The sequence below is a fragment of the Diadema antillarum genome, unplaced genomic scaffold, assembly GCF_040938485.1.
Source record: "Diadema antillarum isolate AM-2024a unplaced genomic scaffold, OU_Dant_1.0 seq00002111_RagTag, whole genome shotgun sequence".
NCBI classification, from domain to species: Eukaryota; Metazoa; Echinodermata; class Echinoidea; order Diadematoida; family Diadematidae; genus Diadema; species Diadema antillarum.
This window is the reverse complement of record NW_027272753.1, coordinates 268,541-340,629: the sequence shown is the minus strand read 5'-3', so window position 1 is coordinate 340,629 and position 72,089 is coordinate 268,541. Positions and strand designations below refer to the sequence as shown.

General features: G+C 38.4%; 3 protein-coding genes across 4 annotated transcripts; 2 read left to right on the top strand and 1 right to left on the bottom strand.

Annotated features, from left to right (window-relative positions):
• Positions 1–21,163: 21,163 nt before the first annotated feature.
• LOC139713966 (ankyrin repeat and EF-hand domain-containing protein 1-like) lies at positions 21,164–28,544 on the top strand. Of its 2 annotated transcripts, none has more exons than XM_071625693.1 (4): positions 21,164–21,343; positions 22,293–22,400; positions 23,757–23,920; positions 28,179–28,544. In XM_071625693.1, exons 2-4 carry the CDS (start codon positions 22,307–22,309, stop codon positions 28,338–28,340), a joined length of 420 nt encoding a protein of 139 aa, XP_071481794.1. In that variant the 5' UTR covers positions 21,164–21,343; positions 22,293–22,306; the 3' UTR covers positions 28,341–28,544. The 2 variants fall into 2 exon arrangements, with proteins under 2 accessions (XP_071481794.1, XP_071481793.1); XM_071625692.1 differs by having other exon boundaries at positions 22,293–22,409.
• Positions 28,545–32,011: 3,467 nt separating this feature from the next.
• On the top strand, positions 32,012–51,378 carry LOC139713968 (uncharacterized). The gene is made up of 13 exons (XM_071625695.1): positions 32,012–33,235; positions 40,745–40,884; positions 41,379–41,538; positions 42,839–42,978; positions 44,039–44,198; positions 44,584–44,723; positions 45,766–45,925; positions 46,459–46,679; positions 47,093–47,353; positions 48,039–48,296; positions 48,810–49,097; positions 49,873–50,196; positions 51,023–51,378. The coding sequence occupies exons 1-13, from the start codon at positions 32,990–32,992 to the stop codon at positions 51,315–51,317; spliced, it is 2,793 nt and encodes a 930-aa protein (XP_071481796.1). The 5' UTR covers positions 32,012–32,989; the 3' UTR covers positions 51,318–51,378.
• Positions 51,379–61,596: 10,218 nt separating this feature from the next.
• LOC139713964 (uncharacterized) lies at positions 61,597–64,842 on the bottom strand. The gene has a single exon (XM_071625689.1). The coding sequence runs from the start codon at positions 64,566–64,568 to the stop codon at positions 61,722–61,724; it is 2,847 nt and encodes a 948-aa protein (XP_071481790.1). The 5' UTR covers positions 64,569–64,842; the 3' UTR covers positions 61,597–61,721.
• Between the last annotated feature and the right edge of the window lie 7,247 nt (positions 64,843–72,089).

Below are 72,089 nucleotides of genomic sequence, written 5' to 3'. Positions count from 1 at the left end.
AAGTTGCAAATATGGACAAGTTCATTCATGCTTAAGTGCTCTACCATATAACAATCAGAACAAAAGATAATTCAACACAATTAAAAAAAATACAGATTGATTTGCAAAAATCATCCTATGATCTCTAAAATTTTGTTGTAGCCCCCAAAGATAAAGAAAGGCGAAAAATAACCGAGGGAATGAAGAATCGTCTGTAAAATCCAAATTCAAATGGCATAAAAGAGACAATATTAACATATATGGTTGAAATTTGGAATCTTCTTTCAAATCAAGAAAATAGAAAATGAAATTTGGTTCTTTAAATTCTCTAATGTATTCTTAAATCCCTAATTTAAATTAATGAAACTAAGAAATTCTGTCCATCTTTTCACCCTTCACTGCACACTCCCTGCATGTGTCATAAGTTTGATTCGACGGAAAATTCTTTTTCCCTTTAAGTTTCCCACTTTGTTGTCATTTGAAGATCGAGAGAGACTCAAGGGGACGAAAACTTTTTTTTTTTTGAGGGGTGGTATTTCATTGATGTCTCTAATTGTAATCTTTTATTATCACAGTTTGCATTGCTATCTTGAATGGAATTTACAAATGAATGACAAAATATATGTATTGCAAAAACAAAGTGTCTACTTCCTGTTTTTATTGAGTATATATTATAAGATTATATATATATATATATATATATATATATATATATGTGTGTGTGTATTCATTTATATATGTAATATACATATGGGTCTTTGTTGGTGCTTGTGTATGTATAATAAATTATGGACATCTTTCTCAGATATCTTAGCTATGAAAGGTTGGAGTAATATTGGTCTGGAATCATTCGAATCAATTTAACACCTTTTAACACGATTTTAGCAGTTTTGAGATTAGGTAGTATTGTTATTACGTTATTATATTAATAACAGTTCATCACTGTCGCATGTTTGTAAAATGTATATGATTAGAACCTCCGGATATTTTTCTAAATAAATTTTTAACATTAATATGTATAATTATGGATATATTGATCAAAATTGCACAAGAGGAATACAAAGAAGGCATTATGTGATCCCCTTGAAGATATTGGTCCCAAATTGTCAAATGTGTCTCTTTACGAAACTAATCAATTCTGAAAATCAATTCTGTTCAATAATTTAGTACTATGGACCCTTTAAAGAAGATGCCAGTTCCGTTATGACATGTCCTGCCTCCAGTGTTCATGTTATTTTGGTGGTTTAAATGGATACCATGAAAACATGGGTAATTATATATCAAAGGGTAGGCCTACAATAGAGTTAAAAGTCCTAGTCCCCGTTTTATCAAAAGATAACATTGATTTTTGAATTTCCTTACCACACAGTCTGCCATATACTTACAGTTAAAATCAACTTTATGATCAATTTTCATTCTTCATAAAACAGGGCCCTGTTTACATTTGGGAGCAGTGATTTAAAATTGTTCAAGATATCACTTTTGATGCATAATGTGTAGGTCAGATGTATCACAAAACATCCTACCATATAAAATGTTTGCAACAAAGCCTAAAATATAAGGAGGATTTCACTATTTTCCTTATTAAACCATGACTCTAGATGATTTATTCTGGAAACATTTTTATGACTACAATTGTTCAAATTTAGATATTTAACAATTCTATTGTAGCCATAATACTTGCGCAATTTTTTTTTTTTACATTGGTTGTCTCTATCCCTAACTCACATTTTGAAGCACTTGTGCTGGGTTTTTGTTTCATGTGCACAGTTTTTCAGCGCAGTTTCAGTTTCATTAGAGGATTACGGACTATTACATATTATACGTGACCATGATGTCAGTATAACGTGTTTGCAACTCAGTGGTAGGTCCTATTTACTTTTCCATAATTATCAAACATGAATTCAATCAGCGAGCTATGAAGTTTGCTTCTTGTTTGATGCCGCCATTATGGTACGAAATGTGCGCGAAGTTGTCCGATTGAAAAAAAAAAATGTTACAAATAATGATACGCCTCACTGCCATAATTACCATTATCTTTATTACGGCTTCGAACACGATTTTGAATTTTCTTTAAAAGATTCATGCCACCTTACTAAGAAACACTGAGAGTTGTAACTGCTAAAGCTGTTCTGCTACAGTTTATTTCATTTCTTTCGAGAAATGAGTCACAGACACACTAACTTACCCACACACTTTGCCTGGAAACAATACATAGTGATCATGATAATACTCCGGTTTATACAAACTGGATTACTTCGATCATGGCGTGACGACGCATTAGGTCAGGTGAGTATGATAATCGTCATGCTGTCTATATTATTGACATAATATCATTATCAATATCATTTCTCCGTAACTATTGATAGTTTTATCTTAATTATGAATATACATTTCAATGGAACAAGCCTTTAGGACTTTGTCCTTGAAGTTATCTGTCAAGCATATTTCGTCTTCATAATATGCGATAATTCTAGATCAAACTCATTTACAACTGAAGCCGTAAGTAAATTAATAGATTTATTCTTTTTCAAAGGTTAACAATGATTTCATGTGTTTACTGTCCTTGAGACAAGAAATCACATCACTGCATGACAAGTTTGTGTTCGCGGGTGTGTATGTAGCCCCCTATGACTGTTTCTTAGACCTTATGGTAAAAAACAAACAAACGATAACTTGGTGGTAGGTGGGTGGGTTCGCTGATCCTTTAGTTCCTGGAACGGTTGGTGTTCATTGTTTGTTTTTTTCGATTGCGCATGCCTTGAATCCTTTACTTTCGTATTAATAGTAGGAGCCAACATCATCCTTTGTCAGAGCATGCTAAGCACCTTACCTCCACCACCACGTTCGGGCATAAATTGGGATTGGCCTTCCAACCACTGTCAAAGAGCTGAAATTGGTATAACGCAAACATTGGTTGCTAATGACACTTACGAGGATCTTGAAGTGGTTTACATGCGGAACGACGATAAAAGAATTGAACAACGAGCAACAATAACGGCAAATGAAGGGAGAAAATTCTGCGTCGCAAGGGGAACAACATGCATAATCAAGGTGTACAGAGCGGGTAGCAGCTGGGGCTCTGGCAGCCCCCTTGCTTCTGCAGAGAACAGAGTGCGATCCTATTTCATCATACGCAAAGACAGCTCAGGACAGTTTGTCATAAATACAGGACCCGCGTAAGTAGCACCAATTTTTCAGTCATTTTCAATATATAGGCTAATGGCGAAGAGAGGCAATTTAGGTTCTATTTTCTTAGATACCGAGACACTCCAATCTTATATCAGTTTGAATTACGAAACATTTGATTAAAACTTGAACGCATAACTGTTTATCTACATACCGCCACGAAGTGGCGCCGGATAAATGTTTTCGGGTTGCCCGTCCGCCCTCCTTTAGTCCGTTCGTAGTTAATTGATTTTTGAAGACGTAACTTTATAAGAACATCCAGACAAGATCCAGTTATCTAATGAAGCTTGGCATATCGCTTTTTTTTTTTGGGGGGGGGGCGGGGACAAAAACTCTTATGTCAAAAATACCAAATGTTGAGGGGGTAAAAAAAAATGGCGTCAAAAAAAAATAACAAATGGGATTGCTTTTCCTTTGACATTACGTGATTAATTCGTTAAGGAGATGAAACAATTAGGACCAGGACAGGACATGGCTAAAGTAATCTGACAATAAAAAAAAGAATATTTTTCTCTGAAATTTGTGTTACACAGTCCACTGACAATGATATATTATGCACGTATGAGCGAACAAACTTCCGCCAATCAATTTGTGGACGAATGTATGGGCTCAATTGAAAGTTGTCATATGCCAAGGTTGAATTCTAAGATTTGAATACTTTCAGACTCTCTGCGATGCTTATTTTTTTAACTTATTATGGCCATAGGGTCAAGGTCGATGGTCAAATGAAAATGCTGAAATGCCACTTTTTTTTTCTCCATATCTCAGAAATAACCCAGGATACCTTCAAGACTATAAGTTCATTGTGTATTTATATTTGAAGCAGACAGTGATTCTCTATGAACATTTTCACTCATGGGGTCGAGGGTCAAGGTTCATAAAGGACAAGATGAAACGTTCAAATTACAATTATTTCTCTATACTTTGGAAATAAATCAATGTATAGACTATACAATTGCGCGCATGCTCGATCCGAATTGTAAACAAGAGAAGAGAGAGAGGGAGAGAGATAGCCTGGTACTTTAAGGGGGTGTCACCGAAAACAGAATGAAAAGAGGAGAGCAATTTGGTAACTGTTCATGCATTATCGTTTCACTATCATTAAATGGCTTCTGTAAGTTATAGCTGTTGTTCGGTAAACATTTATTAGGGGGCAGTACCACTTACAAGGAAATATACTTGTATGTATAAAAGTAATGAACGAAAAATGAAAGCAAAACTAAAGTTTGTTACGCAGGATGTCTTTATTTCTAATATGCTCTGCAGGTACGTCGGCCAAATGCCACAGAAGTGGAGGGAGTACTTCTAAACGAGACGAGTTTCCTTTTAGCTTGTGATCATTCTGAAATGGCCCACGATGTCTTCATTTCAGCGGACCAACAAAGCTTCTGCGTTTCCATTGCTTAATTTCAATTCATTTTAGATTTGTCAATTAACAGTACATATTCTTCAAACATTCAATAAAAGAGAAGTCAATGTGATGCAAACAACAGGGATAGCTGGGGTCCGCTGCACGTTTTTATAAATTTAAAATTGATATTTCTACCAGATGCGTCATCAAAATTTGATACTCGTCTTGTGGTAACCCACTGCTGCAGCTGCTCCTATAATGAAACATAAGTTTTTCTAGATGGTAACACAATAAGTTTCCAACCTTAATAATTGCAGCTTTTTCTATCATTTTAGTTATTTCATTCACGACATATTCTTAAAAGAAATGTTCCGTTTGCTTGTCCTGATATTCAAGTGAGGTCTGCAAACAGAATATGGCCAATATGGACGTAAAAGATAAAAAACATTAAATGTATATCCATAAAGTATAGTCTACATTGAGAAAAAGTGATCTTTACCTCCATAATCACATGAGATGCACTAAAAAGTATCAAAGAATCGAATAAATTATTGTGTTCATATACAGCAATTCGTGGTGCATTTCTAGATTATCACTTGGTTGATTCCGAATACTCGGTCCTGGTAATAAATGCAGTCTGTGCGAGAATAATGCAGGATAGGTAATTGAAATTGGTTTGACCGTCGAGTAGGTCATTTCTGAATATTGGTATTTTTACAAAATATATCATCAAATACTTTTAATAAGTTATTGTCCCTATATTTGATAGATGTAAGTTGTTCTATTAGATTAAAACATAAGTCCTTAACCTTTGAAATATTATTGTATTTATATATTTATGTTGATACGGACATTCCGTTCAATTCTAATATCCAGTCGTACACGTGTTTTATTTCTTCTTAAGGAAGCATTTTATACATTCAACGTTCAAAGTAAATCAAACAAAACAAAAAGTTTAATTTTCTCTTTAGAATTGCATCGTGGGATGTAAACTTCACATAAAAGATAGAAAAGTTTACCTTGTTGGTAATCTTCCTCTTTGTTAAATTTTAGTAGACCTCTTGAGTCTCATTATGATGCTATGTTGTTGGTTTATGATACGCAAACGTTTGATTTTGTCATGTTTGTAGTATCATTCATGTCATGATTATGCGATAGCAACAAGACGATGCTTGCCTTTTGTACCGTGTCATGTATAGCCATTTACACGTTTATTGTTTCAATTTCAATGTATTTATTTTCATATTTCTCGATGAAAAAGTATATCAAATATAACAAAATTAAATGAAGTACATGATATCCAGCTGGAGACATACATAAAATATTGCAAATATATAAAACATATAGTGGTCGATCTATGAAGTTTGGAATCTGTGAATGAATGCTATTTAAAAGAAATATGAAGGAACCTACTTAAAAGCGAGCTTGTTGAGCGTAGGTCCCAGTTTTAATAAAGTCGAGTTAAAGATTAAGATGGGGGGCACGGGTACAACAATGACCGAAACATAGAGAAAAAAAAATATAAAAAAAAAACAATTATACAGTTATATAGCAAATTCTTCTCTAATGCAGGTTTGGGGTCGGATAAGCCACATGCTGTAGGCGGATGAACCATTGCCGTTCTGGCAATAATAACAATACGACTCAATATATAATAACAATGATACGGTTTAAACAGTATTACAAATTTTTACATTGCGTGTATTAAGAAGGGAACACATGCACCTGTAAACCCCCCCCCCCCCCAAAAAAAAAAAGACATTCAACAACCAGTTACAGTGCAGTGAGAATTAAAATACCAGCTGTTACCTCGCCCCAACTGCCTTTAAAGAAGGAAGAATAATTTTATACAATATGTCATAAACACAGTGACAGAATTTGAGGGCGCAAATAGCTGGTTTAACATGACAACAACTCTGGAGTGCAGTACAGCGGGATAGTCCTGTACAGCACAAAACAGATTTCAACGAGCTGAATTAATGTAATTATTCAATAAATACTGTCTTAATTTGCATTTAAAGGTTGATGCTTTACAAACGTAGAATGCTTTACAACGTCCAGTCTTTCCCTGCTGTCATATAACTTATGTTTTATGTCATTGTCTACCATACGAAAAAGTTAAGCCCTACATTTTTTATTATAGTTTCATCTTAGTACACAACCTCATATTGTATTTTTGTTTATAACCAATAACACGGAACTGTCTAATACTCAGTAGCCTATTATTACACTCTAATGTAACGTAACCAATAATATGAATTGATTAATTCGTGTTATTACTGTATTTTGTTATACAATTATGAAATCATTGATAAATGGTCATTATAGACTCACGTTAGTTAGACTTACAAGTGGAGTGTATACTGCTAACGACTGCAGCCATGTTGCTTTATGTATACCAGTGTGTCATCTTATGTACACTGCAAAAAGTCCGGTGTTAAATAGTGAACACCGAGCTGGTGTTAAATATTCGGTGCTCATTTATGGTGTTAAATTAACACCTACGGGTGTCATTTCCAAATTTTAAACTGTTTTTTGAAGAGTTTCTTAGTAACTGCACTTCTTGTTGATTTTTAATTTAAACAAGACGATCAAGAATTTTATATTAAAATACTAGATTTTTGAAAAAATGTGAAAATAGATTTACACCAAAGTAACACCAGCTGGTGTGGTCCCTTATTGAAGCTGGACGGGTGTTAAACCAGTGATATTAACACCAGCAAATATCAAATCAACACCATGTGGTGTCATTTTGGAATTAACACCAGTGCAGTGTCAAAATAACACCAGGTACAGTGTCAAATTAACACCACGAAGTGTCAGGTGAACACTTTTCAACACCATCACAGTGCATTTTTAACACCTGTGGGTGTGGTCCTTTATTGAAGTTTGATCGGTGTTAGATTTAACACCAGTGGTGTTAAATCTAACACCGATGTTTTTACAGTGTATAGTATACTTCTGTACAGCCCTGATGACTGTCTATTATTAAAAGAAAGGACAAAAGTTCACTATACTAATATGGTTAGCACAAGACATTGGAATGTTATTACATTGATTAACAATTATTCATCAGTGTCGCATTATATATATATATTATATATATATATATATATATATATATATATATATATATATATAGGGAGAGAGAGAGAGAGAGGTTTTTTTATTTCTAAGTACTTTTTTTAACATATGTACATTAATGTGCTTGTATATATTGGTCAAAATGGCACAAGAGGAATACATAAAGCACTGCATGTGTGATCCCCGTGAAGACATTGGCCTTAAATTGTGAGATTTGTCTCATTACGAAACTATGAAAATGAATTCTGAATAAAAAAAAACCTGCATATCTGATGTTAATTTCTTTATGACGTGTCCTGCCGCTATTTTATGTTATAATAGGCTGTTAAAGGGGATAGAATTAAAAACAGGGGGTGTTTCATATAATAGTTAGGCCTTAAGCAAAGATCACAGTTTAGTAGCTCAGTTTCATTGTTTCATCACAGGCTTACGAACTATCTATACGTGGCCCTGATGGCAGTATAACGTGTTTGCAACTCAGTGGTGGTTCCTATTTACTTTTTCATAATTATTATCAAACATGAATTCAATCAGAAAACTATGTTTGATACCTGTTTGGTGCCACCATTATGGTATGAAATGTGCCCGAAGTTGTCCGATTGAAAAAACAAAAATAACTGAAATGATGATTTGTCATGCTATACCATAATAATCATTATAATCACCATCGTTTTTATTACGGTGTCGATCATGATGTCTTTACGAGATTCATTTCTAATGGCATCTTACAATTGAAACATTGAGAATGGTCTGCCACAGTCTGTTTCATTTCTTTCGAGAAATGATTGACAGACACACACTCATACACACACGGGCACACGCAATGGTCATAATGTACTCCGGATACTAACTGGATTGCTTCGATTATGGTGTGAATGCGCATTAGATCAGGTGAATTTGATAGTCGCAATGCTCTCCTTCTTTGGCATATGAATATCGTTTCTCCGTAACTGTTGATAAGAAATTTATCTTTATTATAAATAGACCTTACAATGGAACAAGCCTTTAGAACTTTGTCCTAAAAGTTATCTGTCAAGCATATTTGTCTTCATAATGTGCGATAATTCTAGATCAGACTTTTATAAAAACTGAGACCATAAGATAATCAAGAGATAAAATTCTCTTTCAAAGATTAATCATGACTTTATGTGTTCGCACTGTCCTTGAGACAAGAAATCACATCATCACTATATGACTTGGTTGTACGACGACAAGTGCTTGTGTGCGCGGGTGTGTGTATACCATATGTGTGACTCTTTCTTTGACCTTATCATTAAGAAAATAAATCGAGAACCATCGCCATGTACTAATTAGCCAATTAAGATAACTATAAAGAGGGTTTGTTTTTCAAAATACGCTGGAAAAAGTTGATTTTTCAGCATTTTCACTTCACTCTTGATCTCCTACCTCATGACCCAAAATATCATCTAAAGATTATCTATATGAGAATACAGGTAGGGCCTACACTATCTCCTTTTTTATTTTTAGTTTCAGTTGAAATTTCACTATGACTATGACCTTTGACCTACAGTTTGTGCCCCAACAAGTTAATAAACGCAGATTCGTCCACTCATACATGTATGTGCCAAGTTTGATTTGGAGATTTAAAACGCTTGTTACGTTACATTGTTCGCAAAAATCATTTACGGACGGACAAACAACCCGACACAAAAAAGGACAGGACAAATAAAAAAAACCAGCTTTCACATACGAGTCGATTCAACCTTACCAGACATGAATAATTATATGCAAGAAATGTTGTGCCAACATTTAAACTTCCAGGTCGTGGATACATTATCATGATTATAATATAGGCGTATAAGACAGCTGTAAACATCTACGGAAGACTAACTTCTTCTTCCTATTTCCTTTATTGTGTGTTCGAGCTTTCGGCCGTGTTGGCCTTCATCAGGATCTATACAGACAAACAAAATGACAAATGTGCCACTACCAGCGATATTTATAACATGACTTACATGTTTGTGAAATAACATCGCTACAAAGCAATGTATCGTGGAGTGTGCAAATCAAAGAGCAGCTGCATACACACATAATTATACACACGCCCTCTATACCCAAATACGACACCAACATCAAACAACACACTCGCCGGCGGCCGCAACGCCATTGGCCACTCGATCACCGCAAAATGTATGTATGCCTTTTCTATATAATCATATCATTATTATATACGAATATGTCTATAAAATGTGTACGGTTAAGTCATGTAATAAATATCGCTGGCAGTGTCACATTTGTCATTTTGTCTGGCCGAAAGCTCGAACACAGAATAAAAGCGATAGGGAGAAGAAACTACGTCCCCCGTGGAATACTAATTATACTGTTTTACGCCTATATAAATGTATACACATAAATACGTATCTATGTATACATAATATATATATGTATATGTATATATATAAATCTGTGTTAAAAACTCACCTTTTTGATAATTGTTGATTACATGTTTGAATAGAGAAATATGAGATTAATTTTGTACACACGCATAGAGACTATCGTATGGTATTATGCGTTTCTAAGAACTGATTATTATTATGTATATATTTATTATTATTATTATTATTATTATTATTATTATTATATATATATATATATATATATATATATATATATATATATATATATAGAGTGTGAGAAGGGGTATCGACCATTTACAGTACCAGTGTGTGGCCTTCATTATTTGCATTCAGTGTGAAAAGAAGAGCCAGGTGGACGTAGCTAGGTCAACGTGTCTGTTTATTGCCGCCGAGCTTTCGGTCCCAAACGGACCTTCATCAGGGCTGTAACGATACAAAAATGACTCACTCGTATGGCTACACTAATAAATATATATTCATATATGTATACTAATATAAGTCTAACTGGCGTGAGTCTCTAATGACTGTGTAATCAATCAATCCGTAATTACAGCTGTATATAACATATTCCAATAATCATATACATAATCAATTGCATATTATTGAATACATTTCATATCACACTCGTGTTATTAATTGAGGTGAAGGTATATAACAAAAACACCAATTCAGTATCCTCATCTTATGTGTTGTGTGACAGACGACTGTAATAATATCAAACTAGACATTTTTATGTTGTCGACGATAATACAGCATGTGGCAGCATTGCAAGACGTAAGTGGCTGTATAATACAGTACAACAGCCACGCGTCATCTTCTGGCTATCGTATAATGAGGTAAATAATACTGATATACCACAACCATTCATATACATACAGTTGTATTATAACATATAACAGAATATCACATAAGGTACAGAATATGAACGATTCACATAATAAAAAAAGGATTTACCTTATTAATGGCGGATATAAAGGCTTGCGGCGGTGTCTGTGTGGGTTGAGTGTGTCTGTTCCAGTGTGTGTGTATGTGTGGGTTGGCGTATGGTTGCATATGCGCATCACATTGTTGCGCATGTGCAGTTAATGGTCTGCTGGTTAAGGATCAACATTGATGCCATTTGGCTGTAATGTTTTTAGTGTGGCTATCCAGTAGGATTCACGATTTAGAATCACAGGGCGGGTCTTCTTCTTGATTAGTTCAATGGCAGTGATTTGTAAGCAGTTCAGGCTGTGTTCTTGGAGGTTGAAGTGCCTTATGTATGGGAGGTGTTTTGATTGTGTGTTGAATGTTCGTATTTCTGAGCGAGTGTTGTTGAGTCGTGTGTAGAGTGTGGTTTCTGTTTTGCCAATGTATTGCTTCTTGCAGAGTGTACATGTCAGTAGATAGATGACCCAGGTTGATTTGCAATCGATGTAGTCTGTGATGGGGTATGTGCGATTTGTGGTGGTACTTGTGAATGAGTTTGTTTCTGTAATGTGTTTGTGTAGGATGCATTTGTTTGATTTGCATTTGTAGAAGCCAGAGCGAGGGTGGATGTCTGTGTGTTGGTGGTGTGTTTGTGTTTTCGGGTCTTTTGCATTAACTAAGATATCACGGAGTGATCTCGGTCGGCGGTATGAGATGAGAGGGGGTTCGGGGAAAGTTTTCTGAAGTGATGATGACGACTGTAGTGTTGAGAGGTGCTGTTGGATGATGCGTGGAATTTTTTCTGTGGCTCTGTTGTACGTGACTGTGAAGATTGGTCTTTGTGTTTTTCTACGTTTGTGGTAGGTGAGGAGTTCAGGTCTGGGTTTTTGTTTTGCTCTTGTTATGGCATCATCTACGGTTTGTGGGTCGTATTTGCGTCTTACGAAATGGCTGCGAAGTTCTTCGAGATGATGCGATTCGTCTTCTGGGTTAGAGCAGATGCGTCTCACTCTGAGGGCCTGGCTGTATGGTATACTGTGGAATGTGTGTTTGGGATGGCATGATGTGGGTAGAAGGTATGCATGTGTGTCCGTGGGTTTAGTGAAGATTTCTGTGTTTAGGGTGCCATTGTAGAGTAGGAGGTATGTGTCAAGGAAGGTGATTTCAGTGTCGGATGACTGAAATGTGAATTTGATAGTGGGGTGCGCTTCATTTAAGGACAGTTGGAAGTTTGACAGTGTGCGTGGTGATCCTAGCCATATGAATTGGATGTCGTCAATGAAGCGTTTCCAACTGCCTGACAAGATGCTTGTGGTGTTGGTTTTCGAGAAGATCAGTTTCTGCTCTAAGTCACCCATGAACAGATTTGCATATGAAGGAGCGCAGGGGGTCCCCATGGCAGTCCCATGAGTTTGCTTGTATACTTTGCCTTGAAACTGAAAGTAGTTGAGGTTAAGTACAAGCTCTAAAAGGCGCAAGAGTTGGTCAGTCGGGGGATGTGGATTGATGCGGTTGTCCAGTGCGCGTTTTGTTGCTAGGATACCCTCATTGTGAGGTATGTTTGTGTACAAACTACACACGTCGGCTGATACTAGGATGCTACGTGGTGAAAATGGGGCATGCTTGGTGTTTATTTCCTGTATGTGTTGTAAGAAGTGTGTTGTGTCTTGAATGAAAGAGGGCAATTTTTGAACAAGCGGTCGTAAGTGTACATCGATGAGTCTGGAAATTTCTACAGTTGGGCATGCGCATCCGGATACGATCGGTCTCCCAGGGTTGTTCTCTTTATGAATCTTGGGTAGGAAATAAATGTTAGGGCAGGTTGGGTGTGGTGGGGTCAGTACCCTCTTGACCTTGGGATCAATTTCTAGTGGTTCAATGGCTTCCTTTACTTGTTCTAGATAAGTTTGTGTGGGGTCTTTGTCTAGTAGTGTGTAGGTGTTGTTATCTGATAGTTGTCGTTCGCCTTCAGCGATATAGTCAGTGGTTGACATTATGACAGTTGATGAGCCTTTGTCCGCCGGTTTGATTACAATGTCCCTATTTTTGCATAGGCTTTGTAGTGCCTGTCTCTCTGGTTGGGAGAGGTTGTCAGTGCGGTTATTGTATCTCTGCACCATATTGTCGATGTCACACTTGACGTTTTCCAAAAAGACCTCTAAATGTGCATTGTGAACAGGTGGGTTCCACTTGCTTTGGGGGCGGAACCGTCGTTGTGTCTCTGACACAATGGAATTGTCAACATTTTCAGTGGTGGCTGCTAATGAGGCCGTGGGGTCAAGAGCCGATTCATCTTGGGGTCGATCATTTTCACTGAAAAACACTTTCAATTTCATTTGTCTTTCAAAGTTAAGAAAGTCTGTGTTTACTTGCAAATAATCAATACTGGGAGGGGTTGGGCAGAAGGTAAGACCTTTTGAAAGGAGACTGACCTCTGCAGGGCTAAGTACATGGTCAGAAAGGTTGACAATTGGCACCATTACATTTCCCAATTCTTCTCCTTCTCTACTTGTTTCATTATTGTTGGAGTCAGTTGTATTGCTTGGATTACTGATTCTTCTTCTTTTCGTGTATGCTCTCTTGTTGTATCGCCTATTTCTCTGTTTGTTCCGGGGCTGTGTTGGCTTAGAGGAGCTGGCAGGTAGACTGTCCGGTGGACCACAGTTCTGGTTGCGTTTGATTGACGCCCTGATTTCCTCACACAATTTTTCATCCCGTTTCAGTTTACGTTCTTTCTGTTTCTTTTCTTCGTGGTTTTATGTCAGCTCTTGGCTCTGAGTAGTCTGGCTGACGATAGATTAAGTCCTGTTACAGTGGTATAATGGTATAAATTATGAACTCCAAAGAAAGGCGGCGTTGCACAACTGTATTCCGTGAAATAAATTGTTTATTATTGACGAAGCTCGGTGCTTTCCGGCTCGTCAAACTGAAATAAAAATCAAGTAGTACAAAAAGTGAACAATTCAAAGGGTTACATAGACGAACAGTATTGCTTCAAAAATTACCATCCTACCAAATCACATTGTGGCAGACATACACACAATCATGGAGTTTAAATAGTTAAATAGCACCTGGAAAGGGGGGGGGGGTGTGCGGATCGAGCCACCGAGTCCTTCAGTTCACTCGCGTGAAGTTCACAAAGTTGGGGTGTCCAAGGGTCTTACACGCGGGAGAGCGGACGACGGGCAGGGGCGTCACCCTGGAGGACGAAGACGGTGAGTGGGTCCGAAGGCGGGGCTCCGAGACCTGACCAGTAACGAACGACGCCGACAGATGCCGAATAATGACGAGTGTTTGGCGAGTGGCGTGATGCCGAGTGCCGGGGATGCTGCGTGCTGAATAACAGCTTGGGATTGATGAGTGCAGGATGTCGCGTTATATAGCGATGCGGGCTGGACGTTTGTCGTGAGCTTTGTCGTGAGCTTTGTCATAAGCCCAGGTCATCCAGTTCATGAAAGGGGTGAGTCGAGCTGGGGGAAGTTGGGGGCTTCTCCTGGCCTGTGCTGCCAAAAGTTGCGCTGAAATGGGCTCCTCCTGGCCTGTGCTGCCAGAAGTCACGCTGCCTGCAAATCTGTGGTTTTGCCCGCCATGCTAAAACCACCTTGCAAATTATAGGGCGTGCCTCAGCCTCAGTGCCTTCCCAATTCCCTATAGCTACACACACATAGGAGCCTGGGTTGCAGCTCCTCAGCTCTTCATCCTTCTGCAAGGAGCTCTTGGTATCTTCTCATCTGGATTCGTTGGTTCGCGGACTCCATTCACATTTCCGAGAATGAGATCGTAAACAGGCGAATCCATACACAACGTTTCAAGTGTGCCCGTTAGGTAGGGTGTGTCTACCTCAACAATTGCGACGGGGTACGTCCTCGCTGTTCCATCGATCAAAACACAGGTCCTCTGCTCACCAGTGAATTGCTCCTCTAACACGAGGTTGCATCGCACAAAAACGGTTGAACAACCCGAGTCGCGAAGTACCTCCACACGCCGCTTATTCACCATGCCTTGGCACACTGGCATAGCATCTCCGCGTGTTCCACACGCAGCCGCTGACAGTACCGGAAGTGTGCCACCGGTTGCCAATTTCACTGCAGCTCCGTTGTCAGTGAGATTCTCCCTCACGATAGGTGAGGGCTCCACGATGAGGCACATCCCCGTCTGTTCCTGCAGGTGGGCTGTCTCACTCGGTCCCATACGTCGTGGCTCAGCGGGTCCTGTGTCCTGGGGATGACCTGCTGCTGGCTTGCCCTCAGTGAGACTCGCACCCTTCTCCTGTCGACCTTTCTTATCTGGGCAATTCCAAGAGGAATGACCAATTTGAGAACAACTGAAACATTTCATTGACCTTTTCATGGGTGACTGAGATTGACTAGACTTTCCTCTAAACGGTACTGTTCCTGGGGAGGGATTAGATCTGTTAGTACCACTGTTAGTTGTATTGGTAGTGTATGAACTGGATTGCTGGGCTCCACTAGAATGAATGGGCTTGTCTTTCATTCTCCTAATCCTAGGGTCCATGTGAGCATCCCGATGCTGATCAGCAAGTGATAGGACCTCTGTCAGATTCCTAGGCTGACGTTCTTTGACAAACATCAGTAACTCCTTGCTACATGCATCAAATACTTGGTCTTGGATCAACAAAGCCTTAAGTCCCTGAACATCATCATTGTATGGACTAAGCTCAATCCACCTATCCAAATACTTTTCGATTCGGGAAGCATACTGCACAAATGTTTCACCCTGGCGGAGTTTAGACTGCTTGAGCTTTAACCTATAACCTTCTTGGGTGAGGTCATAACCCTTCAGCAAGGACGATTTTACAATCTCATAGTTCTGCACTTGCTCTGATGTAAGCCTAGAGACAATGTCAAGGGCCTTACCAGATAACAAAGCTGACAGTGCTAGCGCCCAATCCTCCTTATCCCATCCAACACAGGATGCATGTCTTTCAAACCGACAAAGGTAACTATCTATGTCATCTTTTCCTTCTTGAAAAACGGGCAGAGGGGGGATGCTCGGTTTATTCGCGACCTTGGGCTTAGATCCCGTCCCATTAGCATTCCTCAATTCCTCTAGCTTGATTTGTTGGGCTAACACGTCTGCTTGGTGTTTCCTACTTTCAGCTCTCTCATCTCTGGCTTCTTTGATGCACTCATCAACATACTCCTTCAACTCACTGCCACTAAACCCAAATTCTTTCCCCTGTGCAATGAATTTATCACGCTCCATACTGTAAGGCACTGAGGATAAGTTTGCACACTTACCAAAATAAATTTCGCGCTGCACAGAATTGAAGTGAAGACAGGCACAGCTGATGAAGCCTCCCTTTTCCCACTTGACTCACTGTTACAATGCAGAATTACCTATACAGCCTGCAGAGAATATAACATTGCATGAGAATTGCATATAACATGGATATTAAATTGCATGAGAACTGATAAACAGTGCACAACTAGATAAATACACCAAGCTATATTTTAACCTAATCTATCAAAAGAAGAGGTCCCTTCGTGGTCTACACCTACACCTACACACTACTAGACAAAGACCCCACACAAACTTATCTAGAACAAGTAAAGGAAGCCATTGAACCACTAGAAATTGATCCCAAGGTCAAGAGGGTACTGACCCCACCACACCCAACCTGCCCTAACATTTATTTCCTACCCAAGATTCATAAAGAGAACAACCCTGGGAGACCGATCGTATCCGGATGCGCATGCCCAACTGTAGAAATTTCCAGACTCATCGATGTACACTTACGACCGCTTGTTCAAAAATGGCCCTCTTTCATTCAAGACACAACACACTTCTTACAACACATACAGGAAATAAACACCAAGCATGCCCCATTTTCACCACGTAGCATCCTAGTATCAGCCGACGTGTGTAGTTTGTACACAAACATACCTCACAATGAGGGTATCCTAGCAACAAAACGCGCACTGGACAACCGCATCAATCCACATCCCCCGACTGACCAACTCTTGCGCCTTTTAGAGCTTGTACTTAACCTCAACTACTTTCAGTTTCAAGGCAAAGTATACAAGCAAACTCATGGGACTGCCATGGGGACCCCCTGCGCTCCTTCATATGCAAATCTGTTCATGGGTGACTTAGAGCAGAAACTGATCTTCTCGAAAACCAACACCACAAGCATCTTGTCAGGCAGTTGGAAACGCTTCATTGACGACATCCAATTCATATGGCTAGGATCACCACGCACACTGTCAAACTTCCAACTGTCCTTAAATGAAGCGCACCCCACTATCAAATTCACATTTCAGTCATCCGACACTGAAATCACCTTCCTTGACACATACCTCCTACTCTACAATGGCACCCTAAACACAGAAATCTTCACTAAACCCACGGACACACATGCATACCTTCTACCCACATCATGCCATCCCAAACACACATTCCACAGTATACCATACAGCCAGGCCCTCAGAGTGAGACGCATCTGCTCTAACCCAGAAGACGAATCGCATCATCTCGAAGAACTTCGCAGCCATTTCGTAAAACGCAAATACGTCCCACAAACCGTAGATGATGCCATAACAAGAGCAAAACAAAAACCCAGACCTGAACTCCTCACCTACCACAAACGTAGAAAAACACAAAGACCAATCTTCACAGTCACGTACAACAGAGCCACAGAAAAAATTCCACGCATCATCCAACAGCACCTCTCAACACTACAGTCGTCATCATCACTTCAGAAAACTTTCCCCGAACCCCCTCTCATCTCATACCGCCGACCGAGATCACTCCGTGATATCTTAGTTAATGCAAAAGACCCGAAAACACAAACACACCACCAACACACAGACATCCACCCTCGCTCTGGCTTCTACAAATGCAAATCAAACAAATGCATCCTACACAAACACATTACAGAAACAAACTCATTCACAAGTACCACCACAAATCGCACATACCCCATCACAGACTACATCGATTGCAAATCAACCTGGGTCATCTATCTACTGACATGTACACTCTGCAAGAAGCAATACATTGGCAAAACAGAAACCACACTCTACACACGACTCAACAACACTCGCTCAGAAATACGAACATTCAACACACAATCAAAACACCTCCCATACACAAGGCACTTCAACCTCCAAGAACACAGCCTGAACTGCTTACAAATCACTGCCATTGAACTAATCAAGAAGAAGACCCGCCCTGTGATTCTAAATCGTGAATCCTACTGGATAGCCACACTAAAAACATTACAGCCAAATGGCATCAATGTTGATCCTTAACCAGCAGACCATTAACTGCACATGCGCAACAATGTGATGCGCATATGCAACCATACGCCAACCCACACATACACACACACTCGAACAGACACACTCATCCCACACAGACACCGCCGCAAGCCCTTTATATCCGCCATTAATAAGGTAAATCCTTTTTTTATTATGTGAACCGTTCATATTCTGTACCTTATGTAATATTCTGTTATATGTTATAATACAACTGTATGTATATGAATGGTTGTGGTATATCAGTATTATTTACCTCATTATACGATAGCCAGAAGATGACGCGTGGCTGTTGTACTGTATTATACAGCCACTTACGTCTTGCAATGCTGCCACATGCTGTATTATCGTCGACAACATAAAAATGTCTAGTTTGATATTATTACAGTCGTCTGTCACACAACACATAAGATGAGGATACTGAATTGGTGTTTTTGTTATATACCTTCACCTCAATTAATAACACGAGTGTGATATGAAATGTATTCAATAATATGCAATTGATTATGTATATGATTATTGGAATATGTTATATACAGCTGTAATTACGGATTAATTGATTACACAGTCATTACAGACTCACGCCAGTTAGACTTATATTAGTATACATATATGAATATATATTTATTAGTGTAGCCATACGAGTGAGTCATTTTTGTATCGTTACAGCCCTGATGAAGGTCCGTTTGGGACCGAAAGCTCGGCGGCAATAAACAGACACGTTGACCTAGCTACGTCCACCTGGCTCTTCTTTTCACACTATATATATATATATATATATATATATATATATATATATACATAGACTGCGAGAAGGGGTCTCGACAATTTACAGCACCAGTGTAGCTCCTTCATTATTTATACTCGGTGCGAAAAGAAGAGCAATCGTGGACGTAGCTAGGGTCAACGTGCTTGTTTATTGCCGAGCTTTCGGTCCCGTTAGGACCTTCATCAGGGCTGGAACGATACAAAAATGGCTCACTCGTATGGCTACACTAATAGATATATATTCATATATATATATATATATATATATATATATATATATATATATATATGTATATATATATATATATATATATATATATGTATATATATATATATATATATATATATATATATATATGTATATATATATATATATATATATATTAATATAAATCTAACTGGCGTGGGTCGTGATGATCGCACTGTCATCCCTGACGAAGAGGGAGGCCCCTGAAAATTCCGATTTTGAATTAAAATCAAGGCAATTTTTATTTAATGCATTTCTCTATTGTGACATTATTATTGCTACATATATATATATATATATATATATATATATATATATATATATATAGAATGATACATGTAGTCCGCGTGTTGGTACCAGTTGGTACCAGATGACAAGTAGGGTCATCATTGTCATTGTCGACCTTGAGGAAGAGGAATGTATTCATCGAAAATTTGGTCCGAATAAATAGTACTGTTGGACTGAAATGCATTACCACTCTACTTCGTCATCTTTTATATATATTATATGCAGTTCTCATACAATGATCTCGGAGGATAGTGATATGATAACCTAAAAATGTTCATACATGTCTGACGAGACCATTCAAAGAGTAAAGAGATGAAGAAGTTAGCATAGCATTAAACGAAATGAATGGCAGACTATGGGAGCATAAACACTGAATTACATTTAAGGCTGCACGGGTCCTATGGCTCTTCAAAACCTCATTCACTGAAATTTACTCCAGCATTTGAATGCTGGACTCGGGGTAATGGATGTGAATTGCTTATTAAAGGTACTGTTTACCATTGGAAGCAGCGATTTTATAATGTTCAAGATATCGCATTTTGATGCATACATATAAGTCAGTTGTGCCACAAAACATCTTATCATGTACAAATTTTGCGATGAAGCCTAGAATATGAGGAGATATTATTATTTTTCTCAATAAACTATAACTGTAGATTGTCTTAAAACATTCTTATTATATCCATTGTTCACATTTTGTAAATTTAACGATACTTAACATTGATTATACTGATACAAATTTTCATAATGGTTGTTTTTATGCCTAACTCACTTTTTAAAACTATTTGAAGCACTAAAATAATGTGGGTTTTTGTTTCATCTGCAAATGGTAAATTATGCCTTTAACCGCTTGACCTCTTTTCTCCACTCTACTCTGTAATTAATATCGTTCTTATTTGAAAACAATAGAGAATTTATGTGTTTTTCTTTCATCAGCAAGATTTCCGAGCCATCGTTTGAGTCAGGCATAATTATGTACGTTTCATATTCACCTTAAAAATATTTATCATATCTTATTCAAGAATACTCTTTAGTAGAAAAATCATGTACGTGTGTGTGTGAGTGTGTGTGTGTGTGTGTGTGTGCGTGTGTGTGTGTGTGTGTGTGTTTGTGAGCCATAATGAGAGAGCGCGCGCGCTAATTATGGTTTCGTCAGAGATAGGTTCTTCGCACAAAATCATATATAAAGTTATAGCTGATAAATTGCTAGTCTATGTTTCGTACGATTTTGCAGAGCTCACTTCCTCGTCAAACACTATGTGGTAATCAAGCATGCCGCATTCCTGATACAGATCGGACTTGAACCTGGTTTATTGTATTAGAACTATGTGTACACAATAGAGTAGTGCTTTTTATTGTTGTCATTACAAGTTGGGCTCTATGATTGTGTGTGCGCGCGTGTGTGTGATATACCCGCTGTTACCCTGAGTGCTCACTTCACCGGTATAGTGTATGATTGTCTGTGTGAATGTCAGTAATATCCATAGTTGCTCCTTAATACTCCATGTCCTTTGTGTGCTCTGAGCGTCGATTGACACAGAAAACCCTATAGCGTTGTACACACTGTCCAAAGTCCCTGGAGCAGAAAGGGTTAATCCAAATACACAGATGCTGCGAATAAGCATGTTGCAGGAGTGGAAGCGCATTAAGCCTTCGTAAAATCCTATCCCGAATCCACCGTAACAGGTGCGTCACTGAGAGCCGCACAGCTACGGGGAAGCAGTCTTTAATATTCTCCGCTTCCTCATTTTTCTCCAAGATCGTACGCTCGCTTCTGGATTTTGATGCGGGGATTTCGTTGCAAAATAATTACAAACTTTTCTGCATTTGTTGTTTGGTTGGATCCAATTTTGCTGCGACTGTCAAGCATGTGAGTATTACAGTATTCATTTCTCTTTTTGCTTCTTGTACTTTGAGTATACTATAATTCATTGGACGAATACTTGCATATATTTCGGTGTTATCCTGTTGTAATTGCGGCGATTTGCAGCGATGAAAATTCATATTTGTGGAAAAAAAACTTGGTTTTGCATAGAATATGAGTCTATGTTACTCTTACTGCATATCATGTTATTTGCAGAAAAAAGTTGATCTCACTTTGTTTGTTAACAAAAGGAGTGTTTGCAGCCATAAATCTGATTCCATTATATACTGATTATCATAAAGATCACGGAAATGTATAGAAACTACACCCACCCCCAATTGATAGTGTTTTATGCGATTGTTAAGTTGTGCATTTACTTTGAATTATCATTTTGTGCAAAAATAGGTTTATTTTTCATGCCATGTCAAAATAAAAAAGAGAAAATCACATGAAGACTCGATAGCATGAGTGATGTTCAGTAGCGAACATGGGCCACGATGACGTCATTAGTTCTTCTAGAATGCGTAGAGCGTAATAGGTAATGTCACTGCGTCATAAAAGGGGGAATATTTCACATCTTTTCTTTTTTAATATCTAATGCCTGTGACATTTTTTTTTGGGGGGGGGGAGGGGGAGTTTGGGTGTTACTTTTGCGCCCTTTTATTTTTTTTTTCTTTACATTGGGATTTTACACTGTTTCTTAAACCTTTTCCTTTCCACAATTGAAAATATACAAGAGACATTATTTATACAAGTAGGTGGCCAATGGCAATCACACTGTTAAGAAGACTTGAACGCTGAGGTATTTTTAATGTGTATTTATAGGGCAGCAATTGGTTACAGGGATGTCCAAGACATCTGCAAGAATAAAAAATTAGAATATAGCTTCATTCATCATTATTGCCTTTTGTTGTCGCCGACAACAATGGATATATTATTATCTTGTTTCCTCTAGGCCCGGCGCCCAAAATGAGTTTCTTCAAGAGATTTCGTGCGGGTAAAAAACGGACTGAGCAGCAACTGAACACTATTAAGGAAACACCTGACACACTCTGGGGTCAAGGTATTTCTGGTACATTTTAACGACACCGTGTAATGTTCCAGTAACGTTTAAATAAGTTGTGAAATTATGACGTTTTAGAATATAAGTTAGCTAAAAATATTGTAAACTACTGTAAATTGCCTCGATTTACATTTTTTTTTGTAGGGACCATGAAGTGTTTATTTTTATCAATGTCTTGATTTTCTTCACTGCATGCTTTATTCCAAGACAATAGTAGTAATGCAAGTAGAATGTAGCTCAATCAATCTATATTTCATCAATGACGAACATTATATTTGATATAATTTTATGCAAGTCTCAGTTCCCTCTCCCTTCTGTTCTCACAAAATCCTGTCGGATACAGACAGGAGAGAGGGATGGTAGGAGCGGGGATTCTGAGGTGCAGACGGATCGAAGGGTAGAGATGAGTAACAAAAGCTAGGGGATGGAAAGTGGGAATTGAGTCAGACCGAGGGATGAGGTGTCTTAAGGCCACCGCACACTACACGATCAGACTGGTCTTAAAGTCTTAAGCCAAGCTGGGTCTTAAGACCAGTCGTACGACCGGACACCGCACACTATACGGCCCGACTGTAAAGCGCGCGCAGTGCGCACTGCGTGCGCTTGCATTTTACTGCATTGTGAATGGCTGAAAGCCTACTACCGGTCGTAGAAATTCAACATGTCAAATCTCTACGACTGGCGCTAAGACCCAGTCGTACGACTGGAAACTGGCAAGACTGTGACGTCACACTTCTAGTCTTAAGGTCTTAAGACCGGTTAATCGGGGCAAAATCGTGTAGTGTGCGGCGGGCTTAAAGTTCCTACAAAGAGGGAGAGAAGAAACTGAAAGAATGCAGTAGCTTAGAATTTTAATGTTTAGTCACTCGGTCTGTCTCAAATTTAATCAATACCGTCAGTTGCATGTGTAATGCACAAATTTTTACACTTAGAATGTAAAATAAACGAAAAATGAGACCTATTGGTGCGTTTAAATAAGGTTGTTCTCTTCGTACACTGATAGGTTCACCTTGACGCATTGGGACCAAAAAAAAAATAAAAAAATAAAAAAATAGGGGAACAAAATCACAACGTATTTTATTTTTCCCCGTTTTATAAAACCGTACCACAAAAACTTTGCGTGCTGATTTGGTTGCATTGAATTTTGATAGACAGCTAACTATAGGTATGATTGAACTCGAGATTGATACGCATAGATACGGTGTAGTATTATTTTCAAATACACACATATTTCACATAACACATCTGTATATAATATATATATCAATGTATTAACATATTATGTATCTATTTATTCATTTATTCATTTATTTTCACACCAATTCTTACCATACGTATGTGAAACGAAAATACCAGATGCCGTCCAACCTGGAAACAAGCCTTGGGATGTGACGTCACCATGTAGGGATGGAGACCAGCCAACATTCGATGCTGCTATCCTCGTCAGTGAAATGGTCAACGCAGCGTCGAGGGGCGACACGACGTCGATCGAAGTGATCCATCTTCAAAATCCGGAAATCGTAAGAAATGCAAACCAACAAAAACGTCATCAAACAAACAAAACAAAACAACAAGCAACAAACGCGCACACACACCCTCTGACACAAATATTCAGAGCTTCCCTTGATTTGTTATTAGTTTTTGTTTGTTTCATTTTCATCTGTGTACAGGATGGCTCGATATTAAGCAGCAATAGCTGGTCTTCCATATGTATAGGTCTTGTCCCCAAAGAAGACACCTGCTCAAAATGCCTATACACTTCCACAGCCAACCTCTTTAATCTGCACACGTGTATAGCAAAGGATGTCGTTCTAGAATAGTAGCAGCTAGGGAATTATTCAGTGACAAAAACGTTTAATTGTCTTATGGCGGAGTATACTTTACCATTGTCTCAGTAAGCCGACGAGGTCTTGTCCCACTGATTTGTGGGAACCCATAGCTTACCGAAATTCAAGACTTATATAATTATGACTTTTAATATGGCGATCCATTTCTTGCGGGAACACTGAAATGCTCTGTCTTTAAATCCCACTATTTTGATTTGATTGCATTTTGTCTGTATTTGTGCGTTCATTATTCCTATATGAAGTTATGATAACACAAAGTCAAAACAATTGATATTGAGTATGCCTAACATTTGAATCAAATTGTTGAAATTATTGGAAAAGGTGAACGATTGACTTGAATGTTGATTGATTGATTTATTTATTGATTTGATTGATTGAATCCTGTATTATCATTGTACATGAACATACATGCACTAGTTATACATACATTGTTGGAGCCATGCATATACATAAACATCTATACTGTTTTATGATTACACAGAATGAAGACTAGTTATGTAGGTGTCATTATGCATATAAGTATTGAGATTCCATGTACATATATGTACATGCAGTTTAGGAGACAAATCAAGCAAATCTAGAAAAGTGCAATGAAATACATGAGATCAAATAGCATATTGACGAGGATAATGACCTCAGAAATGCACATTACTTGTATACAATACGATAACATAATATTCAATTCGCATTAACAACACCAGGGCATTCAGAAATCATGGAAAGTGAAGAAAACATTCAAAGGACATATCATATTATGATAGTAAAAAAAAGATGATGAGATTTTTCTGGGGAAGAAGGCTACGTGGAGGATATGTTTGTATTCAAAAAGTGTCTTTATCAAATTCCCGAGATATATTTAAGGGACAAGTCCATGAAAAGACGCTTTCAATTCCACTACATTCATCTATTCATGTCTGAATCCACGTCATTGCGATGACATAGCATGATCAATTAACAGGTGTCCACTATACACAGCGTATCAAAAAAAAAAGAAGGTAATCCAACTTTGGAGGGGTATAATTTCATAATCGTCTCCAATTGAGAGCGCAGTGTTGGCTGTGAGGAAAGGGGAACTCTTCGTCTTTCCATTGATATCTAATTATGTTGACAGAGCACATGACCTTTAAAGACAACAATGACAAATTGCATTTTTCCCAGTTTGAGTGTTACATAAAGGAACAATGAGTATCTTACTGAATCAATGGGATCTGTCCATGAATACGGCCAAATAAACAGGTTTGTGTTTAGGGTTTTTATGGTCCATAACCATTAACATGGTCACCTGTCCAATGATGTGGTCACTCCAACTAAGGCCAACCCACACACTGTCCATTTTTATCTAGCTGTTTATATTCAACACATAGCTTGCTGCGACAAACCATGTCTTGAATATGAAGAGTGAAAATGGATAATGGGTTAGCCTTTTGGGAGTTGTCAACAACGGTGGCCATGTTGAAGGTTATGGACCATAAAAGGTTAGAAGAAACCCTAAACACAAACCTGCAATCGTGCAGGTTGGCCTGTTGATTTGACCGCTTTCATTGACAGATCCCATCCCTTTAGTGAGACATTCATTGTTCTTTCATACGACATTCAAACTTGGAAAAAAGTGCAATTTGTCGAGTCATGATGTCTTCAAAGTTCATGTGCTTAGTCATGCGTAACATTTGTCAACATAATTATGTATCAATAAAATGAGGAAGAGTTCTTCTTTCCTCACAAGTAAATTGCACTCTCAATAACAGACAATTATGACATGGTAGCCCTCCAAAGTTGGATTACCTCTTTTTATACGCTCTGTAGAGACCCAGGAGACCTCTTGGTAGAATGGACACTCAGGACATAACAAGATGCAGTTTCATTGGTTTTTAATAGCGTGCATGGTTCAATCTTATTAAACTTTATTCCATGTAGGCCTACTTATCTTTGTGTTAGCTGAAGTAAACAAAGATCTACATGTGTTTCCCCGGAGATCGAGCTAGTAACGAGCTAGTCAGGTCACTTCATCCTGCCACAGAAAATCGTAGTACTTGAACCATATGACCATGCATGCTTTCGTAATTGTCGCTATGTCGGTCAAGCACTGGCGAGGTATACTCGTCAAAACCGACGGGCATAAATGTAAATGTGCGTACATGACGATTAATGAGTCTAAACGAAATAGTTATAATGATGAATGATTCTGTACAGGCGCAACTTGATGAATTTGCTTATGGATGCCTTTTACTAAACCCCTGGTTCCTTGACGGGTTGAATCACCATAGCATTTATGCACGGTGAACACAGGTCCCTGGCAGTGCAGAATAGAGCAGCGGCTGCATATTATGGCAAGAAATGAGCACAGAGTATAAACAGAGAGAGAGAGAGAGAGAGGGAGGGAGGGAGAGAGAGAGAGAACAAAAGCAATTTTCAGAAGAGTCCTGCTGATCATTGTCTGTAAGATATGGGGTTTAAATCGTATGTATAACTGTTGCTATTGATGCTCCCTTATATTCGATCCCTCACCTTAATATCCAGAAACTAAATTTGATGCCTTGACGAAACCTCATGCACTCGTGGATTCTATATTGCTTTCACAATAGCCCCTCTTTAAGCACAACGCCAATTATATGACATTATATCACACGGGTCTCTTGTTTCTTAATATATCTCTTCGATATCACTTCTTCTTAATAGGCCCCTATTTGGCGGTGCAAAGTTCAACAGTCTGAATATGATGTCTAAAAGGTCATATCGTAACTTAAAGGAGGACTCCGGATTATTTTCATATTTTTACATTTGAACAAGCATAAATCACTTACACTGATTACAGAGTTTCAGAATTTGCAGTGATTGGGATGAAGAATAAGAATGCTTTCAAAATTTATAACAAATTGCAATGAACAAGGATGATGACATGCAGCCCTCACCATAAAAATGCATAATGTGGGGATCGAGAAAACAGAAAAAAAGGTATGCATATATTATAAACAAGTGAACTTGTTAAGCAAGCGGCGTTGTAATGGAATTAAACTGCTGCATTTCTGAAATGATATGTGAGTTTCCTATGTCATCGTCATTGTTCGATGTAATTTTTTAAGGTGTCCCTGCTCAAGGACCACAATAAATGCCACAAATCTATACACGGAGCTGTCGATTTATGTACTACATGATGTGAAATTATGAAAATCATCTGGAATGCCCCTTTAAGGGTCTCATAACAATCTCTCAAAATTTGTTCATCTGTGCGTAACAGGCATACCACAACAGCGTATCCAATAAAGCACCTACACTCGAACCAACCTTTGATCAAATTACCATTATCGTCATGCAATAAAAAAACAACAACAGAATAATGTTTTGATGCGTCTTTGTTTTAAAGCGAGTAGGCAAGTCAGCCACTTCAAGGCATAATCTGAATAGACAAAAAGGCATCATAGACTAAAAGACAATCCTGACATGCACCCTTGAGTTGCTAATCTCAAAATGGGGATAACCTTATATATCTAAATCAATGTTAGTCCTTGTTACGTCTCAATTATGACACTGATTTGTGTAACGTAAAGATAAGTACGTATTGAAGATGTAATCATGTTATGAAAACATTTTCGTTTAAAGGTTCAGACTCTAATTTTTGTAAGAAACTCAATGTTCACTCTTGTGTCTCCCAACTTGATATCTGCAATTCGTTCTGATTATGTGATGGTTATTGCCACCCCAGCTTGATAAACAGCACTATTGATACATACATACATACATATCATATAAGATGTGTTTAGTCAACTTTTTACACGTCGAAAAACTGATTATGTCGAAGAAGAATTCTGCCCCGCATGGATATGAGCATGGTTTAATCAGTGTTGTGTATCAAAGTCGAAATTCGTTTGGATTCGACTTTTAATAGCTGAATAGGTCTACATACAGTCTGTGTTATTTTCTGCTAAATACTCAGGTCAACATGAAATGTCCCGAAGGCTACACGGCCTTGCACGTCGCTGCAGAGAAAGGGGATTTAAGCACGGTACAGTGTCTGGTCAATATCGGGGCGTCGTCTGATGTCCAGGATAACACCGGTGTCACGCCGATCATGAAGGCTGCCATACGGTATGTATAATACGTGTCGAACTCCAGTGTCACACTCCAGTGTTAAACACTTGCGTAATTATGTTTCTGTCGCATCAAGGAGATGGTGCTCCGGGCCGCATATGCCCCAAAAAAGGAAAAACAAAATATATAAATGAACGAAGAAACAATGAAGAAAAATGTTACACCCTATGTCACTATTACTTAGCACATAATTATACATCGACATTACAGACTCTATGCGGTTTTAAAACTGCAACTTATGTAGGCCATGATTATGGGGGGGGGGGGACTTCAAGAAAAGGGGTGGAAAAGATGATTCAATGTGTTCAGCAATGGATCATGTACTTTTCTGTGTTAGTGCATAAATCAACTATTGTTACCCAACTGAAGTCACCCCCCCCCCCCCCAGATTTGGGTGAAATAAATATGAGCATAAAACACCGACACTGAATAGGTCTGTGCTTTGATGATTACAGAATATTTTCAGTTTTTTACATTGCTTATTGTTCACCTGGCAAAACAACATCCCACGGTATTTAGACTCATTTCGTTATCTCAGAGATTATAAGTAAGGTCGCCCGATGTGGGATTATTTGTCGAATTCTTTGAATCATCCTGAACCAGGTGCGTGGAATTCCCCATGTACGTCTTGCAACATGTCGCGTTCGTACATCCCCACTGTTCATGGATTTGTTTACCATGAATCATTTCAACCTGTTCACAGTGCATGACTGCCCGATAACGTGGGTATAATTCATTACTTCCTGGTATACCTGACTTTACGCTCTGTTTCATTAAAATAACATGGACCTTAGAACCTATTTTTCACTTATAGGCCTAACCAAACACAGGAACACACTGTCGTGTTTGCGCACATACACAGTATGGAATCTAAGTGATTGATATTAATTGTGGAGTCTATAATGGCTGTATTGAAACAGCTGACAGTTTTCTTGCGGCTCACAAAAAAATTCCACAGGTGCATTTGTGCCTTTGGTAATCGGGTTCAACGCACTACTGCCATCTTTCCATTGTGTTAGTATAAGGAAAAAACGTTGTCATGGTAACCGAACGTTTTTTCGATCACACTGAAGCATTAATTAAGCCATTAAGGTAAATTTTGGTTTGTATGAATATCTATAGACCGATTCAAGCGACTGTTCATGGAAGTGCGCCCTCTTAAGGCGACGCCATAACTGGGGGCCAAACAAGCCGGGTCGGCAAGCGCCCTGCGTGCGTGGCAAGGGTGTCAGCGGCAGCCAGTGCTTTTACCACCCAGCACCAGCCGGCCGGCCAGCTAGCTATCTCTGGCGCTGGCAGCGATCGACGCATCTGGCTTTGTGACAACTAGAGTCCACATTTTTTTCTTGCTAGCTAATTAAAAATAAATAAGATTAAACAACTTATACCGACTATGAGCGAATGGGTAGTTGACATACGGCTGTAGCCAAAACTTGAATTTCAAGGTAAATATCGGTACGATCCGTGAATGTTTGTAGACTCTATTTCTTTGGCGATGACTTGGCCCCTTGGGTACTCGCGTGTAAGCCCCGTATATTCACATTTGTGTAAGAGAATAAAAACCGCTGGGGAGAATTATTACTAGGCGCAAGCAGACGTTTTGCTAATAAGCCTAGGCTGTTGACAAGTTAACTGATATAATTAAATACAAATAATGAATAAGAATCTTGAGCTAGATATGGCGCAATAAATTGCAAGCTATCAGTTAACTTAACCTTTTTAGGGCAGGCTTTTGCCTTTACTCGGGAGTGTCGGGCCAGCAGGGTAGAATCTGTCTAACGTTAGATCTTGTCTAGAAATCTAGGCAAAAGTCCAGACTAGATCTAGACCTATGGACTTCTAGAACCCTACATCCTATATCATTTTCGGTTGTCGATAACTTCAGGCAAGCCTAACTAAGTAAACCAAACGGAATATAAATCTAGGCGTTTCTAGGCCATAAATAACTCATGCCTATTAAAAAACTTAAGCTACGACTACGTCGCCTGATGTCTACAACCAAAACTTCCACTGTTTTAGGTCTAAAAGTAACCTTGCATAACATCACGCTAGTAAACGCCTAATATTATAATCTACAAAAGTGATTTTTAAATCATACTTTCTTAGTATGATTATGAAACGGATGTTTGCCACCATCCATGGTTTAATATTTATAAGTATCACTTCATCAAAAGTCAAATTCAGAGTTCCAGGCCAAAATTGAATAGGCCTGTATATGGTCAATTCAGTGCTGAACATTGAAGAAGTGAAAACAATATAAGAATTTAACGCATCTTGAAACATTTATTCAGCTGTAGTGTAGGCTGTAAAATGTTTGTCATTAAATAATAAAGTCTAGCCAGGAAGTGTATTCTAACTTTGGCAAGTAGGACACCAAGGATTAAAAAAAAAAAAAAAAAAAGATCAGTGAATTATCAAATTCTTTTATCTAAACTTGTCTTCTAAGATGAACAACATATTTTACGAATATGCAGTGATAACCTAATTAAATAGAGAATCTACTAGACATAGTTTGTTTCGAAATCTGTGCATTTTTTAATTGTCTTTAATTTTGCCTTAATTTATCATGCGTCAGCGGTGTCTTAATTTCACACACTGCCGTGCAGCTTTACATTTCCATTTTCCTGTTATTTGTGCACCCAACAACTGCACAATGTGTTTTCCTGATCCTTCCTTTGAAGCTTTCAAAGTAGATCAATATGTCTGAATCACTCAATTTGTCCAAAAGAAAGGCATTAAAAGCCGCTGAATGACTTTTCCACAGTGAGTAAACAATCACAATATTAGCGCGGCGCCGGCGGTCGCCGGCCGCGGCGCAGCGGCCGCGCCCGGCTAACTATGCGCGATGGGTACGCTAGGCTGCCGAGCTGCAAGTGCAACTCGCTGGGTAGCTAGCTCGCTGGAAGCCCCCGTTGGCCCCCAGTTATGGCGACCGTTATAGCGCCGCTAGCGGCGGTAGGTGAATAGGTCATCGAAATTGAATCGGTCTATAGGTATATTTGTGCAAAATGCCCTTTGTGTGTGTACTCGACAAACCCTGGTTCAATTCTTTTACGGAGGAGTCTGAGCTGCTGGAGCGGGGGGATTAATCAGCAGCAGCAATCAGTGATAGTTCTAGTTTTGTTACCTGTAAATACACGTAGAGTCTGCGATGTAGTTTACAATTTGTTATGAGTGACTAGAATTAATCGCTACAATGGAACTGCCTTGCCAGGTATTCGATCTAGAAGAGGATTTCATTTGCGAATCCTCCGTAGCGGCATATATGGACGAACGAAAAAACAAACTAATTTTGATTGATTCTGTAGCATCATATAATAAGTGTATTTTTTATTATAGGCTATTATGTAGTGAAGATTGAGCAATTTGTCTCGATATACACCTTACCTCGGATAATATTATCCACGCTATTTGCGTATGATGAAAGAGAGTTTGCAATGCAAATCCACGGTACAGCTGCTCAATGTCTTTATCGGAATCATGGTTTGGAAGGAATTTTTTAATCCAACTACTCTCAGAAAAAAACTCCAAAAACCATGGTAAAATTATCATAGAGCACATACTTTGATGTTCATGAATCAACACATGTCAACGTGTATTTCTATGCTTGAAAGAACATGTCCCACAGTGCAAAAACACAATGTGAAACAGAGTGTGAACACATTTTGAACACTGTGTAAAATTCCTTCACATTGATAAATTCGAGCATCAACATTATGAACACATTGTGAATCATCAATTCACAGTGTGAAACAGGAATATTACCATATGAATACATGTACATTGTGATCACACTCCGGGACACTGTGCTCTTTCCAGCGGGCCAGGTTAAAGGGATCGTACAGTTTTGGTTGAGACTTAACTTCAGGTTTTTATCATTTTTCGTGAGATAGTGGGAAACCTCTTCTGAAATATGAAAGAGCATGTAATTCTATGAGGATTTCAACGTTTATTTGATGAAAATTGATTTTGAAACGGGTGAGATATCCAAAATAAGCGATCGTAATTAAGTGTGGGCCTGTTTTACTTTATTTTTTTGGATGTTTCAACTATTCCAAACCCGATTTTCATCAAATAAACTTTGAATTCCTCTTAAAATGGTATGCTCTGTACCATTTTCATAAGTGTTTTCTTGGTATCTCGCAAAAAAGTTAAAGCCCAATTTCCATCTTCACCAATACTGTACCATCCCTTTAATTGCGTTGCACAGCTTAACTGCGTGGTTTTTGAAAAGGACATTGGCTCCTAGTCCTGTAAAATTTCGTCAATATGTGACCAGATAAAGGCAAGCTTTTACGGCATCATATAATTTTACGACCCATCTGTGATGAGGATCCTCACGGCAAGGGTGGTTTATGGCACTGGCTTGTCATAATATCATTAGTTATGATAGATACATGAATCTAAAGTCATTGTCAAGTTGTCACGAGATTTAGTAAATAAAGATAAAACAAAACAACGATATGAAACCTGGAATGGTGTACATGTAAGAGCCACTTTTGTTGCTGTTTTCATTTTAAATCTTTCCCTTGCCTCTGGTATGACTTTCACTTCCTACGATTTTAGGGATGATTTTTTTTTTCACTTTGGGGTAGACTCTACGCAAAAGGTTGATATTTGACATTAATATAAGATGTAAGAACATGTTTGATAACTATGTTCGCATCTCGAATGTTAGTCACTCAAGAAAGTGTCATGTTAGAACCCTGGAGAGCACTCATGAAATTGGTCTCTATTACTGAAATTCTTCCTCGTAGGAGCCACGTGCAGATTGTAGCGTACCTGCTGGAAGCGACGCCCGGGACCCAACCGGGCTGGTCGGCTCTCCACATTGCTAGCCTCCGGGGTAACCTGAACGTCTTGAGGTGCCTACTGAACGGAGACCACGCAAGTGACACGCAGGTAATTTGCATGTGAAAATTAAGTGCAGCTTCCATTTGAACGAGATGGGCATGACGCGACACTTTAAATGCTTCTGCGACAATAATATTGCCCCCGTCATATGTACCTCCAAAGACTGAGGGTTATAGGGTTAAGGTTGCGATAGGGTTTTAGGTATAATTGGATGTGAGCAGGCGCGCCGGAAGCACTTTTGGATTGGGGGGGGGGGGGGGCAAACATTGGAGGGGGCTCAAGATTAGACCATGCATATGTTACACAATATACACATACACACACACACACACACACACACACGCACACACATCTATTATATATATTTATATATATATATATATGGGTCAGAATTTTGAACGATGTACAATTGAGCCAAAACAAGGCAAAATTCAAAAAGTAGGAAATTCATCTAATCATTCATCTTACCTGAAAGAGTATAACTCAAGCTTTAATATGAACCCAATTATACTGGGATTTTCCCAGAGGAACAAGTTTTTATTCACCGCTGAAGTTTACCATGTCCAGAGCAGCGAACGTCCGTGAGGAATAGTACTGCACATGCATTTGAATACCATTTAACATAGTTTCCAAAGATCTGATTCAGTTCAAAATCCTAACGAAATATCTGAAGGGACATGTGTACGTGATTGCAGAATATTAAGCTTGTACTCTTAACCTGTACGTAATGGTAGACAACTGATGATTTAACTAAATTCGTCATTTCTGTGGAAATATTGCTCTTCCGCTAAACACTTTCTTAACTTTACGCGCATTTTACAGAAACTCAATATTTTCACCTCTTATTTCACTATCCCATACTTCAATCCTCACTCCCAAATATTAATATACCTTTTTAAGATGTATCTCATCTGGGCAGTCTCTATAACCCAACAAACATAGCATAGTTTTCATCACGGAGGTTCGCATGTAGCTCACGGACGTTCGGAACAAACAAGATATTGAACAATGCAGCTCTCTTGAGTTGGAAACGCATTCTACTCACAACAAACAGCAATTTCATGTCGAGAACAAACTCCTCTGCAAAATCCTGAATAGATATTACCAATTCTCAATTATATAAGCTTGTTTATCTTCTCATACTGAGGAATCAAAGAAAACAATTTTTCCATCTCTCGTAAATGAACGTGCAAACGTACGTGTAATCTCAGTGACGTAGTCCATCCTTGAGAACGAATATATTTATCAAAATTTCGTTATCATGAAAATAAATATTCAGGTCCTAAACTTTTTATATAAAGTCTACAATGCAAAATTTGCTTTTTATATAACGAACATGATCACAGCTAAAATCATGACAAAGAATTAATATAGAGAAACAACAGAAATGTGCTCCGTTATAGAAATACGAAGTTTAGCTGGGGAGGGCAAGCGAATACGTTAGGAAGAAATCCCTCTGTGTTTGCTCCTTGTGTTACACACTGTTACCGAGGAGAATTTGTGTTATTATATTAGTCAGAAATGATAATAGGTTCGATACTGCGAAGTTTCGTCATAACAAGACACAATAATTCCATATAACTTGGATGGATGTTTGTGACTTCGATATTATACAATACGGTTTGTTATAACAAACCTTTTGTAGCGCGTCATTTCGGAGGCTCGTTATTCATACAGTTTGTCAATACGAAAATTGATAGAGTTCGTATAATTATGAAGCTTTTTTATTCGGTAAATGATAGGAATCTCCGAAGGTTAACCGAAAGGCTTATCTTATTGGAACATGAAAAATTATGTTCGCTTATCCAAATGTGGAGAAACAAGTTAACAACTAAAATCCTCCAATTTCAAAACCTCATAATAACTGTTTTCACCTAAACGAATATCAGGCCCATTCCACTTTTAGAAGAACGGACCTAAAAATAATGATCCTTAATATCTATTTTTCGAAGAACATTTCTAATAACAAACCTCCTAAATTAACTACAATTTTTTTTCCATTTTGGAATAACAAACCTTTGGACATCGGAGTAACGAATCTTTGGAAGAGCGAACGTATCAAAGTGCAACCTTAAACCTATTCTTAATCATTACTTTTTTAACATGTGTTTTCAAAGTAAGCACAAAAGCACAAACAAATTGACGATCTCTCTGTCTCTTAAATGTAAAATGAAAAAAAAAATCTTGGAAAAAATTACAAATGAATATTGCTTTTCATTGATGAGTATAAAACAACACCATGTGATGATAAGCGGAGGATTTGTGTGTTTTCATCAGACAATGATTGTATACTGCATGATTTTTGTTCGCTTGTGACGGCATTTCGATGAATAAAAAACATAAACAAACAAACAAAAACTTCTCCAGAGGAATTTGGTATAAGGGGAGTGCACTGGCAATTCTTTTCTCTGTGTGTTGGAGCTCGATCCCTTCTCTATTTCTCAGTCGTTTTCATTCAACTGCTTCCACGTCCTTTTGAAACTTTTCCGTTTCTTATTCAACACATGCTCATTACAGACTTCTTCCGTCATTATCCTGAATGTGATTGCGTAGCACTTTTCGAATTTGTTTTGGTTTGTTTTATTTTGTTTTTGTTTTCTGTTTGGTCGCAGCATGTTCAGGCTACTGAGGGAATGAGAGAAAATCGTCATGAAGAGAAAAATAAGAATGAATTAAGGCATTTAATATTATGACAATTACAGCGAACGTCCGTTATGGAGACCAAAACTGGATGTGTTCTGTTTGAGACGGCAGCTACCATACTCAAAAGATAAACACTTAGAGCACCTGTCACTAAAAAGTGGCACTGATCCTCTTTCTCCTACTATGTAATCCACTGACTTATTCAACCAACGAACATCCGTGAAAAAAACGTTTTCCGTTTGTTATTACAGGTAAATTGAGTGCTGAACGCTATTCACTTTCGGGTATGAGCGGCTCGGTGATTTGGTAATATTTTCAAGTAACATTAATCTTATGTGCAGTGATATATTTGTAATTGTCAGAAATGTCCTTTCTCGGACAGAACTTCCGTGAGCGAAACTTTCAGAACCTGTAACAGTACAAATTGTCTCCAGAACCTCATTAGAAAGAAATTTAAACGCACAGAAATTACAGATTACGCAAAATTCCATTTTCCTATAACTTAGTTTTAAGTGTTTAGCTGTTTTTTGTATAATTAGAGGGAAAACAAGCGTAAAATTGCGAGTAAATTTTCAATTGTTTGTTCATCATGATCACATAACGCCTTAAAAATTCTGAAACTACTGCTCTAAACTCATTTTCTACTTTGTAAAACTTTATTTGTCGCTATTCGAGCCAAAAGTTTTAAAGAATACAGGACACTTTCGGGACAAGTTATCCCTATCGGAGGGATTGCATACGTCACGGACGTTCTCTGGAATTATCACGGACGTTCGTTCTACTACTAGGGTCATGTTCCAGGACGGATAACTAATCGGCAGAGAGTACCTAGCCTTCCTAACTCTTTCAAAAATTTGAAAATGTATTGTCAATGCAAATTATAAGAAATTTGACATCCTTACAACATATGTATTGCTCAGAAGGGGATCAGGAGGTGAATTTTCAGAGAAAATATTAATTATTTGCTTGGTTTTTGATGAATTGCATGGTCCAAAAACTGCGGACGAAACTCAGTCCGCTCCTAACATGACATGCAGCTCCTCGGCTAGAGAGCCAAAGGTAAAATGCACCTTCGCCATCAAAGCAAGATGGTGTCCCACTCGAAAACGTTTTAATCATCACGGACGTTCTTTTTTTCTTGGAGGTTCGTTTAAAAATATAATTTCGGTTCCTATTTGGCAAAGGATGGACAGAAACTCAAAACAAACATATTATCGTGTTGCTAGATCTTAGTTGATTACGACTCAGAACAATATCACCAATAACGTTTCATGGGCTACGATCTTTATTAGAAAATAGCGGAGGCACGTCCGTGACGAAAACTGAGTGTAATTTTGCATAAAAGAATATTACGTCCCATGTACAGCCAGCAGACGTACAATTTTTGCAGGATATGTTCATTAGGTGGAACACCAAATTTTCGTATACGTTACAGTTGGGACAACAAAGTAGAATTTGCAGCAGCGATAGAAATAAAAGCATCACGGACGTTCGTCTGTTTAGGACTTTGATATTTTAATTGTTCTCTGTAGTTTTATTCGTGCTCATAAAGTTCTTATAATTTTGTGGTACATACCCATGATATGTCAGATCCAGAACATGGTCAGATATTAGATGCCACGTACCATTAAAAATGCACATCATTAGTTTGAAAAACAAAAATTATTGTGAAAATAGCGTTTTTACCGTATTTTTACGCTTTAAGTCCTTGTGAAATGAAAAATATCAGGCAAAAGTCAACCAAACCATATATTTCCTGAAAGGAAATTTACCAATCTTTGAGATGACATGAAAAAATCTGGTTTCTTAGATCATCCTGGCGTGTTCTAAGGGAAAGAATGTCATAAGGTACGAAAATTGACAATTGTACATCGTTCAAAATTCTCACCCATATATATATACACACATATATATATATATATATATATATATATATATATATGTAAAGTGGCGTACGGTGGGTCGAAACATGGGGGGAACCATAAAGTAATTTTAGACGGTCTGTATGCTTGTGCGTGTGTGCGTGAGCAATAATGTGGCTACACTTACATTACGGAATGTGATACATTCAACAACACAGTCATTGAGGAACATTGTAAATTTTCCTTACATGGATTATGGAATGATGGTGTGTGAAACGATCGACAAATTATATCATACTGTCAGCAACATAAGGTGAATGGCATAACAATAAAATGCGAGCGAGCGAGCTTGAAAATTTTGATATTCTACAGTTCCAAAACTGGAGTTTTAATTGCAGCTATATATTTCGCTTTGGAAATAAATGGGGGCGCATCGGGCGCAACTGCTGGCAATTATTGGCAGCAACATTAGGAGAATGGCATAACGATTCAATGCAAGCGAGAGAAGCGAGCAAGCTTGAAAATTTTGACTTTCTACAGTCCCAAAACTGGGGTTTGTAGCTATATCTTTCACTTAGGAAATTAATGGGGCGGCGCATCGGGCGCAACTGCTGGCAATTACTGGCAGCAACATTAGGAGAATGGCATAACGATTCCATGCGAGCGAGCAAAGCGAGCGAGCTTGAGAATTTTGACATTTTACAGTTCAAAAACTCCCGTTTGTAGTTATATATTTCGCTTTGGAAATAAAGGGGGGCATCGGGCGCAACTGCTGGCAATTACTGGCAGCAACGTTAGGAGACTGGCATAACGATTCAATGCGAGCGAGCGAAGCGAGCGAGCTTGAAAATTTTGACATGTTACAGTCCAAACACTCCCGTTTAGTAGCTATTTCTTTCGCTTTGGAAATTAAGGGGGGGGGGCCATCGGGCGCAACTGCTGGCAATTACTGGCAGCAACGTTAGGAGAGTGGCATAACGATTCAATGCGAGCGAGCGAAGCGAGCGAACTTGAAAATTTTGACATGTTACAGTCCCAAAACTCCCGTTTGTAACTATACCTTTCGCTTTGGAAATTAAGGGGGCATCGGGCGCAACTGCTGGCAATTACTGGCAGCAACATTAGGAGAGTGGCATAACGATTCAATGCGAGCGAGCGAAGCGAGCGAGCTTGAAAATTTTGACATTTTACAGTCCCAAAACTCCCGTTTGTAGCTATATTTATCTTTCGCTTTGGAAATTAAGGGGTGGGGGCATCGGGCGCAACTACTGGCAATTACTGTCAGCAACATTAGGAGAATGGCATAACGATTCAATGCGAGCGAGCGAAGCGAGCGAGCTTGAAAATGTTGACATTCTAGAGTCCAACAACTGCCGTCGTAGCTATGTTTTTCGCTTTAGAAATTAAGGGGGAGGCGCACCGGGCTCAACTGCTGGATGCGAGCGAGCGAAGCGAGCGAGCTTGAAAATTTTGACATTTTACAGTCCAAAAGCTGCTTTTTGTAGCCATATTTTTTCCCTTTTATTCATATATATACATATTTATTTTATTTTCTGTTTATTAATTTATTTTTATTATTATTACTGTTTTTTTTTTTTTTTTTTTTTTTTTTTTTGGGGGGGGGGCTTTTTGGGGGGGCAAAAATGCGTTTTGCCCCCCTGCCCCCCCACTTCCGGCGCCTATGGATGTGAGGGTTGGGATTAGCGTTACGGTTGTATTTGTGGTAAGGTCTTATTGTTGGTGTAGCGTGCAGATATTTCATGGGAGCAATTAATTGTCGCAGGAGCAAAATGTCATTGGAAACCCGGATGGAAATAACACAGTGAGAAATAGTGTGTCAAATTAGAACATTTGAAGAATGCGAACACCGTTTTCAATAGTGTGTTCACACTGCGTTTACATAGTTGACTCTATAATCAAACTAAGGTTCAGGGTTCACCAGTGTGTTCACAAAGACAACTACTTGACCACGCTGTGGACGCACTGTGCCATATATAGTGTGTTCGTTCCCGCAGGAATGGTTTATAGGACCCGTTATGACGGCAGCCGGAGAAAATTACCTAAAGTTGATTTGCTGGAATTAGAATTTCCGCCGCCAGGTTTGCACTAATGCAGTCGTAAAAAAAAAAGGAACACCAAACAAATGCACAAAAACTTAATGGTTACATGTCATTGAAATTGGATAGAATCAAAAGAATAGCATTGGCTCTTTAAGATTTAAATTTTACAAAAGGTGCTCATATCATCTCCTGACTATAATATCTCATTGAACTCTGTAGCAAATATCAATTTCAAAGATGGAATATATTCCCCTTCTGTTATTGTCACATAAAATAATTGTTGTATCCTCGTATTAACTTATAGTAAAGATGAACATCAAGGGAATACTCAACGAGATCTTTATGGTTATAGACCTGCAAAATAAATGTCATTTTCCGTGCGTGTCTGTGCTACGTAGAAATCATAAGGAATAACAGGCAGTGAGTGGATCACATTATTCATCTATTTTGTTTTTATATCATTTCATCATTGAGACCAGCATTGTTTACTATGGAGTTCGTGAAATAATGTAATAATTTCAAAACTTTCCTAGTAACGTCCCATGACCACTAGGTACACTCCGACTTTACAACAAGGTCGAGTTGAACCTGGAGAGCGCTGCTCTTAAATTGTTTATCAATATTGATAACTTCTCCTAACGTATATGGATGAAAATCATCATGTTAGTACAAGGTTATGTATGTATTTGTATATGGGAAATATGTACTGAGCAGTGGCAGCAGTAAAGCATGCGATTAAATGGGATGATTTATGAAATCGATGAAAACGTTAAGGAGACACAAATTATTTCCCTAAGGGTGGCGTGTCTCCTCAATGTAGTAATTATATGCCTGTAATGTCTCCCCAAAGCTGAACCCATAGTCACATACTGTGTCTGATGACAAACAAGTGGCGTGTGTGGGCAAGTCGGTCCAAGTACGTCATGTCCGTAACTAGCTCCACGGGCTCTGTCGGTACCAAAACATAACTTTTAAATCTTACATGCCTGCAGACGCCCCAGAAGGTTACGCCCATCATGATAGCTGCAGAGTGCGGACACTTAGAATGTGTTCGTCTGTTGATATCCAGAGGAGCCAACTGTGAAACGTACAATGCCGATGGTTGGACGGCTCTTCACTATGCAGCGGCCAGGTAAAGTCAGACATTTCGATGATAATAATAATAAAAAATAATGATAAATAGCCTTACTTCTCTTGTTTGAAACCATTTCAGGCCTTTGAAGGAAACATGGCATTCTAACCTATTCGAGAATGAACAAGGCCGTAGTGCAGCAATTTAGCAGGGATATGATATGGTTTTCACTATTTTAACTTTGCCCCGTTCCATATTTCACTTTGCCGCGAAGGTCCGTGCCAAAATGAAATTTTCATTCTCTTTTTAATTTAATATCATGTGATATATAATTGATATATTTAAAAAAGAAAATCTGCTGTCATTTTGTTGGTAGTAATCCTGAGGTAAAATTACAAGCCAAAATGTCTTATTTTGGAGCTCTGCCTGTACTCCTGTTTCAGCTGTTGTTTTTATTTCGGTCCACTTTGCCCTGGTCCCGCTACATTATATAGGCCTAATAGTATTTATGGGAATATGTTAACTACTATATGTGTGTCTGTGTCCTTGTAAAGAAACCAGCTGGATGTCGTCCAGTTGTTGTTGGAGACTCATGTTCCCGTGGACATACCGACCAGAAAGGAACAATACACGCCCCTACACCTAGCGGCCCAGAACGGTCACGAGCGCATCTTACGCGTTCTTGCGCAAAGCTCGGCGGATCTGAACAAACAGGTAAGTCTGTTTCCAAAACGGAACGTGTCGCAAACCTTCGTGTGCCTCACGATGATATGCTTACGTTAGTGGGGAAGAGATACTAGGTCCTTGAGCGTGACCACAAAAAAAAAAAAAAAATCATTTTTTTTTATCGATCCCGTTTGATTATACTGTGATCACCTAGATTTCAGTTTGTTTTCTGCGTAATGACAATGATTAAATAAATCAGGTTCTAAAAGCAAGCCTTGATGTTCCTGCACTGTAAAACATCGGTGTTAGATTTAACACCATGGGTGTTAAATCTAACACCGATCAAACTTCAATAGAGGACCACACCCACAGGTGTAGAAAATGCACTGTGATGGTGTTGAAAAGTGTTCACCTGACACTTCGTGGTGTTAATTTGACACTGTACCTGGTGTTATTTTGACACTGTACTGGTGTTAATTCATAAATGACACCACTTGGTGTTGATATGATATTTGTTGGTGTTAATATCAATGGTTTAACACCCGTCCAGCTTCAATAAGAGACCACACCAGCTGGTGTTACTGTGGTGTAAATTTATTTTCACATTTTTTTCAAAAATCTAGTATTTTAATGTAAAATTCTTGATCGTCTTGTTTAAATTAAAAATCAACAAGAAGTGCAATTACTAAAAAACTCTTCAAAAACAGTTTTATATTTGGAAATGACACCCGGAGATGTTAATTTAACGCCATAAAATAATGAGCACCGAAAATTTAACACCAGCTCGGTGTTCACTATCTAACACCGGACTTTTTGCAGTGTGTAAGTCCTAGAACAACTGGATTACGTACTGTGTGTGCGTTTAAGCCCTTATAAAAATATGGTCAATATCCAAGTGTTGATCCCTCTCCTTTTTGTTTTTAGATGTATTTGGGGTTTTCTTTATCTTCCAATAGATGAGTGATACGCTCTGTTCCTAGTCAGGCAACCTGTCGGATCAAAAAGTGTTAATAAAGTAAATCAAACAACCAACGGGGAAGAAGTTCGTTTTATTTTCATTTTCTTATTTTTGACGTTGCTCTTGCACTCAGGACTACAGATTCTAGGAGAACAATACTCTCCCCCCCCCCCCCCAAAAAAAAGTAAAAGAAAAGACAGAAGTATTAAAAAAATAATAGCTACAGGACTCAGTGTATGTTTGATAGAGCGTATGAATCAAAAAACGTGAGAGAGGCCAGCAATAATGTCCTGTCTATAGTAACCAACAGAAACCACCAGAAACTGTAAAAGTAGGGCCTACTTCCGACGACTCATAATTGTTTTGCGAAGATTTCTCCTTATATCGCAGACTAAACTTGGTCTGACCGCGCTCCGGATTGCTGCGGAGAACAGACGTGAGGAGGCGGTTCGGTTTTTGGCGGGAACTGAGGCTAAGCATGACGTGAGAGACGTGAAAGGGTTTAATCCACTCCATTACGCAGCATTTAGGTTTGTTTTCATTCAAAATCAATGTGAATAAAGAAAAAAAAAGGTTTTACATCTTTCCTCTCTACAACTCATGCAAAGTCTACAAAGTTTCGAGTGTGCAATGATTAATTGTCACTCTGTCTACATGTATATTTGTTACATTTGTTAGGGAATAAAAAGGAACCAGTATATATATTAAGCTAAGCTGTCATTTACTGCTTCCCGGGCGGCGACGCTACCACGGGGCCCAAGTTGCCGGCAGTGACATGATGAACTTGGAGCAAATACCCAGATTCTGAAATTCCGACATTGTCATGATAACAGTCTTAGGCAGACAGGGCTTATTGAGTGAAAGCAAGAGAAGATCAATGTAGAGAGGTAAACATATTAGAAAAGGAACCAGATGTTCCTTTTCCGATATGTTTACTGAAGCGTAGGTCAGTAATTGCAATCTCACAAATTAATTTGTACAAAGGGTGACATGTTGTTAAAAAAAAGAAACGTTAACGCACATATTCACCCTTCTGCACCAATATCCCCTTCTTTTCAAGGATTCCAATACTTCGCAGTATGTAGCCTTTGCTGTCAATCTTATATATACTATAAGACGTATTCTGATAGAGATTTAGTAATGTCTACTGCACTTTAGTGATTTCACTACGACAAAGACAATGTTGTACCGTCAGTTCCTTCGCCAATTCTTTAAAGTGTCTGACCTTTATCAAAAGAAACTATCTAAAGATGTGATTAAAGAAATAGGTTAATGAAAACAAATGTCTGTTGCTGCTGGGTAATACAAAAAGATCAAAGTACACATGCAAACAAGGACATGCTGCTTAGAAAACCTCCCGAAGGTCCTTCATCTACCTGACTGCAGATGATATCTATGAGTTTGTTGACATGTTAATTTCTCTCTCCCTTCCTTCATCTGAAAAAAGAACATTAGGTCTAGTACAAGGCTTTACGGCCAAAATACGTCTTACGAAATAATAGGCCTGAAGTTTTGTTGTCGTAACAAGGGCACATTGAAGGAGGAAATTATTATAATGAATATTTTTTTTTAATGTTTGCTACATTGCAGAAATATGGCGCCTATTGTGCAATATCTCATAAAGATGAAAAGGGCAAAAGTGGATGCTCCCAACAAGGAGGGCGTCACACCTCTCCACCTCACAGCGCAAGAAGGACATCGTGACGTCATGGAAATTCTCCTGAACGCTGGCGCTGATCCTGACAGCCAGGTATGCGCACATTGATAGCTCTCCTGTGTTGAAGCGCAGGGTTACCGAAGAAACAGACAATGTATTGGTTCATGTAAAGTCATTTAAAGATGAATGAACTGTCTGTAACTGACACAACCATAGCCATCAGGTATTAAAAAAGAAACAAACAATAATAATCAAACATTATAAAATACAAACAATAATCTAGTAATACTTTTACATACACTTGGACTCACGTTACTGTAATAAGAAATGTGAAATTAACTGTAAAGTCACTTGAGTGTGCATGCGCGAGCGTGCGTGTTTTTTTTTTTTGTTCGTTTGTTTATTTTTTGTCAATACCTATTCATTTCGGCGGGAACTGTACATCTTATCAGTATTACTTGTTTGTGTCTCTTCGCAGACATTCAAAGGACACACTCCTGTAATGCAGGCATGCTGGGCGGGTCATCTCGAATGTGTGAAACTTCTACACACCAAGGGTGCAGAGCTTGGTGAAACGGACAACGACGGATGCACGCCAATCCATTTCGCAACAGTCAGGTGGGCTACGACTCGAACATGTAAAAAGAAAATACATCTTCATCATAGCAGTTCACACATGTTCAATGATGATGATATGAGTATACATATATATATATATATATATATATATATATATGTTTATATATATATATATATATGTATAATATAATATTATATCATAAAGTTATTAAGGGCACTGATTAAAAGCACTGATTATGATATGATATGATATGATATGATATTATATGATATTATATTATATTATATTATATTATATCATATTATATTATATTTGATTATTGTATTATATTCATTTGGATCATTGTTTGGCTAAGGACGTAGCAACGGTCCGATACGTCGATTTACTATCATTCTGTAATTAAGTTTCTATCGTTTACTTCGTATATGGAAGCTAATAACAAGCTGCTCCTATTGGGTTTGATGAATGTTGTAGTTATTTTCCACCAGCAGGTATTATCACAGCTCAGTTACTTCCAGCATTCTTAAAAAAAAAAAAAAAAAAAAAAACGTGTATCACAATGCTTTATGTATTCCCTGCTTGCAGTTTCAAATCATATTCAGTGCTCTTATTTTATCTTTTTGTATTGATTGTTCTTAACTTTTAATTCACACCACCGAACAAAATGTTTGACGAGATTCTCTTTAAATCGGATGACACCTTCAATTGCAAATTTATTATGTTCCAATTATTGCATTTCGGAAAAAATGTATCTGATGTGTTTGCTACGCGTATTTACGAGAATTACCTGCAGAACGGGTACAATAGTGAAACGTATGGTATTGCCACTAATAAAACCTGCACGAATCTTCTTGAATATTACGTTTAAGTTGTGAGTCATCTTTTCAGCTGAAACAATTCGGCATAAGGCCTATCGTACTGAACACTTTATAATCGTGGGGGGGGGGGGAATCGTTATTTGAAGTGGAATAGAATTCACTTTAAAAACGGAATCATTATAAACCAACACGACTATGCATAGCAAATTAAGATAAATTTAGACTTATGTCTAAACATATTTCTAATTTTGCTTTGTCATAGCAAACAACTGAACATTGTGAAGTACCTGCTGGATAGTGGCGTAGATGTTAACGCCGCCCAATGTGAAGGATACACTGCTCTGCACTTTGCAGCTGATGGGGGTGACGAAGACATTATCGAGACACTCCTGAAACATCCTTCTACAGACATGAACAGAAAGGTGAGAATGATAATTACTACAGTATTTTTCATCAGATATCAGTAGAAATCACACGTGAACAAGCCTTTTTATTAATATTTTTAGATTTAGGGAATTTATATCAAGAAATCTTGCGGAATGTGTTCAATTAAAGTTTGGAGTTTAAAAAAAATATAAAATATAACATTATTCTTTATTGGCTTCATAAAAGCACACATTAGATACGTACAAGCAGATTTTTCAGAAAATGCAGATACACATATTTTACAAACGTATTATAGAAATCCACAAAAAATACAGACAGTTGCAGTATTTGATTACATAACATATCATAAACATGTATAATGACTCCGAAATTTATTATAGGTCACGAAGTGAAAAAAGAAATGGAAACAAGAAAGAAATGAGAGGAAAATGTTTGAACTACATGAGTAGTTTTTGATTGGGATGAACATGAAAAGCAAATGGCGCCTTTGACGGATGATGGTGAAACTGAGGTGCATTGTCTGGTGTTGGTTAACGCTATTCTACCTCTGAACATTTCTCTTATCTAGAACCACGACGGACTGACAGCCTTCCAAATCGCGCAACAAAAACAGCACCGTGAGGAACACGAGGATGACCGCGTCGTCGACGACAAAATGGAGGCTGAGACCCAGGCAGCGATCGCCACTGATAACATTGGCCTTACTAATGACGAAAATAGAGACGTTACGCTTCATCCAGTAGACACTACCGGGGAAATACAGGAGGATTCCGAAACTGACATCGCAGAGTATGCATTTTTTAAATGTTTATACAATGTATCTTATTGTATATGATATAATATGATATAATGATATATTACGTTTCATAAAAATGTGCATATTTTACATAAAACCTGTATGCCTAAAACAGACAGAGATCTCTTATCATGGACAACGATTATTAAGTCTTACTTGACTGAAAGTAAAATCAGGCATATCAACATATTTTATGTTGCATTATAGCATAAACGTAACTTAATTGCATTTTTCACGCTGCTGTCAATTGAGAGATTTGACTTTATAGAAAATTAACATAATTCAGAAATAGATATTGACGGCTTTATTTCGACGGTTCATAAAAAGGAGGAAGAAGTAAAGATACAACCCAAAAATACAGTGCATTCACTCATATTCATTCCTGTCTGGTGTCACTGGTGGGCAGCTTTCTAGCTGACGCCATGCTGCTCGAGACGTACGCCAAGCCATCTGACGCCGCTGATGCCGGCATAGTGACGGACGACGTGGCTATGACGACGCACGAGAAAAGAACTTTGGTCGGTAATGACGTACTTAATGACGACCAGGTTGGAATCAACATGGAGGTCGATGAGAGCGTCGAGGGGAATGATGAGCCTCCGACGACGGAAAGAATGGACATTCAACACGACCACGACAGACAGATTCATGAGGTTGACGATAACATGTGAGTCAAGTTGTCGGTTTTCTATCGTGACTCAAACAAAGGCTTGTTGAATGTTGCAAACAAATAAATAAACCTTTTTTTGTATTGTATACCAAGGAAATTTTTATAATTTTGTCTATCGGGACTCAAACTCTTGTATATTTGAATGTTGCGAAAAGCATAATCCTTGCTTTAATTTGCATATCAAGGCAATAGTACTAGTTAATCTAAATTTCTTTTTTTTCCTCAATCTTCAGCGCACAAGATTTCGAATGATGTTCATCGGCGAATATCGACAACACATGTTTATATTGTTACCGTATGTCATTCAAAATATTTTTACCTTACAAGTATCATCGAATTCTTATTCTTATCTATTTATTTCATTTACGATATAATTTATTTTCTTATTTCTATTTTGTATTCGTTTTTTTACTTCTTTTACGGGTTTTTGCTTCGTATAAAGATAGCTTCTTGTTGACGAAGAGCATTTGATTTTCGTTTCTTCTGTCCACGAAGAATGATATCAAGTAGTTCTCTGGTGACAAAGCTGTCCGTTGTTCGTCGGCGCATCTCAGCATTTATGGCGAAGAGGAATTTGCTGTCTTTCGATAACGCGGTTGTGGTTCTTACTCTTTATTTTGTTATTCTAAATGAAGTATTTCAGTATGCTACTTCACCATGTATATTTTTGTTTCATGTATAGGTATATTGCGAGTCACGACAATGCGAATCTAGGTTCTGTTAATGAACCTCTTCATGAGGAGAAAACAGAGCAAGAATTCGAGGAGGCGTCTGAAAAGGAAGATGTGAAGAATGATATCGATGTCGTTGATCAGGGTGGAACTTCTTATATCACCCACGAACTCGATGCTGACAAATTCCATGCACCAACCTCGACTGAAGAAAATGAGGAAAAAGAACAGCATTTTGAGGAAGAAATCGCAGGATATCCTCGAGATACGTAAGCACATGCTTTTGTGTCTTTCATAAAAAACGACGGAAACCTATACGTAACACATAGTGATTTGCATTACCCACACACACACACGCACATACATATTATTATGGGTAATTACCCCGGACCCTTTCCCTGGCCCTAATCCTAATCTTAATCCTAATCCTAATCCTAATCCTGAACCTAGTCCTAACCTTAACCCAAACTCCTAACCCTAAACCTAACCCTAATCTTTACTCTAACCTTACCACTAACCAGTATAGAGCCGGGGGGAGGGTTGCCTTCCGGGGGTAATTGCCCGGATACGACATGATACGTTTACCCATTTATTAAAACTGATAGAGAAAGTATACGAATACACGCACACACACACACACACATTTTGTTCACCCATTTCTTAAAATTCTCTTAACCCGTTGAGGACGAGTCCCGAGTATACTCGGGCAGGTGTCTATGGGAAATGTGCGTTGTAGCAAAATCAAACTGTCCTCAACGGGTTAATATCTATTCAAACGACAGATTTTCAACGAGTACACCGACTTCGGAAAGGCCTCCAAAGCCCCCACGAGACTTTCAGGAGGAATCTGCCGTGGATGACGAGGTGGTAGTAGCTGGTGACGAGAAAGCAGTCGATGTCGATGATGACAACGTAGTCATCGAGGAGGCGGCAGCGTACGATGATGCTGAAAAGGCGCTTACTATTGACTACGATGCCCGATATGCTGCAATCGCGAGAACTCCGGCCAAGACTGTCTTTGATGCAGAGCAACGTATCATTGAAGACACCATAGGGAACTCCGACGAAGTGTAAGTAAATGATGTCAGAAGCCGCTAAGTCTTTTAATTGATTTTGGATATATTACATGGAGGAAGTCAGTCGGGGAGAACGTTGGGATTTTTTTTTTTTGCAGGCATTGGACATGAAATAGGAGAGTAAAATGACAAGTTCATCTTCATTGGCATGAGAAGTGAGTGAATGGAGAAAAATCAGTATAAAACATCATGACTAATTAATTTCCATTCATTTCAGTACAATTCAATTCAATTCAGTTCGATTCAATTTAATTCAATTCAGTTTTTATTTTACTATCCAGCTTGGAGTGAAACAAAATATAATGTAATATAAAGCATACACAACGCGAACAAATTGTTGGATTAATTTCAATCAAGGAAAAAAGAAATTCAAAGTAATACAATGATCACTGACAGCTTGCCGAAAATCAGACAATCCGTTCACAGGTTTGATTTTTTAAGATTTCTGTGCTGTTACTGCTGGATGAGAAGACAGTGATGTCACGTGCGTAGAAACTATATAATAAAAAGAGTAGTAAAAACACTATTCTGAAAAAAAAAATAAACACATTCCCTCAACTTGTTACTGACATAATGTTAAGAATAATATTATTCCCAATGCCCTCCTTTTATTATGCGAGAAAAGAAAAGGGTTTGTCATGAAAATCTAAGAACAGCATGGTGCTTTTGTGTCTACAATAATAAGGGGAAAATGATACGGATTATCTGTTATTCATAATTATGTAATGTTATGCCTTACTGCTTTAATGTTTTATTTTTCTCTCCTCAGACAACTGCAAAATGAGACTTCCTCAAAAGAAACCTGGGAAGCTTCAAGAACCGATGAACCACAATACGATGATCGACACGAATTACACATGGGAAACGTCGACCACGGGACGAGCGGCAGTTTCGATGACAACCGTGGGCATTCTGAAGATACCTTGAACGACTATGGAGAACAGAAAGGAGTCATCGACACCAAGGCCCGTTATGCTGCACTTGCCCGTTTGCCAGGGCACGGAAGGCAAAAAGACGAGGGTGACTCGGTGCCCGAAAGGCAAAAACATGAGGGCTCCTCGGTACCCGACATCGTAGACGGCTTCCTCGAAAAGTAAGCAGGGAAATTTCAAGTTTGAATACGAAAGAAAAAAGATACATTCCCTCAACTTGTTAGTGACATAAGGATGACATTGACGATTAAAAAAAAAAAAATATTCATATCGTTCTATGTGTGTGATGTCACATATTGTAGCTTCTCATCCAGCAATAGCGGCAATGAAACTTAACAAATTCAAGTCTTCTGAACAGATTGTCAGATTTGCCTCAAACTTTCACTTATGTGTTCTACACAGTACTAATATTGCCGCATTCACACAATCCGCATGTATAGCAAGGTGGACTTACCCTTTTAGCACTTTCTGATATTTCAGGAATCGGTGATAGTTCCCGTCCTGTGGGTCGAAACTACGGGTTACTTGTTAAATGACGTAATAGTGTCTATATGATCATATTTATAAAATATTAAAGAAATTTATGAATACTACATAGAGACGACATGATCTAAGAATGACTTGCGCCTCGAGCATGTAGGTCATGTGGAATTTTCGCATAAAGTATCCTGTATCATTATATATTATTAGTCGTATTAGTATTATTATCATCATCATCATTATCATCATCATCATAATCATTATATGAGGAAGAAGACGTATAGCAAAATCTTAGGCAGAATATTTCCGTGAATTTATCTACTTGTCATACAGCTATAGGCGCCGCAAAACCGAAGGGGGAGGATGGGGAGGGTTGGTCGGGGAAATCTTAGAACAGCATGGTGCCTAGATTTTGTGTCCACAATTATAAGGGCAAAATGATATGGATTTGGCTCTATTCAAAGTTACCTGATAGTTTACCCGTAAGTGTACTGCTTTTATCCTCAGACAACTGTCAAACGAGACTTCTTCAAAAGAAACCTTGGAAACTTCAAGAACCGATGAACCACAATACGATGATCGACACGAATTACACATGGAAAGCGTCGACCACGGGACGAACGACAGTTTCGATGACAACCGTTGGCGCTCTGAAGATATCTTGAACGACTATGGAGAACAGAGCGGAGCCATCGACACCGAGGCCCGTTATGCTGCACTTGCCCGTTTGCCCGGACACGGAAGGCGAAAACACGAGGGTGACTCGGTGCCCGACATTGTAGACGACTCCTTCGAAACGTAAGCAGGAAAACTTTACGACGTGTGAATACGATCGATTGGGAGAGAGGCCACTGGTATACATCGCAGTAAACACTACGAGAGTGAATGATATAATTTATTTGAGATAATCATGCATTCAAAATAATTGGATTGAAGGGCATTATAAGTGGTTCAAGTAAAAAACAAACAAAACAAAACATAAAAGACTAAAGTGCATGGTCCTACATGATCCCATTGTCTCCGATGTTGTTTGAAAATCAGCCTCTAGAAATAGATTGCTGTTGAAAGCGACTTCTGTGTGCCGCATTGATTCCCTTTGCACACAGGTCTTCGTGTGAAATTTGTGCACATTTTGACACTCATAACACAGAAGGGGTTAGATATCAAAAATAATGAGAAGTGCATAATTGACTGGAATAACAGTGCTCACTTTTACCGAAGATTAAAATGTTGGAATAAAACATTTCACTAACGATTTACGAGCATCATGGTGTTATTACAACCATTATTATTTTGCAATGATAGTGATCACGTAATTTTAAAAACTTGTGTATAATGCCTTAACGTTTCTTCATACATTTGAATATCACTTTATCATTCGAATTGAACCCCCAAATTGCGAAACCATGTCTCAGTGAATTAACTATTATCATTAACGTTGGTATTCATACATCCATGTACACATTATGCATAATGTAGTTGTATGATACGCTTATTTCTGCATTATTATTCCTCCAGTACTGAAAAAAAAAATAACGAGAGAGTCACTAATCAGTGTGGTCGTTTAAAAACTGCTTTGAACACCCCCCCCCCCAAAAAAAAATCCGATTTTTGAGCGGTTCTCCGTATACTCATTAACATTTCTCTCTCTAGACCTATATTCTAATAAAGAACAACATGGGGAAATTGATATTCAATCAACTTCGAACTACGTTGTCAATTTAGTCTGACCACATTTTAGAACGAATTAAAAATTGTTAATGATTAGGCCACACTATCGATTGATGATAAATGTCCTGAAATCTTATCTGAATCCACACACTACAATTTGATTTTTTAAAAGAATTCTTTGTGTCCACGAATAAACAAGAAATGCCCTTTTACAACGGAGGACGGATGATAATTCTTTCTTTATTCCTTTTCCCTCGAAGATGTCCCACCGACATGGTGGCTGAAGTCGGACCACCGAAACCTCCTCGGGGCAAGTCGGTGGACGAGGATGTGAACGATGTCCCTCCTGTCCTCGAACGCGGGACGATGGAAGTTGACAGTGAGAGTGAAGTTGACATAGACGAGGACGTCAACGATGGGATGGGAGAGCAAGGAAAGAGACGGGAAATCCCCGACAATGCTGACTCTCATCATGTAATGGCAAGAACCCAAGAAGAGTGCATCGCCGATACGAAGGAGGAGCAGCGAAAAGAGGCTATTGGTGGTACAGATCCAACGTAAGTACTTTACAAACATATCATATGATATGATAATGAAATATTTCTTAAAGTTGGCATTAATGAAACATAACGGTATTATAGATAAGGTTACATGTATAAACAATGATGATTGATTTAATAGCTATGTTATAAGAGAAAAATTGTTTGCGTCGTTGGAATGAGTTGTCCACGGTATACAGTGTATATAGAAGACCACTATTTTTCTTAGAACTAATGTAACAAGCCTAGTTTTAAACTACGTACAATGTACACGTGCTTTCAATTCTTTTAGTACCTCTTATTCTTATCCCACAGTTAATCAGCTTACACTCAAGATTATTTTGTAATATTCCTACATTATGACCTGTGTAAGAAAATAAAAAGAAGTGATTTGAATTGAATTATGATCTGTGTAAGGAAATAAAAAAATAATTGAATTGAATTGAAATCATCTGAATATAATTTAATTGAATAATAACTATTTTCTAAATATATATATATATATATATATATATAATACAAATATATATATATATATATATATATAATACAAATATATATACATATATATATATATATATATATACCACCGTGATGACACTGTTACCATCGCTTCCTGAGGTGTAACTCATCCTCACCTTAGTTTATCCATCTTACTGTCCAGCTATTCATGCAGAATACCTATTTATTTCCTTCACAGGTTTACCACACATATTGCCACGTCGCAAACGCAGCCCCCTCCACCTGTTATCACGCGAGAAGTATATAATGATGAGGCGTGTGATGAAGAGGTGGATGACTCACGAACGTTGGACAACGGCGTCGGCGTCGACACCGCTGATGACCGGGATAATGCGTTGCTGCTGTCGCCCTCTTTCCATACCCACGATCGGAAGAGAGCTTCAGAGGGCGTCAGCGACGAAGGTTATGAACACGAGTGGAACGCTATTGAAAGTCTTTTGAGTAAAAGCCTGTCAGATCTGACGGACGCTGGGTAAGTCAGAGTTGTTCTGCAGTACGAGCAGCCACCAGCTGTCCGAAACACCTCCTCAATTCCCCCTTCCGATCCCCTTGACCAGCTAGTAGGCATTCTCTTCTTTTCTCTCTTTTCTCTCCTTGCGTTCATTTCCTTTGATACCCCGCAGTCATGTCATGTCATGTTGTTGTGTTTCTCCTATTTTGTTCCGTCCTGTTTTGAATAATGTATATGTAGATGTGTATATATATATATATATATATATATATATACGATTACAATTGAGTACTCTCATGGAATTTCTTGAGTGGTACATAATATTATGCAAGTATGATTTTTAATGGGCCTCTCAGATTGTCTTTGCTGGCACGCATGTATTAACTTCCGCCATTAATGGGATGCGAAACGTTTTATGTAATAGAGTGGAAGACAAACCTTCCGGAAATTCTGGGCGATATTAAGTTTATCAATTCTCATTTTCATTGAGCCAATTATTCAGTACTAATGTCGCAAAATCTTTACCTGCGGATATGGCGTTAACTCTCTGATTTTCCTTTGTGTTAGTGTGTGTGTGTGTGTGTGTGTGTGTGTGTTTGTAATGTTCAAGGATTATGAAATAATTATGTTGATGTTGTTATTGTACTTGTTATTGATGTTGTTATTGTGATAAAATGGGGACCTGTCATGCGCGGGGGCCTTTTTTTTTTTTTTTTTTTTTTTTTTGAGTTACAGTGTGTATGATTAGGCATATTAGGAAAGCCAGTCTTTTGACAAATCGGTGACACGACATTTGTTTCTGCGACAGTTGTTCCGGTATTATTTTCTCCAAAGACTTGGGGTTAGGGTTTGGGTTGTGATAGGGTTTTAGATTCAGTGTGGTGTGAGGATTGGGGTTAGGTTCGGGTTATGTGTGTGGGTATAGCTTCTATGCTTGGCATAGCTTACAGATATTTCATGGGCGTAAAAAAAAATTATCGCAAGAGCAAATGTCATGGAATCAGACAAATCATTCATATGAGTTATGTGTGTATTATGTTTGTTTGTTTGTTTGTTTGTTTGTTTGTTTCTCTCATAGGTGTGATTCCGAAAAGAGTCCCCAAAACGCATCTTTTTCGTCGGAACAGCCTGGAGACGCGATGGATGACTTGGCAGAAACGTCAGTCTTTCCTACTATAACCAAAGATCTGACACGAATTCCACCGGAACTGGAAAGTGTAGAACTATAGAGAGCAGCATGCATACAACGCGATGGATTTGCCGTTGGTTGCGTTATGACACCTTGAAGTTGCCGTAAAGTTTCGTCGGTAGTGGATGATGATATAACAGGAGGTTACAGCTTCTACCAACTTTTGGCTTTAGCAATATTTTGGGGGCGAGCTTTCATTCACTCCTATGGACTTTCTCAAGACAGGTTTTTAGCTGAACACGCCCTCAACAAAGGACACAACATTGGATGGAATAGTGCAGCAGTCTTATCTTTTAAAAGGATTTCTATTTTTTTTTTTGGGGGGGGGGCGAAAACACTAAAAGGGCCCATTTGGATTGTAAGAATTTAACGCTTAACAGTGATTAAGGATACAATTTGTCTCTGATCTTCGGCTCAACGATGAGAAAAGAAGCAGAGAGCAACGAGAAACGGTTCAATCACTTTGTTTGAGATTGCTAAAGTGTGGAAGCCGTATTCTCCAGCTTCACCTTTAACTTACTCCTTACCTAAGCGTGTGTAAACATGAAAAGGAATGCGTGAATACAGCGCAATATCATAAAAATAATGTGCATACATACTTTCTGCCCGGAGGTTTATATAGATAAGAATGTGGAATCCACACTGTTAATTTCCATGTGTTTGTTTCCATTTTTTTTTTTGTCTTGTGGGGTAGGGCCTGTTAAAAGTTAATACATTGTCCTTGTTTATGCAAAACCTTATCTCAGTTCTGTATTGAATACTTACAGTATGAAGACTATCACCAAACATAGTCTTATGGATTATCACCTACCCACCTACTTTTTTTATCAAATTGCCATTTCTTGAAAAGAATATATCTTACTTTCTTTTTAAAATGTAGGGGAAAATGAAGTACACAGAAAGTCATGCTACCAAGATGGAGTCAATTGGGTACTGCATGATTTGAATGTTGATAATACAAACTGTATTATCGTTTTTGAAATGCTGCTGAATAAAATTGTGCCTTTTAAGAGGGGCCAATGATTTCTTACTCTACAGATTTTGTTTTCTTTATACTTGATAACGTCCGACGTTACTCAAGAAGGCCAGATTGAGTAACGTATGGAAATCAGCTGTAATGATATATACATGTATCTAGCGTCCCCTTTATAAAGTAAAGTGCATTGCTCCTTCAAGCGTAATAATGCAAGAATTCGTTTTCTACTCGCTTTGGACATCAACTCCCCCATGGAAATATCTTCGTCTCTGCTGACATTTTCTGATACATGTTACCGATATCCTGATAAAATACTTGTATATTAGCAAGGTGATGACAGCCACGTGACTCGAGCATGGGTTAGGAACATTTGCGTCTTTCCTTTTTCGTTTTAGTCACTCTTAACGATCTTATCATGCAGAATTACATTCTGGCGTTAAAGGACAATTTCCCTTCATAAACATAAGGATTGAGAGAATGTAGCAATATTAGTAGAACACATCATTGAAAGTTTGAGGAAAATCAGACAATCCGTTCAAAAGTTATGAATTTTTGAAGTTTTTGTGCAGTACCCGCTGGATGAGAAGACTACTGCAGTGTATGAATAACTTAGATGTCACATGCGTACAACAATATAAGGAAAATATAAAGAGAATTTCACAAAATTCCATCTTTTGAAAAAAAGTACACATTCCCCTGACTCGTTACCGACAAATGTTATGCGTAATATTATTCCCCCTGCCTTTAGAAAGAGGCAAGTCAAGTGCTCTTTTATTATGCGAAAAAAGTGAAAATATGTTGAATTTTCTTTTACATTTTCTTTATACTGTTGTACGCATATGACTCACAAGCTGTAGTAGTCTCCTCATCCAGCGGTTCCAACACAAAAATTAAAAAAATTCATAACTTTTGCATTGATTGTCCAATTTTCCTCAAACTTTCACTGATGTGTTCTACTAATATTGTTGCATTTTCTCAATCCTTATGTTTATGAAGGTGAACTTGTCCTTTAACTGAATTTTAGGCTTACCTACGTTTTTAAGAAATGCCTTGTTAATGTCGAAATTTTCTCGCAATTTCAGTTCTTCATGTCAAGAAAGGAACTCACGCAGACATCTGCTCCCTTTTCTATTTTTCCCTCGAAACTTCATATACCCCGTACACATGTATCTTACACGTCGGTGAAAGACATAATATCTCTCTATGTTCGTTACAGTACCTGTGTAATAGAGACCCTGTTCTTTCCACACAGAAGTGACTTATTTATGATATGGATTTCTGTCTATTAAATACAAAATCAAAATTTGTGCAAGAGTTTTACCGAAGTGTGTCTTTTAATTAATAAGGCGAACCTGTTTATAAGGACGCTGATACGAGATTTCATGTAACGACGTTTGCTCGTTACTGTATAATATTTTTATTCCTTCGCATAGCTATGGCACAGCTCGTTGGTATAGCGAGCTGCTCTAATAATTCATACAATAAATGTATATGTATAATTCAACACATGTGTACGTATTGAATTGTTTTATATTTTGTAACATCATTGTAATATCATAACACCAAACCAAACCATAACCTGCGCGATTCTAAAGATACTGGGTGAATTGCTCTCCAAATCCCATCATGAACAACAACAACAACAACAACAACAACAAAAGAAGAAAATGACCCGAGCATTGGCCTGTGTGAAGCACCCAAACCAGGGATTGATTCATATATCACTGGAAATTATGGAATCCCCAACTGCAGCATTATTCAAATTGAACTCTAAACACATCTCTTCATTCGATTGTTCGCTATTGTTTAAGCTTATCAGGAGCTTTTAATTGTAACATGGAAAGATACATAGCTTGTGCGCGTTATTCTTCTTATTGTTAGCATTAGCATACCATTTGATTATTTTGAGGCTGCTCTTATGGTTGTTTTTTCAGTGTTTTGGTAATAAAAAACATACATATATGTTTAAATACCAAGAAAACTAGATATAAAGAACACTGATGATAATGAGGTATCGGATATCACAAGTAGATATCCGAGGTCACGATTTCCTCCAACACAATCCGATATACTACACTTCACATTCAGGTCATAACAAAATAACCGTAACAATGAATTGAGTATCGTGATCACTTACAGTGAACTCCCGTTATAACGAAGTCCTCGGGATCGGCAGTTTTCTTTCGTTATATCGAAATTTCGGTATAATCGAACAAACACACAATAAGAAGACATACAGAGTGGGTAATGTTGCGACCTGAATTTTTACTTCGTTGTAACCGGAATTTCGTTATAGCCGTGTTCGTTATAACGGAGTGCACTGTACATGTATTGCCATTCCGACTGCGATCATGGTGACCATGGTAATCTGTGAAGATCTCACAACCTGCGATAAAGGCGATATGATCTATCGTGATACATCAACGCCGGGGCTCATGATATGATCTCATGCGATCGCGGTATAAATTGGGTTTATGATTGAATTTCTTGAGTCAGATATCATTGTGTTGTCATGTATTGATTAGAGTTGAAGTCATGTGGTATGTGTTGATGATGTTTGTGTGTGTTATAAAGAAGAATTCAAGGCTATTTAATCTATAAGAACACTCTTTAAGGGACATTCTAGATGGTTTTCATAATTTACATCATGTAGTAAACAAATCAACAACTCCATGTATAGATTTGTGGAATGTATTGTGGTTCTTGAGCAGAGAAAAAATACTTTGAAAAACCTTAAACAAATTACACTGAACAAGGATAATGACAAAGGAGGATCACATATTTCAGAAATGTAGCAGTGTAATTCCATTACAATACCGCTTGCTTGCGAGTTCACCTGTGTATAATCTATGCATGCCTTCTTCTTTTGTTCTGCTGATCCCCAACTCATGCATTCTCATGGTGACCCTGCCATGTCATCATCCTTGTTCATTGCAATTTGTCATAAATTTCGAAAATATTCTTATTCTTCATCCCAATTATCATAAATTCTGAAATTCTGTCGTCAGTATAACTAATCTATAGTTGTTCAAATGTAAAAAGTTGAAAATAATCCGGAGGTCTCCTACAAGAAGTATATATCTCCAAGAACACTCTTAAGAATACGATTACTGGTTACATACAGAGCAAGACCAACAAAATACATGTGAGCATGAATTGAGTCAACAGTGAACATCCAGAAAAGGCAGATTTATTTCAATAATTTCAGTAACGCGCACGGTTTATTTACAGTTTTCATTTCATGAAAAAAAAAATCTGTTCTACAGTCAATACTGTGCTGTTTCTTTTTTTATGACTCCATTATAAGATTACTGATAGTTTGTATATTGCGAATGAGACACCTTTGTACAGCAGACGTATTAATAGCTTGAGATGAGTTTGTCATTTCCAATTAATACATCACCAAGTTTTAAATCGCGAAATGCACAATAATTATCAATTTGATGAAATGATAACCAACGAGCTCATTAGCCATGTCCTCTTCGAATCGGTCGGTAGCTCGGTCTGCAGCTGCAAAAATTCATAAAAAGCGTTTTGGGCTCCATTAACACATTCTTTTGTTTTAATTTGATGCTACTTATATACTTCTGTATTTGATTGTTGGAGCATCCGTAGTTTTCAACTGAGGTCTAAAATGCATCTATACAATGAAAACTCAGTATAACGAGATCTTTGGGACCAAGACAATTTGTTCTTAATATCAGATATTTTGTTATATCAGTAGTCAATAAACAATACAAAACAAAAAATAAAATAAAGTCATTTGGACCGGATAAATTAGTTTGTTATATCAGGTACTTTGACATATCAGATCTCTTATATCGAGTTTTCACTGTACTTTCGTATCTTGTAACCGTCAACGAATGTATGTATAACAAAACACTTTGAAACAATTATAGTCATAATGATAAACGTTGAAGAATGCTGCTGACATTCAATTTGATTGACACCCCAGTGCCCATCGTCTCGGTTTACAATAGAAAATAGGGAAATGTGCGTGTGTCATACAACATGGGGTGCTCAAAACAGTCATGTAATGTCACTCCCCGTTATGAAAAAGCCTTTTATGCGACGCCGCTGTTTTAACTAGGGATAATTAGGCATACAAAGCAGCATCGGGGAGTCTGGTCGTTCACTCACCATGAGTAAATACATTGACAATGCCTTCTCTTACCGTAACATACAAATGAGATTTCAATCCCAATGCATTCCTTTAGTACAGGACTCCTACATAACGTCGTAAAAGTTACACGTGATTTTGCAGTTTTCTACATGCTTTCACAAATTTCTTTTCATTTTCTTCATAAAACAGATTGTTTCACAATAACTTGCGACAACTATCTCATTAAAAGTTGAAGGCTTAAAACCGCAACTAATAATCATACGTGTACCAATTGTCATTTTACGACCATGTCTTCAAGTAATGTAGGAATGAGAAGGAATGTTGAATCTGTCAGATAATATGAAATACCCGGTAGCGTAGAGATTCAGATGTGGCCCAATATCAAAGCCAGTTCATAGTTAGCTCGCGGACACATTGATACAAATGACCTTCCTTTTTTTCTCAGTTGGTTAGGCACTTCACTCGTTTTCAAAGCAGCATGATGCGTAAGCATGCCCATAATTTAAGGAAATCACGTTCAAGCAAAGGATGAACTTGCTCAGAGCAGCTGAAATGTTCTTTCCTCCAGACATTAAATTCATTGTTTTGTCTCGAGTGCATAAAAACAAAACCTTTTTTTCTACAAACATTGCTAAATACCAAGCTTGCTGTCAGGTGGATGTGCTGGTAAGCACCATTTACAAGGGTACATGAATAATCATTGAATTAGGGATGCTTATCTCAATGAATTCAAAAACAAACATGCCTGATTGTACCAATGACCCTTTTTCTGCTCATCCGCAAACTGTGAACTGTAAACTGGCTTATTCATTCCCTGTCCACCAGGATAAATTCGAAAGCCACGAATAGCATGCACCGGACAGCGAATTATGTGCATCGAAGAGTACTCTCATCGACAACGGTCAACTCCAGTCAAGATTCTTCGGATGTGTTAGCACACCAGAGACATATGACAGAGCTGTACACAATCTGTTACGGGGATTCTCCAATCTGAGTCGGACCAGTGAGTCTTCCCGCTCCAATGAATCTTAACGCTATAGGTTTTTGAAACCAATCTAGACTTTATTTCAATCAGTTGTTTTCCTGAAAGCCCTCCGGCCTTTACTCTATTCTCATTTCCTCGCATCTTTCCATCTTACTGATCACCCCTTCCTCTCTCTATCTCTCTAGTAAGTATTCTATGTATCTATATCTCTGTATATCTCTACTTGTAATGAATTTGTTTGAAAGGCATATACTCTCCTCCCAAGGGTTTCCTTCAAGCAACTGCTGGCTTTCTGCGCCAGTTCCAGATTTGGTATATCGTAAATGTAGTGTAACTACTTATTATCAGTGGACCCCCCCCCCCCCTGAAGACTACAGGATTGAAAAGACGTTCCATATGCATTTCTCTTTTTTTTATAACTTCTCATTTCCCCTCAATATTTACAACTTGAGAGACATAGACAAGCCAACATAATTGGACTGATTAATGATTTTTTTTTTTTTTTTTTTTTTAATGCGGGTAGATTAATGATAACAAAGTATACAGCTTCTGGTAGACGTAATTCGACAGATGTCGATTTTTCATTAGAGTGGCATTCCCATGCACGAATGTCACAGATGTCGATTGTTCATTAGAGTGACATTCCAATGCACGAATTTATTGCACGCTGACAAACTTGATTCCATGGCAATATATGGCAAGCCGCTTCAATCTCATACAGTATTCTTGTGAAGGGTTTTCATTAATCCTCTAAACTATTTTTGCAAAATGCCCACCTGCTTTACTACCAGTTGACACTGATTCTGAATCGTTGGCGTTTTCATCCGGCTCATCCAGCGTTTGTCCCGGGAAGCTATTCCGAATCTGAACCAAAATGCTATCCAGCTTTTCAGTCCTTTGAATGGTTTCGACCGTCTCGTATCCAGCGCATGTTGAGGGCACCTTCCCTCGACATGGTGCTGCCCCCTCTGACATGCTCCTGGTGAAGGGAGTCGAAGACGATTTTTCGCTCTTTCGAAGAGAATTTGGAGGAGATCCGGAAGTTGTTTCAGAATTACTGAGAGATTTCTTTTGAAGACTCTGTCCATGATCCAAACTCTTCGATTTTTGTACTTTGGCGTAGACAGGAATCTTCGCGGACTTCTTTGGCTCGGCCGAAAGGACCCTGCTCGGCCTCATCAGTCTATCGTAGTCGGAGTCTGAAGATTCCTGCACAGCACTTCGAGGACGTCTGCTTCCTCGATGGAGTACTGTATACGGCTGAATGTCTCCATTAGTCATGTCCAGTCGTTCCGGGATGCTATGTAACCTTTCCCTCTTCGGGAAGTTTGTCTCAACTAGGTTGTATTCCCCATTCTCTACTGGCCCCGCGCTGGATCCCCTACGGATACTGATCTCTGCATAGTCGCCGCTTCCTGCGCTACCTAAGGATAACCGACGATCTTGGTCAGTGGATTCCTCGGGGCTGTTGGGAATTTGTGGTAACTTCTCGTTCTTTACTGACGTCGACAATGAAGCCTTTTTGTTTCGCCCTGACCACGGCCAAAGAGAGCTAAATCCGCGTTTGGATTTAAGCTCATTCTTCCCTTGTACTGAGTCTAAAGCACGCCCTTCTTTGCGTGCCTCGCTTACGTCAACGGGTCGTCCAGGGGTGGATAAGGTTCTAGGAAGCGTTCGCACAGGGAGAGGCGGCGCATTTCGACTTCGATCACGCGCCTTGGACATGGAAGCGGACCTATCGAATGATGGATTTCTGCAAATGCCGACATCAGCCTCATCGCGTCCAGTCATCCCTTTGAAGACAAAGCGACCCCTCTGTGAAACAACATCCGTGACAGCATACGCACTAGCAGATGAATCAGAAGGGTTGCGTTCGTGATGTTCCTCCGTGCCCTGACCTTCGTTCTGCCTTGGCCATCTGTCGAACTCGAGTGTGCGATTCGTTGGTCTTGCGTACTCGTTGGGCGTACAGGGGACTGCAATGGTAGACGCAGATTCCTCGTTAGAATCGCCTTTCGCGATTTCTTCTTTGAGAAATGCACTATCGACGTACTCTTCTTCCCCATCCGGGTCGAGTACTGCGTAGTACTTGTCCGTAGAAACGGCATTATCATCCGTGCAGAAGTTGTGAATGGGGTCATTACGTTCATTAAGCTCATTTGTTTCATGGTAATTGGCCGTTTCGGAATATAACCCGCTTGTCGGAATGGCATTCATTTCAAATTTAGCGCTTGTCCCACTCCCCTTGCCCTCATGCGCACTCTCCGTACCTTTACCATCACCATTGCTCTTTCTCTTCCGGACGAAAAGCACTACCGCCCGTCCAACTGCACAGATGAGCAGCGCCGCAGCAATCGCATACCCAACAATCGATATGGACAGATGTTTCGACCCGTTACCGTTGTTTGTAATCTCAGCGATAGGCTGCTGGCTGAGATTATGCTGACCGGACCAAACGGTGGTAGCGTATATGGCACTACCATCAATGATCTTGGTATCTTTAGGAGTGTCGGTGGTTTCTTCAGTTGGAAAATTGGTGGGAGAAGATCCTTCAATACCAGGGAAGATATCGTCGGCATCCAAAATCTTGATCTGCGAGAAACCAATGCCTAGGAAAGCTCCGTCCAGTGACGATACAACACACGAAATAGTTGAGTTGTCATCGTTTCGATCAATCATGAGATTCAGCAAGGACATGTCCGTGCCATTGGGAATGATTTGCGAGTTCTGGTACCAGTGAAACATCAATTGAGAGGGACTGGAGTTGATTGGCACACATAGGAATCCTACTCGCTCTCCTGTAAGCACGTTGGCAACTACTGGATCAATTACAACTCCGTTTTTGATATCCAGGGGTGTGAGGCTGCACCCGGGATGGGCAGGTCGAGCTAGACCTACTCGAAACTCCGGCAAAATTTCACAGACAAATTTCGTGTCGACGTCTTCCCACAAGAGTTTTCTATTGTGTTCGCATGGTGACCCCGGACAGGTAACAAGTTCTGTGCTCGGGGCGTTTGAAGGTTGACGCTTCCATACTAATTTTCGACTAGGAGACCCAGCCGGTGATGCGCAAGTTAGGCGGATCACTGCGCCGATCTGTGTCACATAGGGTGAGGACAGGACACCCATCGAACACGCCGGGAGTGGATCGGGGATAGCAGTATTGACCGGATGGCGGGGACGCAAGATGAGGCTTGCTCTTCTAGAATCGTGCGCCACTTTGTCCGATGTGATGACAGTGCAGACATACTGTCCCTGATCGACCATGGATATATTCTTGATGCGCAGATTGTATTCCCCATGGTTTGCATCGCCAGTAATAGACAGCCGACGGGTTCTGTCGCCATGGTAACTAGCATATTTCTTTACGTCTCTGTCTAACGAAAGGGGAACAAGCGATCCGTCGGCTACAAAGCGCCAATAAACGTTAAAATCATCCCGAATGTCCGTCACCGTACATCGAAAAAGTGCAAGTCCCCCCTGTATCACCTCAATATCACGTGGTTCTTCGAGAAAGTACTGTGCTGTCACCTGTGCTACGAACGACGCCAGGATCACAAAGACGCAAGTTCGGCGATTGTGAGTACTTTCTGCCATTTTCACACTTCGAAAAATCGGACTTAGAAGTGTCTTTACGCAGTGATTGGTCAACAGGTTTTGTTCAAGACTTTCTCTCGTCAGCCATCTCAGAACTTTCAACACGAATGGCGCGCGTTGTGATTAATTGTTCAAAATGCAGTCCAAGTCGTACGACAATGGCAACTTCTCAGTGGTAGTTAAAGGCAGAGCCAATTGAAGATGACACAGGTAGGATTTGCCCAGTCATAGGATTCTCTCCATCTCCCGGCTGAACACACGCTGTAAACACAACTTCCGCTACCTGCAGAAAACACAAAAGACAATAGAGACTTATTGATATTATCTATTCCACTAATAAACAATTGGGACACATATATTTTAAAGCATTAAACGAAAGATGAACATGATATATTAGCAAGTGCTGCAATTTTTGTAGGCACAGTTGTCTTGATTAAGTTCAGTGTCATATTAGATCTTCTTGTCCTTTACAGGAAATGATATGGAATCAATCACTATTGGATCGCAGTATGTCAACTTTGAAAATACGCAACCTGTTAGTTTGAATATTTCTCTGTTTCTAAGCAGAGATATAGAAAGAAAACAATATTTCACATCAATGTTTCTTGAGAGGTCAGTTATGAAAAGAAGTACGATTCAAAACGAAGCAACAGCGGTGTGATAAATAACCAAGAAATTATGATTCTGCGACGTGTGCATATCATCCACTAAAAGTTTCGTTTGAAAGTGTCAGAATCTGGATCTTTACCATATAAGAGTCATTTCCAATCGTACGTTCAAGTTCAAGTTCAAGTTTATTTAACCAATTCATTAAACATTTGACATTTTACAAAAGGATACAGCATTAAGAATAATGAATGGTTTGGGACCCCAAAAGAAGCAGAGCTTGTAAAAAAGGGGTCCCGGATAAACATATAAAACAAAGCAAAACATACTAAAGTTTTAAACATATTAACAAGAAGTATAATAGTAACATATTTACATAGGACAGATGCAACACAAGCACACACACACACACACACACGCGCACACACACACATTCAATCACACAAACACGTGTCACAAAAACGCTCATGCACATACATATAATTCACATGAAATTGCAGAAAGATACTTTCTATTTTACTATACTTTTAAATTCAGCTTCCCTGATCAATTCTTGTTTTACAAATTTCCCTCAAGATAGATGCGACATGTACGTTTAAAGTTGGATAGTGATGAGGCTGACCTAATTCTCAATGGCAAATTATTCCATTCTCTAATACCAACATATACAAATGAATTTTGGGCAGTTTTAGTTCTTGCAAAGGGTTGATGAATGAGATTACTTTTACGCGTATTATAAGCATGAACGGTAGAATTTAACACAAACGCATCCTTCATGAAAGATTTCGGGTCACCTTGTGTCTTAAACATAAAAATCAAGCAACTCAAGATAACTAATTTTTCAAATGGCAAAATATGAAGTTGAATAAACAATGGCAAACTTGGACTTCTATAGTTTGAATTTGTAATATAGCTTACAGCTTTTTTCTGAAAAACAATCAACTTATCTATATGAGTCTTATAAGTATTTCCCCAAGCTACATCACAGTACATTAAATGAGGCATAACTATGGCATTATACAGAGTAATTAAGGTTTCTTTTGGTAAATAGAGACGTAACTTGGATATGATACCAACACTACGAGAAACTTTAGTACAGACGTAACTGACGTGGTCTTTCCACGATAAATATTCATCGACTGTAACGCCTAGGAATCGTACATTCTGGCTTCGATCAATCTGGTTACCGCCTATAACCAGTGGAACAATGTCATTTTGGATTCTTTTCCCTCTTAAATCTAAATTCAACATATTGAGATTTGCTAGTATTCAATAATAGTTTATTACAACAAAACCATTCAAATATATTACCAATTTCATCATTTACAGAGTTTATTAAGGGTAACAAATAGTTGTGGTGGGCAAGTAAGCAAGTGTCATCTGCAAAAAGCGAATAAGTAAACAAGCTAGATGAATTGATAATGTCATTAATATGAATAAGGAACAATAAAGGGCCTAGGACTGAGCCCTGTGGAACACCACATGTTACTTGCCTCGACTGTGATTTAACTCCATTTACCGTTACACATTGCTGTCTATTTTGCAAGTAATCTTTAAACCAAGCTAGAGCTACCCCACGAATACCATAATGCTCAAGCTTACACAGGAGTATCGAATGGTCAATAGTATCAAAAGCCTTCGACAAATCTAAAAATATACCAATACAATACCTGCCACTATCAATAGCATTAACGACAGTATTCACTAAATTCAAGACACCCATGCTCGTGGAACATTTTTTCCGAAAACCAAATTGCTGTGGAATCAAAACACTATATGATTGAAGATAATCATCCAATCTTTTATACACAATTTTTTCGAGGATCTTTGAGAAAATGGGCAACAAAGCAATTGGTCTATAATTTTCTATACATTTGCTATCATTCTTTTTAAATACAGGGATTACATTTGCTAATTTCAGTTTTTGTGGAACAATTCCTTGTGAAAGAGACTTGTTGAAAATATCACACAAGGGATCAGCAATATACTGTATACAACTCTTTACAACCATTGGAGATACATCATCTGACCCACATGATTTTGATGGGTTTAGGGCAGTAGCAAATTTTATAATTTCATGAACAGATGTTGGAGTAAAATACAATGATGAGGAGTGACTTTGCACAGATAAATATTCTAGAAATGAACTTTTGGCAGCGGGTATATCATTGGTTATCTTTGAGGGCAAATCAATAAAATATTTATTAAAATATTCAGCTTTATGTAAATCTGACTGAAGTGTAATGCCATTATGGTACATTTCACTCGGAATTAATGGTTTCTTCCCTCTCCCTAAATCGACTAAATCGACTAGGTTTGTTTCATTTCTGCATTCTAGGTGACTGAAACCAAATCAATATCAACTAAGTCACCTCTTATTTGTCATAGCATACAAGTCACATTGAATATAATATAGCAACACCATTTCATGATGTCGTATTAATGGAGTTACTAAAAAACGTTGAGTAGCACTTAAGCACTGCTAAACCTCATTCAAACTTGCACACCATTTTAAGAAGACAATCCAGGACATATGAAATGGTCGCATTTCCTGAAAGATTCAGGATAAATGAAAGACAAACATTCATAATGCCCAAAGCTTATTACTAAAAGAAGAAGAAAAAAAAATCGCCAACTTAATGATGACACGATAATGTAGAAAAAAAGGCAGCGCATTAAATCCTACTGTTCTACCAGGGAGGTGGAAGGCCGCACTCCCTCAATAGTTCTCCCTATAAAGTTCAAATCTGCATCAAGTATCATGGTTTCACAATAATCTGACCAAAGTAATAAATTCATGGAATTGTTTGTTTCAATGTTTTGCTATAGGCTACCTGTACAGTAATTACACACATTAGGCAATTTCATGGTATCATGCATAACTTCCAAAGTTATAGTACCATTAGTGTATGACAATTCACGAAATTGTCGTTTTCATGCAAGCAGTAAATATACCCCCTCACTTTTTGCAATCTAATACCCTTGGTCACCTGGTAAAGTAATTTTAACTTCAAAACAATTAAACGAAGGCAAACGCGACGTTTGTGACGTCATGATATTGCCTCGTTTAATTTGCATACATGTGACGGAAATCGATACCCCCTTTGACTAGAAAGTGTCATTCCATGACTCTCTTTATTTTTCCTCATCCTTTACCCAGTTTCACGGAAACCTTCTTCTAATTTTCCGTTATTACTCCATTCATTTCAGTCAACTTGAACATGAAGTTACTTTTTTAACCCTTTTTTTGCCAATGATTGAATATGGACAAATTCTGGCCGTTTGAATACATGTGGACAGGAAATCAATCTGGCATGCAGAGGGTTTGAGTGTGCAGATACAGACGAGACAATAGTCATGTGGTACAGAAACACGGCACAATATTTCCGCGGTTTGTTCTTAGTAGCTGACCCGAAAAAAAAAAGACACACGGCTCCCAGTATCACACACTCCAGCTTATCAATTTCCGGCGGTGACAAATTTGGTTTATTTTGGCTGCTTTCTGTTTCCTAAAAATGGCTTTACAGCTTATTCACGTCGGCGAAAGGTGTTCCTGCCCTTCAACACAAAAAGAAAAGAGCAAAATTACCAATCCTCTTATATTCGTAAAGTGCAATTCTACACTATTATTCGAGTTGACCTTAATAGATAGGTTAAACTCCAACAGAGGGGTAAAGGTCCCATCGCCGTCAGGCCTGAATCAAGAAAATCATACCATCTAATCTTTAACCGTCTGTGCACTGTGAGTGTCGATTGGCACGGAAAACCCCAGAACCTTGTACACACTGTCCAAAGTCCACAGCATAGGAAGGGTTGTTTTTCACACGCTTTCATAAACAAGCGATATTAGTCGCAATCACCTAATTTCAATACATTCCGTCCGCTTTGGGTGAAACGTCCAGAATGCTAAATTTTGTACTTGTTTTGTCTTGTTTTGTTTTGTTTTGGGGGTTTTATTTATTTTTTTTTTTTTGGGGGGGGAGGGGTGGTTGGATTTTTTGTTTTTGCTAACGCCAGCACAACGTTTGTACTATGAAATTAAAAATATTACTGCATCGTATCGAAAAGAAAGAAAAGATTACGACGATTATTTGAAAAGGTTATCGGCAAAAATGCTGCGGATTATGTAAAACAGTAAACCCTCACTCTATTTTCCAATAAACTGTCAATAGATTTTAACCATCAGGTTACAATGCGTGAATGTTTCAACGGATAACAAACTTTTAATAGCGAGGAGATAAATATCTGAAGTAGATTTCGAAAGCGTGTTGAAAATTTAATATGGTCATTACTATATTGTTTTTACTTTCTTTTTATGATCAGCTACCTATAAATCCACTACTCCGATTTCTCTCCACGCGGGTAGATGACACTTATCTATTGCGGTTAATGGAGTTGATGGTCAGCAACCTCTCCTGTTCAACAATATTTCAAAGTTTTATAAATGATAACACTCATTATACGTGCCAATCCAAATTTGACAATGGAGAAGTGTGCTACATAGGCAGTTCCGTTATTACATAATAATTTATACTGTTTACAAATATATCAAACTGACAAAACAATGAAGCTCAAATAGTTGCATCACTTGGAAATAAGCAAAATTTCCATAATGATATTCATTTATTTTTTTTTTACAGAAATGGCTTCTACATTTATGTTGCCATAACAACAGAAATATAAACAACGGTATATGAATGTTAAGAATTGTATTACTTTGATTATTATCATCAATTCTGTAGTCAAAAAAAAGAAGAAGCGTGGTAAAAACATTTGTATGACATTTTTACAAGTTCTGGGTTTCAACTTCGATGTCTTTTGCATTTGAAGAATGGATGGTCCAACTCAATAGGATGAACTAATTCACATGAAGGAAATTGCACCATTCATCGTGTGGCTTTAAAATTAATGTATACAGAGGAAAGTCAAGCAAACACATCACGAGAAGTCCCTCAAAAGAAATCGGACAAAACGTAGGAGAGTTGTGGAAATTCGAACTTGTACGTGTTGCAAAGAGGGAAGAATATGATCCCCTGCTGCGCTGCAACTACATGGTACCCAATATTATAGCTTAATCAGACGTCACGAGACTGTACGGCGGAAATTAGGAAGATACAAAATTACGCTGAATAACAGTGCAATTTCCATTTTCCTTTTTTTTTCCAGGGTTCGGCAAGTACACGAAATGAAAGGTCAAAGACATATACGGCACAACCTTCACAAAAAGTATTCACGAATGAATCCTTGATGTGGTGGACACGTACGCTCAACACCCTCAGTGAACGCGGTTATTGAAGCGGAATCTTTGAATATAATTATAAAGAGAAGAAAATGGAGGAGGAGGAGGAGGAAGGGGGGGGGGGATACTGCACCTGTAACTACGGCCAACTTGTGACTGGATGATGTCATTCATAAATGATAACCACACAAAAGTGTACAGAAATGTACAGAATGTTGTATCATGCATAGTGAGGACAAGCTCGAATGACCAACATGCCTCGGTACAATATGCCGAAAGGAAATTTCTTATATATTTTTTAATCAAAACAAAACAAAAGAAAATCTCCAGAATAGATTTTACTGCAATGCAAGACGAATATTAATCTCAAACCATGGTTCAAAATTAGCTCCCTATGCGACTAAGCCTTCGGCTATAATAGCAAGTAAAGGACTAGTTCACCCAATGTATATAAGTGTGGATTGAGTGAATGCAACATTAGTTGAACACTTCAGTAAAAGTTTGAGGAAAATTGGACAATCCATTACACAATTATACTAATGTTTGACGTTTCTGTACTGTCATTGCTGGATGAGTGTGTGTCGTCGTTGCAGGATATCAACATAGTTAAATATAAACAGAATTCAAAATATTTTTATGTTTCCACCAAAATGAAAGAGCACGTGACTTACCTGTTTCAGAAGGCAGGAGGAACAGTATTATCCTTAACATGTGTCAGATATCGTGGGACCTTTATATAGCGATGTATATACTTTTTGCCCAAAAAGAAAAGACAAGAAATTTTGTTGAATTCTCTGTAGATTTTCTTTGTATGATTATCTTGCAGTGGTGTCACAAACATCAATTGTAGTTTTCTCATCCAGAGATGGCGGCAGTGAAATTAAAAAAAAAAATCATAATTTCTGAACAGATTGAAGTTCTCCTTTAAGAAACACCAGAGAAATGGTAGATCAAGAGACGTTTCTGTCTACTTCCCTGGTTGGATGGAGACCTCATCCTTCTCCACCCTGCCTGAGCACACACATCCATGACATTGCAGGTACATCTTGCGAGGGAGGGGAAAACAAGAGAACATACTGGAATAGCTGCATCATCCAGTACACCGAACCAAAATATCATACTCACCAGCCTCGATCGTCGTAATTCCAGTCAATCGAAGGAAAGTGAGTAAATTAATAAAGTTTGGACCAAAGTATGAATCGAGAGGCTGAATGTCACGCAGTGGCTTTTTGGTTTTCCCGGACCAATTAGAGACGAATGTCAGAATTGGACTATATCCTCGGGCCATCTGGTGTCCTGCACTGCTATATACCACTATCGACCGGGCGAGTGAAAACTAGACGCGTAAGATAACAGTCGCACGTCCGAGAATTGTGCCCGTCAGTCCCCCCCCCCCCCCCCCCCCTCTTCATACCACCACTACCACCTTCCATTTGTTTGTTATTTCGATGATTCATATCCACTCTGGCTTTCCCATTCACCTTGGTGACTAGTCTTGCTGAACATTCGCTTCCAGCGCCGCTCCACAAATGAAACGTCATCGTAAGTTGTTGTGAATAAAAAAAAAAAAAAAAAAATGAAAAAAAAACACAAACGTCGCCGGGCATTGCACTTTCACATCGCGAGGATTATCATTATTATTATTTTGCCCGTTTGTTTTTCATTCCGGTCGTTTT

Excerpts from the sequence above, each read along its gene's own strand:
- LOC139713966 (XM_071625692.1), top strand. The coding sequence starts at position 22,307 with ATGAGTTTCTTCAAGAGATTTCGTGCGGGTAAAAAACGGACTGAGCAG. Across the intron at positions 22,410-23,756 it reads CTGGGGTCAAGGTATTTCTG|ATGCCGTCCAACCTGGAAAC; the intron begins GTACATTTTAAC and ends CGAAAATACCAG. Across the intron at positions 23,921-28,178 it reads ATCTTCAAAATCCGGAAATC|GTCAACATGAAATGTCCCGA; the intron begins GTAAGAAATGCA and ends CTAAATACTCAG.
- LOC139713968 (XM_071625695.1), top strand. The coding sequence starts at position 32,990 with ATGTTCGCATCTCGAATGTTAGTCACTCAAGAAAGTGTCATGTTAGAA. Across the intron at positions 42,979-44,038 it reads CTCCATTACGCAGCATTTAG|AAATATGGCGCCTATTGTGC; the intron begins GTTTGTTTTCAT and ends GCTACATTGCAG. Across the intron at positions 47,354-48,038 it reads CATGAGGTTGACGATAACAT|GTATATTGCGAGTCACGACA; the intron begins GTGAGTCAAGTT and ends TTTCATGTATAG.
- LOC139713964 (XM_071625689.1), bottom strand. The coding sequence starts at position 64,568 with ATGGCAGAAAGTACTCACAATCGCCGAACTTGCGTCTTTGTGATCCTG.